At 39.8% G+C, this 72089-nt stretch overlaps 2 protein-coding genes across 4 annotated transcripts; one reads left to right on the top strand and one right to left on the bottom strand.

The window, feature by feature from the left end:
- Positions 1–16104: 16104 nt before the first annotated feature.
- On the top strand, positions 16105–56954 carry casq1b (calsequestrin 1b). Of its 2 annotated transcripts, XM_037532631.1 has the most exons (12): positions 16105–16471; positions 47962–48055; positions 49118–49218; positions 49941–50052; positions 50164–50237; positions 50991–51121; positions 52501–52546; positions 52670–52724; positions 52846–52946; positions 54115–54189; positions 55304–55703; positions 55741–56954. In XM_037532631.1, exons 1-12 carry the CDS (start codon positions 16235–16237, stop codon positions 55803–55805), a joined length of 1491 nt encoding a protein of 496 aa, XP_037388528.1. In that variant the 5' UTR covers positions 16105–16234; the 3' UTR covers positions 55806–56954. The 2 variants fall into 2 exon arrangements, with proteins under 2 accessions (XP_037388528.1, XP_017578461.2); XM_017722972.2 differs by having other exon boundaries at positions 55304–56954.
- A 2242-nt stretch (positions 56955–59196) lies between these two features.
- Positions 59197–67302, bottom strand: wu:fd46g04 (endonuclease domain-containing 1 protein). 2 transcript variants are annotated; one of them, XM_017722964.2, is made up of 3 exons: positions 67065–67302; positions 60865–61112; positions 59197–60042 (listed from the first exon to the last, which is right to left on the bottom strand). In XM_017722964.2, the coding sequence occupies exons 1-3, from the start codon at positions 67096–67098 to the stop codon at positions 59536–59538; spliced, it is 789 nt and encodes a 262-aa protein (XP_017578453.1). In that variant the 5' UTR covers positions 67099–67302; the 3' UTR covers positions 59197–59535. The 2 variants fall into 2 exon arrangements, with proteins under 2 accessions (XP_017578453.1, XP_037388661.1); XM_037532764.1 differs by lacking the exon at positions 67065–67302 and having other exon boundaries at positions 60865–61195.
- Positions 67303–72089: the final 4787 nt, after the last annotated feature.

Below are 72089 nucleotides of genomic sequence, written 5' to 3'. Positions count from 1 at the left end.
TTCACACAGGTTTCCACTTACCCCAGACGTACATCATCAGCCATTTATCATCCATAAAATTCAACCCCCCTCTTTGTTTCTACAGCCATTATCCATCTTATCAGCTCTAATGACCATATAGGAGCACTTTGTAGTTCTACAATTACAGACTGTTGTCCATCTGTTTCTCTGCATACTTTGTTACCCTGTTCTTCAGTGGTCAGGACCCCCACATGGACAGGACCACCAGAGACCAGGCATTATTTTGGTGGTGGATCATTCTCAGCATTGCAGTGACACTGACATTGTGGTGGAGTGTGTGTTGTGCTGGTATGAATGGATCAGACACAACAGTGCTGCTGGACATTCTTAACACCTCAGTGTCACTACTGGACTGAGAACTAAAAATATCCAGCCAACATATCCAAAATATCCGAGTCCTGTGGGCAGCGTCCTCTGACCACTGATGAGGGACTAGAGGATGACCAACACAAACTGTGCTGTAGCAGATGAGCTATCGTCTCTGACTTTACATCTACAAGGTTGACTGACAAGGTAGGAGTGTCTAGTAGAATGAACAGTGAGTGGACACAGTGTTTAGAAACTCCAGCAGCACTGCTGTGTCCATTCCACTCACACCAGCAGTTACACACAAGCGTAAGTTCAAAATCCACAATGCCAAGTGTCACTAGACTCTGGAGCAGTGGAAATGTGTTCTGTGGAACGATGAATCACATTTCCCTATCTGGCAGCCTGATGGACAAGTCTGGGTTTGGTGAATGCCAGGAAAACATTACCTGCCTGACCACATTAGGCCAACTGTAAAGTTTGGTGGAGGTGGGATGATGCTATGGGGTTGTTTTTGAGGGGTTGGTGACACTTCAGCAGATCAAGACATTTTGTACAATTGTATGCTTCCAACTTTGAGGGAACAGTTTGGGGAAGGCCCTGACTGTGTGTATGTGTAAAGTCAAACAAAGGTTACATTTTTTCTTTGAGGGTGAAAGCATAAGCAACTTAATATTATTGTGAAATGAAGGACAATTGCAATCCTCTGAAATATCTGCAGTCATCTCAAATAATTGGGACTGGGTGATTATGTAACAACAGCAACAGGCCTTGCCTGCATGACATGCATGCACACGAAGGGAGTTGGATTCTGTGGGAAGTCAGAATTCAGCACAATATCTACTATCTGAGACAGCTGCCTGCTGCATTCAGCCACACAATGAGATTTTAGACTTAGATTCAGATGTTCATCGTAAAAATACCAGTGTATCCAATAATAAAGGATGCCTCATGCTTCTTTAACGCAACAGAAAGCTCAGAATCTACACATGGAAGTGTTTTACTGTGGTCAACATGGACATAAACACACTGGCAGCAGATTTGAATGAGCTGAGGTTGATGTATCACTGGCGAGATGCTTGGTTTGATAGGGTTAAAGTCTCAGCATTATATGCTTAATTGCAAGCTGTTGGCAGACGGTGGTGACAGGGAGGAGGGTGTTTCTGTATGCTGCCCAGAAAGGTACCAACAGGCTGGAGAATAAACAAATAAACAGCAGTGTTAAAGAAAAAAAAACACAGTGAGGGAGAAAAAATGAACTCAACTCAGGTTTTAAACATAGGTTTTGTATGTGGAAGGGCTTAGACCCACCCATTTCTCATAAATGTATATCTGGATCTGTTTCTTGTTTGTGTACATCAATTAATTTTGAATGCATTCGTTCCTGGGGTGAGGAAAGAAAGGAAATGCAAGGAAAATGTTTTAGGCCACCAACCTGGATGAGAGATTTCTGGCCTAAGCGAAAATCAGAGTGTAATTCAGTGCTGTAAGAAGAGAAACATGACAAGAAGGAAAGGTTATTTAGTCTTTCTTCAAGGACCAGAGGATAGATATGGGTCTAAAAACTAGCCATACCTTAACGTATCTCTTCAGAATACTTTGATATACTGTCTAGCCTTTAAATCTAGGTTTGTATAAAAGCCTAGAGTCAATACCCCACCAATCAATCATCATGCACCACTAAACCCATTAGTTTTTTACAGTGCTGGCTCTATGTTTGGCCCTAAGCAGGATTCCTTGGGGGGCCCCACTTCTTGATGTACTGTAAAACTATTTGCTAACAAATAACACATAATAAGACTTTGTCAAGATTTCTAAATTATTTAGGTTTATTACCGACTATTGGTGTATTGTGGCAAATTAGTGCTGATAATCAAATGCTTGCTTGTGGTTCGAATAAGTTAAAGTTTAAAATACAGATGACTTTGTTGGCATTCTTGATTACTATGAAGTACATTCTATGGACAAAAGTATTGCGACAACCTACACGTTACTCCTCCAGGTGCTTTTATGACAGTAATATGGACTTGGTTCCTCCTTTGCAGCTGTAACAGCTGCCACCTTTGTAGGAAACTTTCTACAAGATTTTGGATTGTCTGTGGAAATTTTTGCCCATTTATCGAGAAGAGCATTTGTGAGGTCAGAAACCAATGTTTCCAAAACTGTTCCCACAAAGTTGGAAGCATATACACTATACTGCCAAATGTATTCACTCACCTGCTGAAATCATTGAATTCAGGTGTTCCAATCACTTCCATGGCCACAGGTGTATAAAACAAAGCAGTCTAGGCCTGCAGACTGCTTCTACAAACATTAGTAAAAGAACTGGTGGTTCTCAGGAGCTCAGTGAATCCCAGTGTGGTACCACGATAGGATGCCCTCTGTGCAACAAGTCCAGTCGTGAAATTTCCTCACTACTAAATATTCCACAATCAACTGTCAGTGGTATTATAACAAGGTGGAAGCGTCAGCAACTCAATCACGAAGGGGTAGGCCATGTAAAATGACTGAATGGTGTCAGCAGATGCTGATGCGCATAGTGCGCAGAGGTTGCCAACTTTCTGCAGACCTCCAAACTTCATGTTGCCTTCAGATGATCTCAAGAACAGCATAGAGAACTTCATGGAGTGAGTTTCCATGGCTGAGCAGTTGGATCCGAGCCTTACAACACCAAGTGTAACACAAAGCTTTGAATGTAGCAGTGTAAAGCACTGCAACTGGACTCTAGAGCAGTGGAGATGTGCTCTCTAGAGTGACGAATCTTGCTTCTCCGTCTGGCAATCCGATGGACGAGTCTTGGTTTGGCGGTTGCCAGGAGAACGGTACTTGTCTGACTGTATTGTGCCAAGTGTAAAGTTTGGTGGAGGGGGGATTATGGCGTGTACTTGTTTTTCAGGAGTTGGGTTCGGCCCCTTAGTTCCAGTGAAAGGAACTCTTAATGCTTCAGCACCAAGAGATTTTGACAATTTCATACTTTGTGGGAACAGTTTGGGGACGGCCCCTCCTGTTCCAACATGGCTGCGCACCAGTGCACAAAGCAAGGTCCATAAAGACATGGATGAATGAGTTTGGTGTGGAAGAACTTGACTGGCCTGCACAGAGTACTGACCTCAACCCGATAGAACACCTTTGAGATGAGTTAGAGTGTGACGGTCAGACAGATTGGCAGACGCTCGCAGATAAAGTGCGGTGACTTTAATGATCCACTCAGTCCAAAGGGAAAAACACAACTCACAGTATAATATCCAGTCCAGTAATCGATAACAAGAAACCATCCGAAACAGGGCAACAGTATCCAAGGGGCAAAAACACAAATCATACACGGGAAAATACGTCCAAGGTTCAATACACAAAATATACAGAATAGAAGAATCAGAGAACGCTCAGTGATTGTCTAAACAATACTTCGCGAAGTTTTCAACCTGAATCCCTGCTTAAATATTAGCTGGGGATGAGCATCAGGTGAAGAGTTCAATAATCCGGTGACTGAGAGCGCTGATAGGTGCATGGGGAAACCACGTGACCGGTCTGAGAATCTTGGGGTTTGGAGTTTTCAAAGGCTGAGTCCCCTATCACGTGATCGATCACATGGTCTCCCCTAGCACTCTGGGAGATGAAGTCCCGCTCCTTCGCAGAATGCATAACATAGAGCGGAGACTGTGAGCCAAGCCTTCTGGTTCAACATCACTGTCTCACTTCACAAACGCGTTTCTGGAAGAATGGTCAAAAATTCCCATAAACACACTCCTAAATCTTGTGGAAAGCCTTCCCAGAAGAGTTGAAGACGCATATAGCTGGTGGCTCAATATCATATTAAATCCTATGGCTTGGGATGTCACTTAAGTTTTTATGTGTGTGAAGGCAGACAAGCAAATACTTGGCAATATAGTGTAATTGTCCAAAATGGTCTGCTGAAGCATTACGATTTCCCTTTCCTGGAACTAAGGTGTCTATGCCAACCTCTGAAAAAGAACCCCATATCATTATCCCTCATTCACCAAACCCAGACTTGTCCATCAGACGGCCAGATAAAGAAGCATGAATACAGCACAGAATATATTTCCACTGCTCCAGAGTCCAGTGGCGACATGCTTTACACCCCTTCATCCGACACTTGGCATTGCATATTGTGATCTTAGGCTTGTGTGTAGCTAATTTGCATTAATGAAAACCCATGCCATGGAGCTCTTCACGAGCAGTACTTTTGCTGATGTTGCTTCCAGAAGCAATTTGGAACTTTTTGGTGAGTGGATACAGAGGATAGGCACTGTGCGCTTCAGCACTTGGCGGCTCCACTCTGTGAGTTTGCGTGGTCTACTGCTTTGTGGCTGAGCTATTTTTGTTCATAGATACCTCCATTTCACAATAAAAGCACTTACAGTTGTCAGGGGCAGGTCTAGCAGGACAGACATTACACAAACTGACTCGTGGCAGAGGTAGCATTCTATGACAGTGCCATGTTTAAAATCACTGAGCTCATCACTACGACCCTCTACTGCCAGTGTTTGTCTATGGAGACAACACATGGCTATGTGTTTTATTTTATCCTCCTGTTAGCAAGAGGTGTGGCTGAGACACCTGAACTACTTTTTTCCCCATATAAGCCAGCTAACTTTAAGCTTTAATACTTTTTCCATTTTACTTCTTCCTACTTTGACGACTCCTTATGTTTCACATGATTGGCTGTTCATCATGAATGTCATGCTTTCATGTGCATACACACAAGTATAAATCATGGCCTGAGTAAATCAAAGAAAGCTGTTAACCTCTGTTAAATGTACTAACTGTATCTGTGTTTGTTAGGTTTTGTAAAGCTGAAAGTCAGTCTAAGTTGACTCTGCTTCATTAGACAGACCCCAAAACAGCACAGATGACATAATAGTACAGTAATAATCCAGAAGCCACTTGCTGGCTGTGAGGCTTATGTTAGCTGCTTATGTTACTTATTAGGTAGTGCTGGCACTGCTTTTTGGACATATTTCTTTAGCAGCAGGTGTCAAAAACAAAGCGAAACTAAACTTCATGTGCCCTGCTTCTGCTTGCTAGGTGCCCAATATTATAAGCTACATCACTAATATAGGAAGTTTTACATGCAAAGAGAGGAGTAAGCCAGGCTGTAGCAGCTCAGCTGAGCCACAGGAGGTAGAAGTAATGGTGACAGTGGAGTCAGGCAGCCAAATAAGCTCATCTCATCCATGACAGTGTATGTAGGCTAACATATCTATCTTTACCATCCCTAGGACTATTATGATTATTACAGAATCACTAAATCACATGTTTTTTACATTCACAATATTTTGAGATGATCACAATTATTTAGAACTACAATAATTTTCCAGTCAGTAGATTAATAAAGGAACAAAATATGAATGGGATGTGTTGCGTTGAGGCAAATAAATAAATAAATAAAAAAATGTAAATAAATGAAAGTAGAAAATGCATTTATTGAGACATCATAAAGTTTATGGAAAAAAACATGATAATTTCTGATTTGGTGACCTAACATATTAAGAGGAAAATGATGAGTAATGTTGGTATATCTGTTAGTATTGTAGCTAATTCTAATGATTCCAACACATGTATTCTTGCAGAATGTTATGTTAATTACTTATATTTTCACCCTTGTGTAGCTTTGCTTGACTGTACACAGGATCCTGTAGACATTAGTGTGAGTATCTGGTAATGTATTATTTCTACAACCTCATTTCCAAAAAAGTTTTGGTCTTTGCAATCTCTACCATCTACTTGTGGCAAGCACTGCCGCTTTTCCTCTATCTCTAGCAGGAACAAATACCTAAAAAGAGCTTGCCATTCTGGAGACAAACCACGCACCACCCGGCTCAATTCCAATTGGCAATCATCACATAGCTTCACTCCTAATTTGCCTAAAATTACATCTTGCCCAACTTTGTTGCATCGCTGACTCTTGCTACTTCACATCACCAACATTAGCGCTGCCTCCTGAGTCTGGAAATCGCCAGCTCCCACTGAATATGAATGACCTGTGGTTGATTTGTAGCATTGCTTTGTTGCCAGTGTGAAGGCAACACAATCGTCTGTTCACCACTGGTATATTGTGTGCAGCAAATCAAGCCTGCATAGCTAACACATAAAAAGTTCTGAAAGAAGCAGGTTTGGTTGGTACCTCTCTTAGCAGCATGCTGAAAGCACCCTGTTCCCTGTCTGGTTCTGGCACCACCATCTGCCAACAGCTTGTCTGGGGCCCAAGCAACAAGCACTCTGTATGTCTCTTAGAGCCCATTTGGCTCCCATACGGGCGGTGGGCGAACGTGTGTATGTGTCTCCGCAACGATCCCGCTGAGCGACGGGAGTGTGAGTGAGGATGAACGCCAGACACCGTGAGACATTTCAGACACCAACAAGGCCCAGCGTGCCCTGCTGCTCTTTGCACGCGGTCAAATGCCCCCTGCAGCGTGACTCCGGCCACCAGAGCACCAGACTGTGAGTTGCGTAGCTACTTTGATGCCGAACAGAAGTGAAATGCTTTTGTTTTTTTTGTTTTTTTTTTGTTTTTTTTCCCCCTGGACCATCTGTTAGTGGCAGAAAGCTAAAGTAGAGCTTCGAGAGACTCTGCTTGAGAAGAAGTAAATACATGTGAAAGCAACTTTGGCAGGCTAACTGAGTGGGCGCATTTATCCTTATCGCTTAGTAATTGAGTGGAAATTCTCGGCCTGATGTATTGGAAGGTGTGGTGAGGATGACTGATAGTAATCTAAGTATTAAAGAGAAGAACTCTCCTTGTATGATGAGCTCTCGGGCCTTCTGCTGTTGATCATGATGATGGAAGAAATGGAACATAAGGGCAACAGCATGAGGAAGAGATTCAAAACAACCCTGCGTTATGCAGTTATACACTCAACTCCATAACTACTGGCAAAAAAATGGTAAAAAGCCTAATGCACTGAAAATAAGAGAGAAATAACAATGACCACTGAGTAGGTAGACTTAATTTAATTAAATAACAATAATAATATAAACACGTATCCCAGTTACTGCCACCTCTCCATTTAGTACTTTGGTACTTCGTTGTTCCTTTGCCCAGTAATGGGCTTCCAAAGATTTGGGAATACGGAGACTGCCCCTCAAAACAGTACCTCCAGAGCTCTTTTCAGCTGGGTTTAGTCAGGGAACTGGGATGGCCATATCAAAAGTTCGATTTTGTTACTATTGAACCATTATCCTGCTGGAGGTTTACGTTTTTGGCAGGGACAGATTGATTTTCATCTAAAATGTTCTTGTACTTCATTAAGTCCATGATGCCATCTCTTCAAACAAGGTTTCCAGGGTCTCTTTTGGAAAACTAACCCTAAAGATCACAGATCCTCCACCACACTTGGCAGTAGCCACATTTACATGCAGCCTGATAATCTGTTAATAAATCGGATAATAGCTAATAGCACAATCAGAAGAGAATGCTCTCATTGAGGCCATTCAGAATACAATTTCTATCCGATTGAATGAGGTGGGCAATCCAGTAAATAATCTGTTACATAGAAGAATAATAACCATGTAAACACCTGTACCTGATTACATTCCGAACTGCAGGTTCCCAGGTTAACTACAACTCTAGTTGTTTTAACTTCCCTTAACTGTAGTTTTGAGCAATGTCAGATATGTAGCTATTTTTCTATAGCCATTGCTTGATTTAAAACATTGAAGTCAACACTTTTGTCTCATTTCATTTGTGTTTTCTTTAATCTAATTTGGCCCTTTGTGTCATTTTCAAATATTAAAAGTTGTAAAATTATGATTATGTAGTACTTCATGGTTTTAGCTTGATGGTTCAGCTTTAGCATTAGAGCTATAAAACAATTCGCTTTTTGAGCTCACTGGTTTCCCTTTTTTCAATAATCAAATGATTAGTTTAGTGTTCATTTTCTCATCTCACTGTAGAGCTAATTCATATTTAGATTTTTCTGTCTTTCTGCCTTGAAAACCAAACATGCCACTTTGACCCCTTTCAGCCAATAATTATTGGTGGCCCAAAATCTTGGTGCATTTCCATAATAGGGAGTCTGCAGCGGGGAACCACTACAGCCACCCAGGCCTAAAGATTTCTGGGAAATTAAAAAATAGTTTAGTGGTTTAACTTTTCTATCCTTAATTCCATGCACCAATCAAGCATAACCCATAAACATAAAATAGGCCTATGGCATCCTTTGTGTCATAACTATAAACTCTAGTCTGTCATCTCTGTTGGCAATAGCCTCAGACATGCTGCAAGGTCAGAGTGCGTGAACAGCTGGGATACTGCAGAGGGTCAGGGTGTGTTTTGCTGAAGCTTGCATTATCCTGAAAAAATATGCAGTGTGAAGCTTCTGCCTACTCCCAGGTGCAGAGTTAGCCTCACCACCACAGCCAAGGGTTTAGGCTTTACTCCAACCTCCTGACACCAATACCAACAGGATTATTCGTGTACAATTCACAGAATGTTCTGTAGGGAAACAAAAACACAAACCAACTAAACGAGTCGGCCTCTCGGGATGTTTATATTGAGCTTGTCCTCCTCTGGTAGCCCAGAGTCTTATCATCAATCAACAGTGTTTTAAACAGCCTATAACCTATTAGTTGTATCTAATATTGCATTTTGGGTGTTTGTTGGGGTTTGTTGACTCTGAGCCTACATTGCCGATATTAGCAGTTATCACCTACTGATTAAGGCTACTATAACTAGGCTATAACTTAAGGCTATAGTTGTCAAGACTAGCAAGTATGTTAGTTGAAGACTTAAGGAAGTGGCAGGTTTCTTAATATCTGATATTGCCAGGGCTCACCAACGGGCCCAAAGTTTTATTATATACTTCTATAACCTAAGAATGGCTCAGCCAGTTTGTACTGACGTCCCCGTAGTTACTGTATAATAAGCCTTATTATTTTATAAGGTTGGGATTTTAAACTTGTAAACAATGTTAACATTTTGCAATATACCAGTCTTTCCCAGCCCATACTGTCTATTTCAGTCTATAAGCAGCTAAACTTGGTCACCTTTACAATAATGCTAAGTTCTGCTATATAATCCCCCTATAGGATTACTTCTATGTTAGTTCTAGGACAATGCTGGCTAATGTGCTTCATTCAAGATTAAGCACAGATATTTGAAACATAGATGTTTGAAAAGACATCCAATACTTTGTATCTGAAGTTTTCAACAGACAGTAAAATGTTTCAAACCTGTATGCTGCAGTTTTACATTGACTCTTTTGGTAAAGGACCCTGGCATAGAGCTTGCCCTTACTGTTTTCTAGTTAACGACTACTAAAATCTGGTGAGACTGATGTATCTAGCACTTTGTGATAGGTTGTTTCTTCTGTCAAGTCCTAATTACGTTGGTAATTATGTTGGTGCCTTCAGTCCATCTAACCAATGGTCATGTAAAATTTAATTATATCTGCTTACTGTACATAAAACCACACAGAGATTATAAGGAAATTCAGAGAAACAATAAAATACAAGGAAAATGTGGCATATGGCCCCTTCAAGTTTTGGGTTCCATGATTTGGATTTATCTCAAATATTAACTGCCTATTTCTCAATTGAAAAGCAATGTTGTAGTTGTTGGCCAGTACATGTCACAGGTGGATGTTTATGTGTCTAAAGAGTCCCAGGAGCTCAAAAACATTGTCATGGTTGTGTTTACTGATTTGATTAATAAGGTCTTTAGAAAGTGTGAATGCAGTCTCTCTCTCTCTCTCTCTCTCTCTCTCTCTCTCTCTCAGTTGGTATTATAGTGTGAGATCTTGTTAGCGCCTGCAGTCAGAGGTGTCACATTTTCACCATGTTGCTCTGGTGGAGTTGGCTTGAGTCCTGAATACATAATCCAGAGCTCACGAGGTATATTCACCTTGAAGTGATTCGCAGTACCGCATAAACAGAAGATAAGACTACATGGAATTGGAAAAAGTGCTGGGCACAAGAAAACACACACCCACATGCTCACCCACTCACACACTCACATACAGTCTAAACCTGGTGAAAAAACGAGAAATGTAAAATCACAGCAAGGAAAAGGCCTCAACGTGAGAGGTGCAGTAGAAAGGGTGGGCTGTTTCTGACTCTACCATGTGATGGAGCTGACTTTTTATGTACGTCAGTGGAACCAGACTTTTTTCCAAGTCATTTTTGGACATTTAGACAATTTCGGTCCATTCATCATGAAATTTACACACAATGTAAATGGCAACAGGTATTTTGTCAAAAACTGAAAAAATGACAAAAATGGAGATACAAGGTTTTGTTCTGGTAACATATATATACACACACACACACACACACACAATGGGTGTGTCCCAAAACCTAGTGAGCTCTCTAAGTAGCCACTGTCTGCATAGGCAGCTGTCTAAGTAGGCAGCGTCCCAACCGTCATCTAACCTTATGAGACACTCTAGTCAGGCAGCTATGATGTCACCGCTTGTTCCCTCCCATTGCACAAGACCGGCGTTACTTACCTCAACCATGACCATCACATTTAGCCAACATGGGTCCTGCTCTGGCGGTTCATATAGTGATTATATGGTGATTTAATTGCTCTGAATGAAACAGCAACATAGACAACAGTTGTGTTCAAATGTAAACTTTCCTCCAAGCACTCTGAGGGAGGAAAAATTAACAGTAAACCCTTTCTCCACATCATACAAGGTTCATTCATCTCTTAAATCTCCTAGCTGCCAGTTTGAGAAAATGATTTTTAAAAACATATGGTTTGGTTTTAATAAGCCATACACATTAATACATACAACAAATTAAAATCTACACAAACAGCGCACAACTGCAGATAACTTGCATTAACCAAACAGAACAATGATATACACAAATGCACAATTTAAGAAATAAATATAGAGTCATTCACTAGCAATAAAACTATACAGCTATATATACACAACAATACAGTAATTATTTATATAATTCATTTACAATGGAATTCCATAAATATTCATATACATACACATGGACAGCCACGTCTTTAAGTCCACCTCTTTGTATCTTCAATCTTTGTCCATTTTATCAGCTCCACTGACCATATAGTTTCACCCTGTAGTTCTACAGTTACAGACTGCAGTCCTCTTTCTCTGCATACTGTGTCACCCCATTCTTCAATGGAGAGGACTCCCACAGTACCCCCACAGAGCAGGTGACATTTGGGGATGATCCTTGGTGACGCTTGTCAGTCCCACTCATGGATGGTGTCGTGCCACCTTTTCCTGTAGCCCCAATTCCAAAGGATAGTCCTATTAACAAGCAAACAAAATCTAACTGGGGAGGGCTTTCCTTTTTTTTAGAGGACAGGTAAAGAGATTAAAATATCCAACATTATTCAACTAAAATTGGAACCAGATTAGGAAAGTGCTCAACCACACAAGCAAATTGCTTCTACTTACTGTAAGTTATGATTCGCGGTTATATTTTGCCCTATAACTGAGCGTGCATGACTAACTCACTGGTGTCGAGCCATAACTGCAGAGAGTGGATGCAGGTTTTCATGATTAATCGTTTTCCTGATTTAGAGGAATCAGGGGAGCTCCTGCGGGTTTCCAATGAAACCAGCCTTTGTGCATAAGATTTGACAACCCCTGATCTAACTGGTGAACCAACACCCCTAACTTTCTTACTTCCCAGCTGCCAAAGCAGAGCTTTTCTCCCTGATACGCAGCTTCTGTCTCTATACGCTGATTTGCTCCCTGAAAAGGGGGAACAACTCGTGTACGTGAACGTGGAGAACTCAATAGCAACTTACAGAAAAGCCCCATTTAACCCAAATTATTCTGCCAAATCACTCAAGACACGAACAAATGGATCAACGATTAGATCGCGCTGCCTTGTCATCAGTTAACGTTTGACAAAACCTGTCACTAGTTAAGCTACTTGGTCATTAGCCAGCAAGTTTGTAAGCTAACGCTAACTGGCTATTCAAAACGAGCCTAAAGCTTCTAAATCCGCTAGCATGCATGCTAATGGACTGGTGTTTCAAACACTGTAAAATAGTTATTGATGGACCTAAATCACAAAACTATAGACTATTTGTGCAATTTTTAACTATAAAACAGATAAAATACCACAGAAAATCTGAATAACTTAGCTTTACATTTGATGAAGACTTCGCTGCTTGGTAAAACGCTTTTGCCCGTCATCTGCAAACAAAAGTTGCGCCGCGCTGCATTGCAGGATCGCCTCAGCGACTGAGGAAGCACCCAGTGCTCTCGATAGTCAGTCAAAGTGAGATACTTTAGACAGCATATTTCAGATATCTAAGAACTGAGACAGCCTTCTTGCCTGGAGCACGCATGTTGTGAAGTAAAATGCTTGTCTATGTGGAGAGCTCACTAGGTTTTGAGACACAGCTTATATTTGCAAAAGTATTTGTTCATCTGCCTTCACATGCATATGAATTTTAGTGACATACCATTCTTAATCCATAAAGTTTAATATGATGTTGGCCCACCTTTTGCAGCTATAATAGTGAAGACTTTCCATAAGGTTTAGGATTGTGTTTATGGGAATCTTTGACCATTCTTCTAGAAGCGTTGGACGAGAAGGCCTGATGTTGGACGAGAAGGCCTGACCCAATTCATCCCAAAGGTGTTTTATTGGGTTGAGGTCAGGACTCTGTGCAGGCCAGTCAAGTTCTTCCACACCAAACTCACTAATCCATGTCTTTATGGACCTTGATTTGTACACTGGTGCGCAGTCATGCAGGAAGGGGCCGTCCCCGAACTGTTATCGTGAAGTTGGGAGCATGAAATTTTCAAAATCTCTTGGTGCTGAAGCATTAAGAGTTCCTTTCACTGGAACTAAGGGGCCAAGCCCAACTCCTGAAAAACAAGTGCAAGCCATAATCCCCCCTCCACCAAACTTTACACTTGGCACAATGCAGGCAGACAAGTACTGTTCTCATGGCAACTGCCAAACCCAGAGTCATCCATTGGATTGCCAGACGAAGAAGCATGATTCGTCACTCCAGAGAAGACGTCTACACTGCTCTAGAGTCCAGTGGCAGCGCTTTACACCACTGCATTCAACGCTTTGCATTGCACTTGATGATGTAAGGCTTGGATGCAGCTGCTCAGCTGTGGAAACCCATTCCATGAAGCCCTCTACACTGTTCTTGAGCTGATCTGAAGGCCACATGAAGTTTGGACGTCTGTAGCGATTGACTCTGCAGAAAGTTGGCGACCTCTGCGCATTATGCGCCTCAGCATCCACTGACCCCGCTCTGTCATTTTACGTGGCTGAGTTGCTGTCATTCCCAATTGCTTCCACTTTGTTATAATACCACTGACAGTTGACTGTGGAATATGTAGTAGTGAGGAAATTTCACGACTGGACTTGTTGCACAAGTGGTGTCCTATCATGGCACCATGCTGGAAATCACTGAGCTCCTTAGAGCGACCCATTCTTTCACTAATGTTTGTACAAGCAGTCTGCATGCTTAGGTGCTGGGTTGTATACACCTATGGCCAAGGAAGTGATTGGAACACCTGAATTCAATGATTTGGATCAGTGAGTGAATACTTTGGAAATATATATATATATATATATATATATATATATATATATATATATATATATAAATGTGTGTGTGTGTGTGTGTGTGTGTGTGTGCGTGTTTAAATGCATATGTACACACATATTTATTTAAAAAGCAGTCCTTATAACACTCCAAAAATATGCAAATATATGAAATTATATATGCCTTATAAACATCTGAGAAGCCACTGAATGTTATTGAAACAACACAATTGACTCATATACATATGTATGTATGTGTATATATATATATATATATATATATATATATATATATATATATATATATATATATATATATATATGACCATGTGTGCATGTAATTCATTTCATAGTTATCTACATGATTCATTAATTCAATACTATATTAACATCATTTAATATAAATGCTTTATCAAAAATGTGTTGTAATTCTAAGTGTTAAATACCACTGGACTTCGGCAACAGGCTTTAGCAAAGCATGATTATCCACAATGCTCCTGGCTGTGGACCCTGCCTGTGAAGGTGGCCTTCCCCTGCCCGACCTCTCCAAATGCCATGCTCTGTTTGAGTCAACACATAGAATAAAGGAGCAGAGATCAGGTGTCAATCTTTATTAATAACTCCAGTCTCCAGTTTCACTCTGTAAAATAATATTTCACAGTGCCTCGTCTCTGTGTCCCACTCTCTTCTGCTGCGCCTTTATAGGTAAAAATAAAAGCATATTTTATGAGTTGGTCCTCTCTCTCTCTCTCTCTCTCTCTCTCTCTCTCTCTCTCTCTCTCTCTCTCTCTCTCTCTGTCTCTCTCTCTCCGTACATGTGAAAGTTCATGTGTCTATCAGCTGCTCTTTCTCTTTCTGAAGGAAGAGATAAAGGTCATTCATTGCTAGTAGCAAAAGCACAGTTTGAAGCTGTGTACATTCCCACTGGTGGCAAAACCATGTATTTACAAATCATAGGTCAAATAAAGATCCACATAATGATGACCTGCATTGGTGATCCAGCCACTGGACTGTATGGTTCAACTTTTTTCTTATTCACAGCTTTCACACAATCAACGTACATTAATAACGGATTCTTTGGTGCTATGCCATGGAAAAAATTGTTGACAATTCCCTAAAGAACCAGTCAGTAGAACATTGCTTAAAGGAGCCCTCTGACCAAAATGACGGTCACGAGAATCAGCAGGAAGGCGGGTCCTGAACTCTGAGCATGGACAAAGCCCGGCGAGGATGGGTGCATGTGATGATCACATCTTGACATGTTTACATGTGTCCTACAGTGGACTAATGTTGTCCTGTTGTCCTGTTTAAATACTACAGAATCCACCTTCTGATGATGCATCTTGAATCTACAGCTACTTTGGGGTGGGCTGAGCTGCAGAGAGAAGCCAGATAGCTAACATTACTGATAGAAAACCAGGTATAAAATCATCATTCCAATTGATGCGATACATACAGAAAAGACTTGTCAGATGAGGGTGACAACAGGAAAAAGGTTGCAAGGCTGTCTAGATACCTTACCTCAGTTCAGCTAGCAGTTACAATTGGTGGGCACCACAGGGATTCTGAATGGTTGTATAATGCATGCTAGTATTGTAGTGAAAGAACATTGGTGAACATACTGGGATACTGCATAACAACACAAATAACATCTAGTTTTAGGCCAAGATGCCCCCTTTTTCGTAACCTACACATAAAGGTTTTCCTTGAACTCTCTACTTAAACCAAGAATCATTTAGGAAGCTTTATTTTTAAGAGTCTGTGCATCACATTTCTTGACACTTGGCCTGTGCCACAGGGACCAGAGCCAAATGTGACACTTCACTGTAGCACAACCAGAGTAAGCAACAGAGACCCAGCCTGCTTTGCTTTCACTGTCTAGCTGAGCTTTTATTTTTAGTGAGGGTCAAAGCCCTCTTCAGAACTTAATATGGCAATGGAATCTCATCACCTCCCTCTCTAGCCCAACCGCATCTCTGTCTCTCAGGCATGGTATCTGTGTCCCTCTTACTACCCCTTCACTGCTTCCAACAGGTGCTCTCAGAATTGGCCCCACCCTCGTTGACCTAGTCTGCCTCTCTTCCCGACTAGCCCTGCAATCATTGGTCAGTGTCACCCCTACTTTTTTTACCGCTTCCTCATTGTTTATGCAACTCCAACAGTTTTGCTTCATGGGGTACCCGCCCCTGCAACTCACTTGCTAGGGTTCATGTGCATGCATGTGTTTAAAAGGAGGTGTGAACTGTCGGTCCTGCTCTTTTCTGGGTGGCGGGCACACGGACTGGACCTTGTTCCTAACTGTTTATGTAACCTGCCGTTAGGAACAAAGTAAAAAGGAAACAAAAACAAAGAGGGAGTTTTGTATTTTAACAGTTGGGGAAACATGAAGTGGGGCTGGGGGCTTGCAGCGATTCTTCTCACCTTTGGAATTCTGTCCTGGGGGGAAAGGGGCTTGGAGATCCCTGAGTATGATGGCAAGGACCGCGTCCACATACTGACCAACAAAAACTACAGGACTGTGATGAAAAAGTATGACGTCATGGTGATCTACTACCACAAGGCCATTGGGCAGAACCGCATGGCCAAGAAGCAGTTTGAAGTGGAAGAGCTTGCTTTGGAGGTGTGTCATTGGCTTCACCCGACCTGGTACAATAGTTTGATGCAAGGAATGGGGCATAAAGCTTTAAGAGGAAGAAAATGCAGGAGTAATGGTAAATTGGTTTGACTAGAATGGCCCTTAAAAGGCCACTAGGTGTCATATATCAAGAAAGAGCTGATTGAGATTTGCGGTTGATGGTGCTGTCTTGGATTCTGCCCATGACCAATGTGGTGGAGTAGAGAAACCTCAGATGGTCCATGCCATGCATTCACAAGGATGAAATAAGACCTAGTATGTTTCTTGAGAAGTTTGTCTGAGGCTTGCCAGGCAAAATGCCAGTTGAGTCAAGGGTTACTGATGATGAGGCATTAAGTTGGAAGAATAACCTTGAATTCTTGGTCTGATTCTTCAGTGGCTGAATGAACTTTGTGGACTAATGTGTTCACTTGTGTCATAAACCGCTAAGGTTTATATTTAAGGTTTATATTAAGGCTTCAGCAGGCCTTGTCCTTGAAAAGACTGTGGAAAAGCAGGCACTTAGCAGGATATTCCTTTGCTGTTTAACCCTTAGAAGGTACGGTTATTGTCTGCGATAACAAAAATATGGTATAATTTGATTTGAATACTTCCTACTCAGCTCATTGAAACAATTCATTGAATTTTTGTAATTGCTTGCCATACAGGTTCATAATATAAATTAAATATAACATGTAATTACCTATGTAATGTGAATTGCATAGGAAAATGGCAGTAATAAGCTCTAAGTTCTTGTGTTCTGAGCACTTGGTGTAATCCAGCTCACATTGTATAGGTCCACAGAGAACCTATAGGTGAAAGACAGGTTAAGCCTATGTGTGCATTGCCTGTTGATGTTTCCAAGCTGATGTCCACAGCAGAAGTGTCCTCTTACAGAGTCAGCCAGCCATTATAAGTCACCTCAGCAAATAGCCCTGGACAGCTGTATGCTAACAGAGACAGTACTCTGGGGAGCGGTAGACTAGCAAGAGTTGTAGCTCACCTCTTTCTCATCTCCTTCCCAAAAATTGGCTGGGGTAGATGTTATAAATCACCACTGTTTTGTTTTTTTATAACTTATCTATTTGATTCACTTCCATTCTGCGATCTGAGTTCATAGTGATGTTCTGTTGCTAAGAGCACTCCTGCACTCTTTAAACCGATGGCCTCAAGGAAGCTGGCAAACTGACTACTGATTTTAAAGAGCCTAGGACGACCCTTGAAAAAGCTTAATAGCCTTGAGCTGTGCCAAACACAATTTAAGTGCTATTGCATTTTGGATGGAGGATTAATTCTATTTCCAGAGTTGAGATTCTATTATATATGCATCACATGGCGAAAAGCATTGCATCCACATGTGCTCATTCCAAAACCATGGGCGTTAATATAGTTCCCCTGCTCTAACCCCTCTCTCTTCTAGGAAGGCTTTCAAATAGATTTTGTAGCATGGCTATGGGGATTAGCTTCCATTCAGCCACAAGAGCATTAGTGAGATCAGCACTGATGTTGGTTGATAAGGCTTGGCTTATAACCTTCCAATTCATTCCAAATGTCTTTGGGGAGGACTGATGTCAGGCCTCTGTGCAGGCCAATCTAGTCATCCCCCTTTTTATCCACACATGAGCATTGATATTCTGCATCAGGAAAGGACCTTTCCCAAACTGTTAACACAATAACAATGCCTATAAAATCACACTGTATTCTGTTCCATTAAGATTTCCCTTCATTTGAAGTAAAAAAATAATAATCTCAGTCCATCATTCCTCCTCAACCAAACTTCAGATGGCACTATGCATTCAGGCAGGTAGCTTTCTGCCGGGAACCACCAAACCCAGATTCATCTCTACAGAAAACGTGTTCCTACTGCTCCAGAGTCCAATGGCAGTCTGCTTTAAACCACTCAAGGCAATGCTTTGCCATTGCATGTGGTGATCCTAGGCTTGTGTGGCTGGCCAGCTATGGAATGTATAATGTGAATCAATAATGTAAATCAATAATGTGACATGTTTAAAGACAGAGCTGCAATGTTAGGACTAAAATGATTAGCTTTTGTTGGTTTATGTTGCATTTTGAATAATCAAAAGGCCATTGCAAAGGCCAATATTCCAAAAACAACACTGCATACCGCTGCTGTCATAAGCTTTATCAAAACCTTGTAACGATTTTCAGTTTTTGGCATATTTTGAAAATGCCTGTTGCCCTTTATATTGTGTGCAAATTTCACAATGAATGGACCAAAAGAAACAAGCCAAAATGATTAGGAAAAAATTCACATATTTTCCTTCTCCTGTAAAGTTGTCTTTTTGGAGATATGAGGTTTTGTTCCAACAACAGCGATATATTACAATAGATTTTCCCTATGTTTTGTGTACAATTTTGACATTTCAGTTTATTTCTGACCTGGTTAAACCTATTTAGGGCAAACTCACTCATTGTAGCGGAAAGATCTTTGCAATATGGTAGAGTAAAAGTTGCTATGGGCACTCGCCAATACCTGCAATAATCCCCACAGCAAAACTTTCAGAAACTGGGCCTAGATTAGGAACAGATGACAGCTAGCGTAACTGAATCTAATAATCTGAGTTCTGACACTGTGCTGGAACAAGAACATATCTGTTACAGCTCTGGCAGGACTGGAATTTGTGAATGTAGAGCATCTGAGTTATCCACGAGTCTATATTTGTGCGGCAGTTTTGCATGTCCGTCATTTACTTGCCTTGTTTTTGGCCTAAATTACAAAGCTATTTATTATAGATGCTTATGAGAGCACATAAAAAAGAGTTATGCTACTGAAGCAATGGTTGTAAGACTAGAACATTGAAAATATGCTGGCAGCAGTTCCATACAGGACTGAAACTGAATGGCTAAGCAACCTCAGCAACGACTGTACATCATTCAGATGCATCTAAAAGTGTAGCAAATCTCTCAAATATTCTGTCCTCACAACTAATTTCAATCATTCTGCCTAAAGTCAAAGGCATGTCCTTAGTACAGGGTGAAATGGTGATACCTGCTGACTCCCTCAACTTAGCCATCACTACATGCATGCTATGCAGAGTCGCTAATGTTAGCAAAACTGGGCCAAAGTTAAAGACCTTCTTCACCTCCAAAGATGGACCATGTTTGATTAAATAGTAAATCTGAAAAAGAAATTTTCTTTAGGGTCAATTTTGCTTTACAATGACCTGCATGTATCTCTTCACCATGAATATGTAAGAATTTTACGTGATGGGGCTTTGAGGCCCTGTTCAGAGTCCAAATCTGGATTGTATCCACATTGATTTGTGATAGTCTAGACAGCAAAAAAACCACATGCAAATCAGACCCCAAACTCATTTGGAGGTGGTCTGAAACGTGATTCCAGTCAGATTTTTATAAATGTGTCATTTGCTTCACTTGTAACACAACAAATGACAACAGTGTCAAATCCAGAGTGACCAAAATGCTGGGATTTGAGAAGGTTTGGAGGATAAGATGATGCATCTCCATCTCTCCTGCATCCATGTTTGAAATCCTTGTCACCATCATAGCTATGTATTTAATGATGCATATATTGTTACCATAGCAACCCGTGTAGATAGGCTGGTGATGTCTGGACACACAAATCCAATCCAATCACCTGCAAATAAAAGTGTGGACAGTCATCACAGATCTGATTTGAGAAACAAATTCAACTTGCCTGCAGTCTGAACACAGCCATGATGGCGTTAAATGCTTTGGATGTCTGGTTCCTATCATCACCACTATGAACAATTCTCGCAGAAGTTTCTCTAGAACAGAGTAGTATTAAACCACTCTGAATGACCATTTACTTTATTTATTTACTTCACTCATCTTGACGAGAGATCACAGACCGGGGTCGGCAACAAGCGATTCTTTTACTGTCCTGTTTTGCCGCTAGCTTGCCTAGCTAGTAGCTAACGAAAAGGCAAAGAGAAACATTTAAGACGAACATAATTTGGAGACTAATGGACTTATTTGCATTTATAATCACCCCAACTGGTTTCCTGCTACGTTTAATTTAGAATGAGAAACTGTCAAACACTAAAAAGTCGTGAAATTGAAGTCAGCGTCACGTTCACCAGCTTCTTGTTTATGTTGCACCTTAAATAGTGCAGCAATTCACTACATTCTGGTGCCTGAGGCACCATTTAATGTGGAACAGGAAAATCTGAACAAGAAGCTGGTGAATGAGGAGCGACTTCAGCCTCGTAAAAAATCTAAGGGTGAGAGACAATTTACAAGAAACTATTCTACTTTTGAGGAAAGGTTTCCTGCCAGAGATGTGAGAAAGTTTAAAGCAGAGCAAAGTAATCCTATATTAGCCTATATTTTATCCTATACTAGAACATTCGCACACACGGAGACATATATACAGCCAAGATGGTAAAATGGGCATAAAATGTGGCTCTCAGAGTGGTTTGATTTTTGTTGAAAGGATAAAATGGCTCTTCTCAACATCTACATTGTCAACCCCTGCCATAGACTAAACTACGACCATGACTAGAATACTGGCATCTGTTCCTTCATCACATCACCTCAGCAACAAAAGCCTCAATTAACAACTGAAAGCGCCTGAAACTTTTTATCAGTCTAGTAGTGTAGAAAATCTCCACCATTTAGCCTTGATAATAACAATGTGCATTCAAGCTCTCGCTGCCCTTTCCACTCAGCTGATGTAAAAAACCTGAACCTTGGCTATTGTTTCGTCCCTGTCAGGAGATAAAACTACAGCCCAAAGGAACAGAGCTGCATTTGGATACCAACCTCCACATTCCCTGCCTCTCAAAGCCTGTTTTACAGCGAAGCTGAGACTTTTCATTGTCTAAGAGTTCCTCATCAGAGTGTCTGAAAGTGCCATAGAGCAAATCCCTTAAGCTATCGCACTCCTGTCATGGTAACCATAACATCATTATAAAGCCGTGCAGAAGCTCTTGTGCTAATGTTCTCTCTCTGCGAGGCAGCAGCATTAGCATTGCCGTTTCTGGCAGTCTCTTATTAGCTGGCATGACACAGCAGAACAGATACACAGCAGTGAAAAACCACAGAAAGCTGATTACCAAATCTGAAAGGGTTGAAATGAATGCAGTCTGAATCACTCTGGGTCTTTGAGAGCTGATCTCTGAAGGACACAGATTCTGTGGTGTAAAAGTTTGTTTTCTTTCTCCCTGCTCTGGAAGTCAGATAAGAAGGACAGATGCATTTGATCACAAAAGAAGCAGTGGGATTTTTTCGAAAGAGTTAAAGAGAATCTCCTTTCCACAGATTGTGTATACAGCATTGAAAATCTCAGAATGCTTGGCCTTCGGTTGGAAGCTCCCAGCAACTGCGCCACAGTTCTGGCATACAAGACCCTCTGCATTCACAGATGGCATTGCAATCAAAGCCCGTATGGATGGTTAGGTGGCTGGTAAACATGTGGTTTAGGCCAGGTCAGTTTACGTCTTTCCTCTGAGGTCCAATTATAATGTTTGTGTGGGTGGATGTACCAAAAATGGCCATAATTCAGTTTTACATGACCATTTTCAAACCTCTCTTCATCTTGTAGAATTAAACAGTCTGTTTTGTCTTTAAGACTGATGTATGTAAGTGACCTCCGTTCAGACTAGCAATGGAGAGCTGGCCCAATCATATGAAGCAAATAACCAGTTATTGGATTATTGATGATATGCAAGCTTAAAATCGTCAACAGCCGTTGTTATACATTATACAGTCTTATGAGGCCTAATATGATCTTGCGAGAATACACACTTGTTAAACGTTTGGTGCAGGATTCCACCACTGACTGGGGTACGTCCCTTCTAAAATCCACCCCCAAATACCTCTACCCCAGTGGTCACCATCCCTGGTTCTGGAAATCTACCTTCCTGCATGGTGTAGTCCTGTAAGCATGCAAAACATGCCATCTGAATATGATTGGTGCAAATTTTAGATATATCAATGTTGATCTTTAACTTATTACCTTCAAATATTCTGTACAAATTCTATACAGTCGCTCATTAACATTCTACTTATTTTCACTTAGAAAATCAACAAAACTTTTTTTGGTTTTGTAACCAGGGCACCCAAACTTTTGCATAAAAATGTGTACAACAAGCATTTCGCTGCTGTCGGAAGAAAACCTTGTATCTCCATTTTTGTCATTTTTCAGTTTTTAACAGAATTTGAAAAGGTATGTTGCCTTTTACATTGTGTGTGCACAATAAGAAACAGCCCAAAATGACTTGGACAAAGTCTGGTTCCATTTACTTACATTAAAACTAAAGTAGGTTTTTCCCTTCTCCTGTAAAGTTATCTTTTCGGGAGATACGAGGTTTTCTTCCAACAACAGCGATATCCAATCTATTAAGACATTTTTAGTGGAATTTCAATGGAGATGAGTGATGTCTGATCATAAAGAGTAACTTTTCAAACATTAGAACTACTTCAGACTAATTGCCAACCCCTTAAATGGCCAGAGCCCAACGTTTTATTACACACTACTATAACCTAAGAACTCCAGTTTGCATTGAAATCCCTGTAGTTACTGAATAAAATACCCAGATATGTAATAAGCCTGAGATTTTAAGGGGCTGATTGAAAAGCAAAGATTTGCTCACTAACAGAAATTACTGTAGGGGGGAAAAGGTAAAAGCTTGTTACTGAGCTCCCAGAACACTCTGTTAAACAAATGCTCTTTCACCTAGAATTATGTGGAAAAGCTTTTCATTGCATTTGCCATTCACTGCAAAGCTGTTTAAAAGCACAAGGGACAGTTCACTACCTCATTTGCAAATGTTTTAGCATTTTATAGTAATTTGCCATTCAGAGTTCCCATTTGGAAATTTTGATGCGGGTCAGCGTGTCCTGGAATGATTTGGTTTGGCGGACAAATGGATAAAGTGCCGATCGTATGTTGCTTGCTGTGCAAAAACATGACATGACATGTCAGGCTCAAAGCATTAACCATGACATATTCTCAGACAGCCTAAAATGCTAATCTTTTCCTGCAATGCAACTCAGCAAACCAGCTCCCCAACAGCATGACGGGGAAATGAGACCATTTGTTAGACCAAATATCTGTTTTATCACAATGGATAGTGAACAAATGTCTACTAACCATCAGATGAACAGGACTTGCCACTTGTAAATGATAAAGTGTATGTAAACTAGCTTAGCTAGTATTTGTACAACAGCTAACAAGCTGATGCACCCTAGCTAAAGCTAAAGCCTGGCTCAGCTGTTGACTGCATTTACACACCACGTTACCCACCCTTTTTCCAGTGGCTAAGCATAGCTATAAGAGCTCAACCTAAATTCAGGCCATAAATGTCAAAATTCTGCCAAAACTTGAGGTAAACAACCCTCCTCTACGATAATGCTAACTGCTGTTAGCATCCCTATGGAATTCTAGTAATTTGTTAGCGCTAAGCTAATAGCGATTTGCATGAATATTTATTTGGCAGTTCTAAATTAAGCATTTGAAGCTTAAAAAAGACATGATTACATGTTTTACTTCAATCTTGTGACAAACATATTAGCACATATTTAACCATGTAGCAGATTCCCAGGGGCTCTTTCAGTAGAGAGCTCTGACTTAGAGCTGCCACCACTGTTTTCCAGTTCTAACAAGCTACTGATGAGGCTACTGCTCGCATTCACAGTCAGTGACGTTTCTAGAAGGTCTAGACTGACGCTTTTCTTACAAAATGGTCAGAAATCAAACTGCCACATTTTAAACTATGCTGGCTTATCTAAGGCCTTCTCTTCAGCACTTTGAGCCCTGAACAATAGGAGAACTACCTTGACACTACAGAGAAAACCAGCCCCTGACTGGAAAGTTTTCCACATGATGGTTCAAGAATTTGACCCTTTTGCTTCCATCCAGTTTATTCTATAGGATTAAAATTAACTAAAAATTACAGTCATGCATACAGTCAAGCCATTAGGCCTCCTCTGAACTTGACGACACGCAGCTCTTCTGAACAAGGTCCACTGTGTCCAGTGAGATTTTTATTGGTTGGCCTTGAAATTGGGCTACAGTGGCTAATACCTGCTAATGGAAACCCCAATTTCTTTCTAAAATTATTTGGTGAAAAGGAATAAAGTTTGTGAAATGAGTGATTTAAATGTAGCAAAGTCATGCACTAAACAGTAACGCATGGGAGAGACTGAAAGCCATATTTATTTTTGCTTACTGTACTGTGCTCTTCCCAGCCTTGCATTAAATCTGTCAGATGCAAGTGGAGCACCTACTTGGCCAGAGGCAGGCCGTGTGTGCGGTGCTATGTGGCAGGTGATTATCCATGACACTCAGCTTGGGTTGCACAGTATAATGTCAGTAGTGTGCTTGGCTGGAGGGCGGTATACAGCTTATGGCTTATGCTTTCAGATAAGCACAATGCATCCTATTGGCAATATATCCCACTTGCTCTGGCTTCTGAAGTGATTTAGGTAGACCAAATGCAAATAGAAGGAACATGAACCTTTTGTTAAGTAGATATTTGTCTTGTGGGGACATTTATTGTGTTAAATTGGCTGAATTGATGTATTCTGTATAGGTATGTATTGGAAAATACATAAACTTATCTAATGAATTGTCAGTTCTCAGCATTAACATCTCAGTTACCATAAAAGGATTCATAGCCATTCAGAAGGTATCAAGATACCTCCTGTGTCTCTCAGCTTGTATCATTCCTCAGGAAGATGGGTTCTTGATGATACTAAATAATTTAGAAGGAATGTAATGTGCAATTATGGAACTTCCCTGAGTTATAGATCAAACAGATGTATAATAGATAGAGAAGAACGCCAGGGCAATTTAATACATTAGCACATTAAACTTAATGACCCTGCTGATGTCATCTAGTGAAAGAGCTTCAGAGACTGTCCTGCAAGAGTTATTTGAGGATTTTGATGGCTGAGGTTGTGCATGTGATGCTAGAATGTTTTTTTCTTTCTGGATGTTTTAGTATGTTATACAGGCAGAAAAAGTATAACCCCATTTCCAGAAAATTTGGGCAAAATGTAAATAAAAACAAAATGCAACTCAGTTAAACTCTATATTTAATTGAAAACAGGACAAAGACAACAAATCAAAAGTTGAAAGTGAGAAATGTTATTGTTTTTTGAAAAACATTTGCTTATTTTGAATTTGATTTGCACGGTGGTGTGGTGGGTAGTGCTGTCGCCTCACAGCAAGGAGGGCCTGGGTTCGATTCCCCGACCGGGTGACCGGGGTCCTCTCTGTGTGGAGTTTGCATGTTCTCCCCGTGTCTGCGTGGGTTTCCTCCGGGTTCTCCGGTTTCCTCCCACAGTCCAAAGACATGCAGTCAGGCTAATTGGACATGCTAAATTACCCCTAGGTGTGAATGTGTGAGTGGCTGTCTGTGTCTGTCTGTCTGCTCTGTGACGGACTGGCGACCTGTCCAGGGTGTATCCTGCCTTCCGCCCGAAGACTGCTGGGATAGGCTCCAGCACCCCCCCGCGACCCTGACGGAGAACGGATTAGAAAATGGATGGATGAATTTGATTTGAGCAACACGTTCCAAACAAGTTGAGATGGGGGAAACAAGAAATCTCTGTATATAAGAGACGAGGCCAAAAAGTAGTATTTGCTAGCTGTGATCTTTGGGCCCAGGAACACTTATGAAAACCGCTGCATTAAACAGTTCATTGCTGCATCCACAAATGATAATTAAAACTCTTAAATGCAAAGTGCCTTCATGACATCAAACATCATAACTATTAATGGTACTGGTAACATGATACTGTTACATTATTCTATATTCAAAATCTGTCACAACAACTCATCACAGAACATGATCTGCCATGCAGGGCAGATTTTGTGATTGTGGGGCTCTAGACAAGAGACAGGAAGGGCGCCCCCTGGATGCATGTTTTTAAATGAATTAAACTTAATTTTAAACTCTGTCTACATAAATATGTCTTGTCAAGTAAATCTACTCAAAATATCTCATAGACCTCATTTTAAGATTTTTGTAAGAATATTTTAATGTTATTTTACTTTTTTCTAGACATTTTTACTTAAGTACATCATGATATTGACAGACAATTTTGCTAGTTTAAAAAGAATGTGCAAGCAAAATTATCTGCCAAAGTAGAGACATAATTTGAATGGGAGTACCATAGAAGCAATAGTGAGTTGAGAGATTACTTTTTACAGGAATATTAAGTAACAATCAAGTTTTGAAAGATGTGATTGGTAACGTAGTGTTTGTGAGTAATTACTCTAACATTGGAGACATCTATACTCCGTTACAACTGAAAAATACTAGGTTAGCTTTCGGAGTGAAGCCACAAACTTTTCACTTGATAACTCGATTAGATTCGCCCTCTTAACACCAAGAAGTTGTTTCTCTCCATAATGGTTGCTTAATTGACTTGTTCATACCAGTCTGTCTTCATGCAGTCATGTTGTCAGGTCATAATAGTCCATTATAACCATGACCAGGGAGTGAGGCTGCACTGAAATAATCACTATGAATGTAACTATTTAAAATATACATACAGCAGCATTCGTAAATCACATAATTTAAGAAGGAGGCAGAAATTCAATGGTGAAAATTGTATCTGGTAATTTACTTGAAAATTTCTCTGGCTACCAAAATTGTCCATCTGTGGTGATGAATGGGCCACTTTCCCATAATTCCACAGTGCTGCCTGTGGAGAAAGGATGGCCTGGGCTGCTGTACATGTCAGCAAATTTCAGGAGCTGCCAAAATACCTCTGCCTGCCAGAATAGCTCCCGCTGGCTATGGCCTGGTGGCTGCCTGTGCTAATTTTATCTTCCATCACCACCTCTCCCATGCCGCTGACATTCAACCGCTGCGTCCCCTCTGCTGCAGCTAACTAAGTCTTCGGCAAAGTCCAGCTCTGTCTGTCTCTCTCTCTCTCTCTCTCTCTCTCTCTCTCTCTCTCTCTCTCTCTCTCTCTCTCTCTCTCTCTCTCTCTCTCTCTCTCTCTCTCTCTCTCTGGCCCTCTAGTATACCCTCTTTCTTGGATTTCTTGTTCTTTTGCAAGTCAGGCACCTGCCCCATGGTGTGGCCTGGTCTGCCCCCTGCTGGGGCTCAGCTTAAAGAAGCACTCTGATTGTGTGATCTGATGGCTTCTTATGAGAAAATAAAGACTGGATTTTTTTTTATCAGTCTGATATGAACTGTATACATATGGGCAGAGCTAACGATTTTAGTGCACTGGGCAAAGACAAGAACTTCATTCTTTTGTTTCACAACAGTAACTTACTTTAGTCTGTGCTCAGGGCTGGACCAGATTAGTAGAACCACAGATCCTCCTGAGGGCCAGTCCATCCCTGCCTATGGTTCTCAGGATGATCCAGTGTATTTTAACTGCTCCTAGGAGACTTCCTTTTCATCATTTTTATCAGTTTATTTATTTTTCAATTGTGATACAAGTAGATGTTGGGTGCATTGACACTAATAAATGATAAATACCACTAAGCAGTGGTAAACCATGACTATTAGCTAGGCCCCAATGGGATTTAGAGAGTGTTAGCATTAAGCTAATGCTGATAAACATTTGTTTACATGGACATTGGAATTTTATAAACATTGAAATAAATTTTACCTTGTTTTACCAGATTTGAATCCTATAGTAAAGAGTCCTGGCCTGACCAATGAGAGAGATAACTTGGCTGTATCTATCTAAAGAAAAAAAAATCTGATTGGACAGTTTTCAATTCGGCATTAAACACTTTTGTTTCCAACCAAAGCTTAATATGGACATGCCTTGTTTACATTTTACCATGAATATCACCAGGTCCTTTGAGTTATAAGGTCATTAAGTAACCAAAACAAACAGCGAATTAGCATACATATGTTACAGTGATGCCACTAAGTTACGTGAAATTAAGGGTAATGGCATAACTGTATATCCCTCGCGATCCAGAAGAAGAAGCGGCTTAGAAGATGTGTATGTGCGGCATAACTATACACTACATGAGTGCTATTACACAACACCAGATATTAAATGTGTAGAGCTGTCTGGTTTGTATAGGGTATTGGGGTACCAGTCTTATGATGTCAGTTCAATACGTTAGCTTACACAGGGTTTCATAAGCAAGACTTCTGCCTTCTTTCTACCTACTTTGACAGGAAGGGGCCGTTTAACTGGCGAGCAAAATCAGGGCTACACAAAAAACAAAGGCAGGAGGTTATCTCACTTGAAAGCTGCTAAATGTTTTTAGCATAAAATATTTATGTAGCAAATTTCCTACTTGACCTCATATTCCTCAAATCCCTCATAATTAAGCCATATTATGCATGTTGTACAAAAAACACTGGCTTTGGAACTTTTTTTTCTTTTAAAAAAATTACATTCATTTTTCCTATAGACAAAAGTTCCACCAATTTTACTGACCGATATCTGTGTGATTAAATGGTTGATGTATAAATGAAGTAGAGTTGCTTGATCTGAAATGATTCTTTGTAGAGAACCGGATTTTTTTTACAGTGGTGGTGATAGGAACCAGAGGTTATGACACCTCCAACACAAATATAGTCACTTTATTTGCTCTCCAAAACCACCAGTAGCAAATCTTCAAAGAATACACTTAGGGTTTTGCGTTATACTATATATCCAATTATATTATTGCAGAAATACATTTTAGGCCAAACCATAAAACCATAAAACATCTTTCTGTTGCTGCTGTCAGAACAAAACCATGGATCTCCATTTTTTTGAGTTTTTGACATAAATTTAAAGTGTCTGTTAATCTTTTATATTGTGTGTAAATTTAACGATTAATGGACCAACAGAAAATACCTAAAAGGACTTGTAAAACTGTCTGGTTCCATTGACTTACATTGAGTATAAAGGGTGTTTATTCCTGTAGGAAGTTATCATTTTAGAGATATGAGGTTTTGTCCCATATCTATCTATCTATCTATCTATCTATCTATCTATCTATCTATCTATCTATCTATCTATATATATATATATATATATATATATAAACAAACACTAGTAGCCTGAACTCAGTAGCCTGAACTGTTTTTATAAAGATGGTATGGTTTACATGGTATGTAAAGATATGGTTTATTACTCTAAGCAAAAATAAGAACTTATGACAGAATATGACATCTGACATGTTGACAGTGGCATGTATGTATGTATGTATGTATATCATTTTATATATATATATATGACAGTTTCATTCCTTTGACTAGCATACAGCAATAGAGGTCCGCTTGCATAACCGAAAAACTAAGCATGTAACAGCATTTTATTAGCCAAACGATCTTCACATCCTCGCTTTCTGAAGTTAAACAAAAAGGTGTGTGTGTGTGTATGTGTGGTGTGTGTGTGTGCATTTGTGTGATGATTATTATGTAATCAAGGCCATCCGTCTGTCTATAATGCAAGCAGACTTGGCTGCACTGCTCTGTGAGGTGAGCACAACATGATGTGATGGAATGCGATATTCACCTAAGCCTCTATATAGTCGCTGAGCGAGAGCGAAACACTGAGGTGGACTCTCAGAGGTGCATGTATTTGCGTGTGATGATTAATACATGCTCTGCTCCCAGCGTAATGGAGGGCTGTATTAATATCTCTTATTCATGTCTGAAAATGTCATGGACCTGGAGAGGAGCAAAGTGCCATCTGAAATATTTAGGGGAGCCCCTTGGGTCACTACCTCACCTGCTGAACTCTTACAAAACACAGGATATATTTAAAACACAGGGACAGTGACAACACTTTCTGGCACTGTTTTACCAAAATCAAAGAGTGGTTATGCACAATAAACAGAATGTTAATTATACAACCGCCATTCCAAAAAAAATGGGACAGTACATGAAATGCTAACAGAAAGCAGCAAATAGTAAACTGTGTTCCTAATCTATTCAATTGAAAACAGTACAAAAACATGTTTTACATTATGAACATTTATTCTAAACATAGTGCCTGCAACACATTACAGAACCAACAGGAGGATGTTTACCACTGTGTTACATTACCTTTCCTTTTAACAAAGCTAAGTAATTGTTTGAGGACTGAAGACACTAACTGAACCAATTTTGAAAGCTGAATTTTCTGTCATTCTTCTGTTTCTGTTATACAAGAAGCTGTGAAACTGTACAGGCCTTCAGTGTTGCTTCAGTACCATGACAGACCAGTTCAACTTTACACTGGTAACAATCTAGATCACTTTCTTCTTTGGCCTGGAAAACATTACCATTATTTCCATAAACAATCTGAAATGTTGTCTCGTCAGACCACAACATACTTTGCCACTGTACATCAGGCCATTTCAGTTGAGCTCAAACCCAGAGAAATTGGCAGTGTTTCTGGACACTGTTGACATATTACTGCATAGTACATTAACCTGCATTTGTAGATGCAGTGATTAACAGTGTTTATTGACAACAGTTTATGGTGATCCATCATAGAAACTGTTTTCAATGCAGTGCTGTCTGAGTGGTTGAAGGTCACTGGCATTCAGTTTCAGTGGTTTTCGGCCTTTTCTTTTATTCACAGAGATTTCTCTGGATTCCCTCAATTATTTCATGGTATTATGCACTGTGAATACCTAAAATACCTAAAAATACAGAAAAACCTAAAATCTTTGCAATCCCTCACAGAGGAATGTTATTTTTAAACTGTCGTAATCTTTGCTAATGCTTCTTTGGCAGTGTATCCTCGGCCATAAAGGACACGTTGTAGGCATCAATTTTATATATGTGCATATATTTATAAAAACCTTATAAAACCTTAAATATCTTGTTTTTGTACTTGTTTGGTTTAAATACAGGTCAAAATAGAATTATAAAAACACTGCTTTCTGTTTTTATTTGCATCTGACCAACTGTCCCATTGAACTGAATGAAAAGAATTTGATATAGTATATAAACCAGTGGTGAACTGTAACTGTTAGAGGTAGGGTCATAAATTAAAATACGTATACATATTTATATATACCTCCACAATCATTTTGCTAGCACCCCTATAGGATTCTAATAATATATAATGCTAAGCTAACGGCAGTTCACATGAACATTTTTGGCCTTTCTAGATTAAAGGAATCGTTTATAATACAAAAAAATGTATTCACCCCATTTTCCGCTTGTTCGACTTGAAGTCATTCAGCCAAGATATGTTTTAAGCCTAAATTTTGCCACAAACAGTAGAACTCAGTAGTCACCCAAATAGCCTAAACTGTTTTTGTAAAAATATACATAGTTTAAAGCACATTGTGAATGACTGGAAGCAAAAATAACACATCATGACAGCATATGACATCTGACATGTTGGCATTGGCAGGGTTAGCATATTACCAAGGTTCAAGTAAAGGGAATAGCAGAAAATGGTTGAACAAAAAGGTATTACAACTGGTTTTGGTGCATGAAAGTACGTAGATTTTATAACTGAACCTTAAGGAAAAAAGAAGAACGTAGAATGCAGAGCCTTTGAGTAACATATCAGATAATTTATACCAAGATTGGACTAAACTAAAGCTCAGTCTGACAGCTATAAGACATAGCTCGCTTGGGTTTGTGCTACATTTTTGCCATTGTTTTGAAATAACTCGGCCATTTATTAATCTAAAAGATGCTTCTCGTTCCAAAGATGCTTGACTCCCACACTGGCTCTCATTCAGCCAGCATTTAATTGGTCTCAGCTGTGGAGAGAGCGCAGGCCTTGATCACTGTGTGGCTCTACATGGACATTACGTCACACAGGCACCTGAGCCCGGCACTCGAATGTAGTGTGCATGACCGTGCGATGCATCGCTAATAATGTCCACATCCTGTTTTTCATTGCAGTTTTTTTCACTTCAAAACAGACTTTTATAGTAATTGAGACACATTTTCTAGCATAGAAGAGAGAACACTTTAACAAACTCAAACTGAATTTAGAGAGGCTTGTGTAAGACAGTGGATGTGGTAGGTCAGGCAAATCTAAGCAGATGTAAATGCTAATGCTGTCGAATTTTAGAATTTTTATATGTCACACAAATACACTATGACCAAAAGTTTGTGGACACCCCTCCTAATGATTGAGTTCAGATGTTTCAGCCACACTCATTGATAACAGATGTGTAAATTCAAGCACATAACCATGCATTCTCTATAGACAAGCAGTGACAGTACTAAAGAGCTCTGTGACTTTAAACGTGGCACTGTGGGGACTGCACGCCTGTGAAAGGACACCAGAGTACCCGGACGAAGCCTATGCAGACACTCCAAACTGAAAGGTCCCTGGTTGCCTGGCCGGGGAATCGAACCCAGACTCTTCTTGCTGTGACATGTGTATAACAAACATTATAGATGAAAAATGAAAAACATGGCAAAAAAATGAGCAGAGATCAGACCTATTTAGCAGTGTGGTTTGTGCACTGTGTGTAGAAGCTCACATGTCTACAATATGGATTTGGTTGTGGTCTTCAAAAGTGAACATGTCCATAGTAAACATTTTCTGAGACAAAGATTATGTGGACCGTTTTAATGGCAGCTACATGTACTATATCATCACATCATTTATTGTCATCTGGATGTGTGAAGTTAGGGTTAGGGACTGCTGTCCCACAAATCCAAGCTGACAGTATGTGTGACAGTATGTGTGCATGATCTACACTGTAAAACTGAATGCAGAGATGGGAACCTTAAAGTCATATCTTCACTTGTCATTTGTACACATGCAACATGTTTACTGCCATGCTTATTAGGGGTCCAAGCACCAAAGGGTTTTGTGATTAGACTCCTAATTTTTGGTTTTATTTTTCCAAATCTATCACCCTTTTGGTTCTTTCAACAATAAAACAGTAAGATGTAAGTCCTCTTTTTTTTTGGAATGAATGCGGCGACTCAAGAAGATGGAGCAGACAGCTGAAGCAAATGACTTTTTAAAGTATGTTTATCTGTGCTTAGTGTAGTCAAACTGAAACTAGAGAAACTTGAACTTGATTTTACTGCATCTGTGTACCAGTCAGCTTGATCGTTCATCTTTCATGGTTTTGGCCTGTTGTGTTGTTCCCATAGAGTGACTCATGCATTTCTAGGCAGTACCTAAATCTTTCATGGCTACCCAGTACAGTGTTATGTAATCCTGTTTGTGTACAGCTTGCGGTGTCTACTGCACAGTGTGTTACTTATTTATAGCTGATACGAATGGGGAAACTCTATAGTCCTATAACTACTAAAATATGGTGGGACAGTAGGACCTACAACTGTTATGATGTTGACATCTGAATCTTTCTACCAAATCGGTTCAGAGTTAGAGTTCAAACTCTTATGAGATTTTTACTGACTTTGATTTTAGTATAAAATCAATGTGTTTTCAATGACCCTATACTTAAGTTTTTTTTATGAAAATAAATTATTTGATATTCCATTTTGTCACTACCAAAACAATCATTAGACTAAATTAAAATGTTCCAGTAGTGACCATTTCGGTAGTGACAATTGTAGCTAATTTTGAACAGAACTCAAAAACACTAGCCAGTACATGTCTAGCAAACACAGCTTTGAACAGTTTACACACATAAAATCCAAATCAAATTTTTTCTTTAAAACAAAGACATTTGCTTAGTTGCAGAACGTTTCTGACCCTGGGACATATTTACAATGGCATCTAACTGCTCACTATGGGAGTATGAGGGACGGCGATGCAGCCTCATTTCCTGCTTTAAAAAACAGAGGCATGGCTGAAATAAAGCTCCGCCCACAGCCTGACCATGTTTCGGTAGTAATATGAAATCATGTGATAGTATTTTTCTTTACTTGAAAATTCTTATTTTCTTAACTTTTTCAAGTATTCTTCTTAATTAAGCGAAATCTTTCAACTTTATTTTAAAAGAGATGTAAAAGATTTTTTTAAAAGAACACTGAATAAATACACAAAAACTCAGTTTTTTAAAGTGTTTATAGTTCTATCTTACTATCTCTATTAATGCATTGGGTTTAAACCGCTCATAACAAAATTTTTGGAAATATCTAAAGTCTGTTTTTTATTTTATGTAGTTTTATTATTTAAAGTAATTCAGTGAAAGGTCCATAGAGAAAAAAAGTCAAGCAATAAAGTTTTATACTTTGGTCACCCCTCTAAATTATGTGCTGCACATGACTGCATATAAAAGGGCATACAGTCACCTTATTCTTGACCTTTACTCAAGAATAATTCCAATTTTGAATTCACACAATTTTCCCCTTGTCTTAAATGTAGTTGATCAGCCAAGGCGTCTTTGGTGTTTGAAGTTTGAATGTTTAGTTTTGCACTGGAGTCTAATGTAGCCAAGCAATGGCCAAATAACCAATTAACACTGCATGCACAAATCATCACTCAATTGCATGGAACTCCATAAAATTATTGGGTCATCTAATATAGGTTTGCTAATATAATAACCAACCTTGTGTGACTTACTGGTTTTACATTATATAAGTATCCAGACTTTTTTCTAATCAGTGAATTCTGCTGGTTTTAGGTGCTCGTTGCTGACACAGGGGGTCAATTGTGGACCTTATATGACCCTTGTATGATCTACATCGAAGAGCACTGTCTGTTGAATAGGACACTGCACATGAGCCTAAGGCCACTAGGCCCAATGCCAAGTGTAAGCTAGAGGGGTATAAAGCCCCCAAGTATTGGGTTGAAAAGCAGGTTAACTGCATCCACTGGAGTGATGGAACTCCATCCAGTATCTTTGGATGGAGTTCCTGGATGAGCTGGTGAATGTAATACTCATTGCATTTGCATTTTCTAGTGTAAGGTCTTCCCAGAGGAGTAGTAGCTGTTACTGCTGCAAAGGGGTCCCTGTAAAAGCCCATGATTTTGGATTATCTTGGAAAATATTGGCCGAGTAGGAATCTACTAACCTTCAGACATAAAACATATTTTTGTCCGTGATTTTTTGCAAAACAATGCTTTTAAGAGTAGATGATGTGTCAACTTCCAAGACACATTGTGGCTTTGAGTGGCACCTTTGAACACAGAGTTCATAGAACCCAACATCTAGCCTTCTAATCAGTGTCTAACTGCAGTGACACTAAATGAATTGCATGTCCTGTTCGAGGCCAGGCCACCCTTAATATGCGTCATCCACGGTGACCATCTGAATGAGTTAGCACACAGCTTGATGCTATTAGCAGGGCTTTTCCACTCCCCCGGTCTCTCCTGCCATCTCTAACGCCCCACACAGTGTGAAGCCAGCAGCAGGGGACTTGACCGTGTCACACTTCCATGATCATCTACACGGCTGCCATTCTCACGGCTCATTCAGTCCAGCTCTCATTCAGACTTAGTGCAAGAAGACATTACAGCCACTTATAGTGTAGATTTCAGACCACTTTACATTCCTTGTTAAAGGAAAGTGCATGTAAAGATACTTTATTTTACTTTAATTCTATCAGCTCCACTCCACCATATAGGAGCACTGTGTAGATCTACAGTTACAAACTGCAGTCCATCTGTTTCTCTGTATATTCTGTTACCCTGTTCTTTGTTGGTCAGGACCTCCACAGAGCAGGTATTATTTGGTGGTGGATCATTCTCAGCATTCCAGTAACACTGACGTGGTGGTGTGTTAGTGTGTGTTGTGCTGGTATGAGTGGATCAGACACAGCAGTGCTGCTGGAGTTTCTATTAGACACTCCTACCTTGTCGGTCCACCTTGATGTAAAGTCAGAGACGATAGCTCATCTGCTGCTGCACAGTTTGTGTTGGTCATCCTCTAATACTTCATCAGTGGTCACAAGATGTGGTTGGCTGGATATTTTTTGATGGTGGACTATTCTCAGTACAGCAGTGACACTGAGGTGTTTAAAAACTCCAGCAGCACTGTGTCTGATCCATTCATACCAGCACAACACACAGTAACACACCACCACCACATCAGTGTTTATGCTGAGAATGATCTACCACCCAAATAATACCTGCTCTGTGGTGGTCCTGTGGGGGTCCTGACCACTGAAGAACAGGGTAAGAGAGTATGCAGAGAAACAGATGAACTACAGTGTGTAACTGTAGAACTACAAGTTGGTCAGTGCAGCTGATAAAATAGACAATTGTTGTAAAAACAAGGACAGGAACTTGAAGTGGCTGGTCTGAGGACAATTATTGAATATTGTACAAATGTTATTGAAATGCACAACCTATCAAAAAACAGGTTCCTCATGGGTTCTTTGCAGTTCACAAAACAGCTCTTTTAAACGTGCCATTCTTCTGTTATAGTTACCCACAAAACACCATACATCATTTAGCTTTCACGCTGATCCCTTTTTGCTGAGAACTCCCATAATGCCAAAGCACAGTTTGCAGCCTTAATAGTGTTGATGTTGCTGCTGTTCATTTCTAAATGTAATACATAAAGCTCATTGTGTTTCAGCTCATGGCCAGATGTAAAAGTGAGCTGATTGGGCAGCACAGAATGCGTCAGTCCTGTGAGACTGAGTCATATTTCCCAGTTGGAAGAAAATTGAGTTTGGAAGAAGTTTTATCAAACCATAATTAACTCATTAGCTTATTTCCTCTCCCCACTTTCCTGGAAAAGCTCGGTTATTTGCAGGATACATCAAACGGCCATCTTCACAACTCACAGCAGGAGTGGAGCTTTCATATTCGTGTAATATCGAAAAACAGCAAAACAAATGCTCCTGTTCCAGCAAGGGGTCAAACATAAAGCTGTAATGCTGAAGTATTGCATGGTCAGGCAGGTTATTCCTTTGCTAAGAAAGAGGCTGATTAAAGTTTTACATTGTGTAATGCTCTGTTGCTTCAGTTCTGCTTGCTGAAGTCGTTGAAACAAAGCCAGAGAACGGCCCCCTATCGTGGAGAAATTCGGATATAAAACAGTTTGATGTGGTTTTAAGACTACATTATACTATACTAAACAGTCCCCAGGCCATGGAGTCTGTATATGCAAATGAAGCTGTGAATCAGCCTGTTTTGAATTCATTGATTTTGTGATGAAATATGAAATGAATTCATTTCCATAGATCCAGCTATTCAGCCTACAGCAGTTTAGCCCCATCTCTGAGCCCCAAATTCCTTGGAAATAAAAGCTTGCCATAGCAATATATAATTCCAGCAGGTTGCTGTTCAAAGAATTTAATGTTAAACTTAAATTTTTGTAAAAAAGTTAAAGATGCTCAAATATTAAAAGTTGAATTTGAAAAATTACAAGTAAATATTTTATACACATTTTTGTAAGTATGAACATTTTGTGATGAACTTGAGCGAGAAGCAGCTTAGAAAATGTGTGTGTGTGTGTGTGTGAGATGAACTTTCAAAGCATCTTCATCAGGCTATTCACTGTTATTTGCCAGCACTTGTAGTTCTGTTTCTGAGAATTTTGGTATTCTTTGTTGTTTTAGCTTCTTTTATCAAGTCAGTTTTGGCAGACAACCCTTGGTGTAGGTCTTTAATATGTTTGACCTTATTTACATGTTGATTTTGATTTGCTGTTGCCTAGAATGCAGGTCAAAATACCGCAATTCAATTTTTTAAAATAAAGAATGAAAATTTCTAATTTCTTTACTAGTAAATATTATTTTACCAGTCCGTCAGCTGCTGCACCTCCTCTCTGTATGCTGACTCGATTATAAAGGATTAATTATAAGGTGTAAATTTCACTCCCAAAATCAGGAAACACAGGATAAGAAGCCAAAACACCATCGTGAGTTTGATCAATCTGGCCCATAGTGTTTGATAGCATCAGTTAATACCTGCAACAACTGAAGTGGTCAGTCGAGAATTCTTGATTAAGATTAATGAACACTTGCAGCACTGAAAAAGACATAATTAAGGCAGTCTATTCCTTGCAAAGACATTGTTATCGACAAGGTAACTGTTAAATCATTCGCAGTGGTATAGCACAGTGGAATGTTTTGAAGGTGCTGTCTCTTATAATTAGCGCTGTAATGACTCAGAGCAGTTAGATGTCAAAGCATTCAACAACTTTGACTTCATCTGACAATCTTGTTTTTAAATAGCAGTTTTAAAGGTAGATTGAAAATGTAACTCTACAGATCTGACATGTTTGATATGTGGCTTAAATGTGCCAATGGACTGCATGTGTCAGTTTCTTTGACGCCTGTCAGTTTTGAAAGTACAACAGGATTAAATAAGAAACGTGGTGCATTTCTGAACTTTGACAATTGAAGTGGAAAATATACCTATAAAAATAGCACCAGGGTGGAATGTGTGGTAGAGTGCTTTCGGCTAAGCCAGTCACCTTTACTGTACACTGGATGGCTTTTGTGTACTGGTTAAGCTAATCAGTATTAGTTCATTGTTGTATGTAGATCTTACCTTGGATACTCTTTAAGGGGGCACGCCATTATGATCAGATTATTGAGTGTAAACTCACTCATTGTCGCTATTGAATTGAATAGAATAGCGAGATCTGTCCTGTCTCTGCTTTGGTGGAAAATACGAGCATTGGTCTGCATTTAAATGGAAATGAGTATTGTGGTAGAACCCCTCCTGAACTTTGGAGATGGCCTCATTGGTTGTAGTCATTGTTGTATGCAGGCCTTGCGCAAAGGTCCAGCTTGCTTCATCTCTTTATGTCTTTGAGGAGCACATGTCAATGATTGGCCTGTGTAATATCATATTTCGAGAGAGGAATGGTCAAGAAATATTGCTAGAACAACAAGAGTGACACTAACATGATCAAGTGGGGTCCTCCGAGTCCGTTAGAGAAGAAGTAGAAAGCCAAAGCTCAGGTGATGCCAGAGGCTCGATGAGTCATTCATGGCACTGGATGGGGAGGGTTGGGCTGGGGTGGTGGTGGGGTTCTGGCTCCAGCTTTGAGTACAGGTGAAGGAGATGTGAGAGCTTGTGGAAGCCAAATGTCTGGAATTGAAAGGGAAAAAACATATGTTGTGTAATGGTGGAGAAAGTATGAATCATATGTCTACAGCAGCCAGCATTAAACCTTGGGATGCCAAGGAGAAAGTGAAGAACGGGCTCCTACATGAACAAATACTAAGCATCCCCCTTAGGCTTGGTACATATGAGACCCCCACTCATGCAATTGTCAGCATCGCAGCACATATGATAGCACATATGCTAACAAAGTACTGTGCAAAAGTCAGAGACCACCACTGAATTTATTTATCTCCAGCAAAAGCAGCCTTTAATATTCATTTTTAGGAGATGTAGTGTTTATTTGAGGCCTCTGACCTCTTATAGGCCCTTTTATAGCTGCACTTCACCTTCTTATGGTTCACCAATCCAATCCACCCTGCAGCAGAACACAGACAGGAAACCATGACGTCAAATACAATGGTTTGCATGTGTGTATGTGTGAGTTTAGGCTTTTGAACAAATTAATTGCAGAACACCAACTCTGACCGATGCCAAGTGAAATGTAATTAAGGCAATCTGACAAAGCCCTTGTTTTATTAAAGTTGGCTTAAACGTAAGGCACTGGCAACACAGAGGGGAAAACAACTGAAAAAGAACATACTCATGCCAACTTCAAACTATTCAGAGCTGAAGCTGGCTGACCTTTCTGACATTGTCAAACATTTAATATTTGCTCTGTATTGCAGACTTTCTAGCTAGGAAAGCATGTTTTTTCCTTCTATACACCCATTCAGTGGGACTTCTGAGGTCACATCCATTCAAAATGCTGTTCAATTTTGCACCCCAACCAGTTTTCTTTATTTGTATCCTTCTGTTTTTTTGGTGGGAAGATCAGAGAAGGGTCATCAGTGATTCAGCCCCATTCATTTAACTGAAAGCTAAGCAGCTTTCATTTCCTTCTCGGCTGCTACCTCTGAAGCGTGGGACCGATTGTCTGGGGGGCTTTGAACAATGAGTGACAGAAAATGTACCACCATTATTAAATTTTTAGACAGATGAATGACGTATACCTAGCGCCTAAAACAGACGGACTCTGTTTTTCTCCCTCTCTCTCTTGCTGAATGCATGCTGTCGGCTGTTGCTCATGTCTGAGTCATGTCATCTGCTATCTTTCTCATCTAACCAACCGAACCAAACTTCACACTAACAACCTGCTGTCTTCTGATAACTGATCAAACCAAAACTTCATCTGAACTGCTTGTTGGCTTTTCATAACCATGTCCAACTTCAGCCTGGCACCAGAGAGTTGGGAATACAATTCAATAGGGAATACAATACTGGCAGAGCATTTAAAGGGACACTCTGGCCAGTCTAGGCATTCTGATGACATTTCTTGAGGGTGGGAGGAATTTTTGAGAAGCTACAGTTGCAGCAGAAGGATAGATAGCTAGATAGCTAATGTTACTGTTAAGAAACACATTCCAAACTGCCTGCGCCCAAAGAAATCCACCGTGAAGCAGATGTAGTTTTTCAAAAGTTCCTCCCACCTTCTAGATATGTCACCAGGAGGTGGTTTTCCTGGTCTGATTGGAGTATCCCTTTAATTTACACTGCCAGTCAAACGTTTGGGGACACCCAAAGTGTTGTATAATTGAAACGTTTCTTTGTTGATTTGTCATTTTATTTAGATGTTGCCGTTTTTCTGAAAGAACAACCAACACTAGTCCTACCTCGGGAATGATTACATGCACCATATTTTAACAGTAGTCATCATAAATAATAAAACTGCTCATGTGTTTTAACCACATTTGGCCCAGAAAGATTTCAATATGGGCATTGGAAATAGTTTGGGAATGAAAACTGTGAAACCATTCAGAGTAAGAAAAAAAATATCTCCTGAGACATCAGTTCGTCTACTAATGTAGACACTTTGTTGAATATGGCAAAATATACCCCAATTCACTCTAAACCTTGTAGAAATCCTAGATATGTCACAGAGTGAATACAAGCAGTAGCTTAACCAGGTGCCTATCAGTAGTTGGAAATGGAAAACAATGGCAGCTCCTGTGTCAAAGCCTTTTACTGAAAGAATCACTGCAAAACTGCAAAATACAAGGTAGAATGTATGCTAATATGTCTGTTAAAAGGTTGAAGTAAACCTATGGAATAGTTAATTTAAAACAGAGAGAAAGTACTACTACATACAATACTATATGCTAACATACTATTAGAAATCCCATAGAGATGCTAGAAAGTTTTGACATCCATGACTTGAACTGAAGGCCTAGTGAAAATCATTTTAAACGTTATTCTGAACATTACAAAAGAAGCCAAGGCATCACCAAAGTTTTCACAGGCAATGTATGAATAAGAACCTGATGTGGTCAGTTGAAGATCTGTTACATTGGTGCTGACAGTTTAACGTCATGACCATGCTGAGATATTAGTTTAGACGAACAGTCTGCTATTACTGCACTTACCTGATGCACTGTAATCCAAATTAGGTTTTAAAACAATTTAAGCCCATCATGTTCAGTTGAGCGCTAAACTGGATTATGACATCAAATAAGCATGTGTTCAAAAGCACTTACCAAAATATTCACTAGGTTTTAACAGAAATGAGGACTTGCGACACATGAAATTGCAGCCTGAGAAAAAAACCCAAACATAAACTGATCAAATTTGGACGCCAGTGCGGTAATAAAACACTTCCAACCTTATAAGCCAGTCAGTTTTGCTACAGCCATGCAGTCAGCCCTGCTGAAAAACCCATAAAACCAAACCCAACAGAAACCAAGTGTTTCTTTTGCTTCTTGGTGTTTTTTTAATGGGTTGATATCACAAAGTAAGGGATGCTAATCATTTAACAGGTGAAGAATGGTTGATTCTAAATGCATTTAATGGCTTCCTAATGAGATCTAAAGGTGTGCAACAGGAAACTAGTGGTCTGTATTGGAAAACATGAAGCCAATTCCCATTAGAAAGGCCTCTAATAGTGCTTTTAAGCAGGGATATCTGCCATGATGTTCTCCTGTAGACTGTAGCATCGTCCAATTCAGTATGGCATCAAATAACAGGCCTTTCATTATATAAAACCTTCAGTCTGACAGCTAGCACAAAGCATTAAACATGTTAAAGTGGCAAAACTACTTAAAAAGGTTGGCTAATATGTAGTTTGCATAGTGAGTATGCTAGTTAGCACTAGCACATGAAGCTAATTGAGCTAAAGTTATCAGTTCATCTAGCTAAAGTTGTAATAGGTTACAGATCACATTCCCTTAAAACAGGCATGTCAAACTCAGAAGCTTTCAGGCCAAGCTGCTGTGGAGATTAACGTTTACCCTAATCTACTGCTCTGAATTTAGTTAATAAAGGCCTTGCTAATTAGCTGAATCAGGAGTGTTTAATGAGGCAGTGTGCTGGAGTCTGCAGTGTTTTGGCCCACAAGGACTGGAGCTGACAGATGCGCCTTAAAAATTAGCTATAAAACTAGCTAGCATACCTTTGAACACTGCATTTATTATATGTAGCGCTACAGATTGAAGGGTTGTCTATGATGAAAGGCTCATTGAAGCAGACAAGTTTTTAGCAGGGTTTACTTTGACATGGAGCTGTTAACCAGAGGAAAATTCTAAATACCACAGACTTGAACTTGCACGCCAGATACTTAAGACTTGACTCGAACTCGCACCCCAGAGACCGCGACTTCACATGAAGCGACTTGTCAACGCTGTGCAGTCAAACTTTCCCCAGTTTGAGCTCAAATAGGGGAACAAAATACTGTGATGTGCATAAAAAGTGTCTGAAAACATAGATCTTAGTGTTCTTACTGCTTTTCCCATAACATTCATGGGATAGAGAGTTTATCTAAGCAGGAAATATGGGATAAACGTGTATTCCTCTGAGCATGCAGACTCTGGGCAAGGGATCTGCCCAGCCCATCTGACTGGATGTGTCAAAAAGATCAACTGGCTGCTTTCATTTACTGCCAGGAAACAGCTGAGAATGTTTCACAGTCATAAACTGAATCTGTGTTGTTTTCAATTTTGCACATATATTCAATAAATGGAAGCATTTTAGAAATTAAATCTCACAGTTTGCTGCTACTACTTGGTGCAAATCCTGCACACACCTTCTGGAATTGGTTCCAGCTGCACTGCACCATGCTTTGGAAAAGAAATTGTATTGGGAATGTAATGTTTCTTACTGTGCATCTGTTCACGTAAGACACTGGCGTTACGTCTGCAATTAAAATGTATGCCAAAGCTGTTAAAAAGGACTTCTAGTGTGGTTTGATGTGAAATAGTGTAGAGTGGAGGTCCTGGAGATCTACCACCCTGGAGAATTCAGTTTCAAGACTTCTGACTCTAATACTCAGATGCCCCTGAAGGCCTTTATTACCTGAATAAGGCTTGTTAGATTAAGGTTGCAGCAAACCTGCAGGATCTCTGCAGAAGAAAGGCTATTAAAACTTAGGATTTAAAACAATGGTTTTGCTTTTTTGTAAAGGGATTTGGCTTAATGGTTTCAGCAGGGTTGGTAGAGTTTCAGGACCAGGGTTGGGCACCCCTGATGTGGTGAAACTTACTGATTCTAATTTCTTTAGAATGGTGGTAATAGGAACCAGGGATTTTGATATCTACAACCCAAAACACCCATTTATTTGTTATGGAATGACATCAAGAAATATTTGAAAAGTTTGACCAGCATGCAGTTTGGTTAGCATGTATGCTAGCTAGCATAATTTCAGATTTCATAATTTATTCCTTTCAGACTGAACAAACCTTCAGCTGGATTAGCTCTAATACTACAAACTGCAGACTAACCAACACAAACCAAAAACAACCTGCCAAACCAAGACCTCACAAAAAGCAGCTACAAACACCGCTATGTATATATAAGGGAGCTAATTGGTCCAGAGATCAGCTGCAGGTGTGTTAATAAATGGGCGGAGCTGGAGCTGCGAAAGAAAACAAACAAAAGCTCAGGGCCTTGCCACATGAACTACCTTGCAGGCCTCAGAAGGGGCGGGGGGTGCTTATGACAATTCTCAGGACTCCACTTGGATTTGTATGAAGCATCTTGTACTTTCTTGGATTAAAACACAGAGTTGCAATTTCTATACACACATTTTTTTTGGCAAAGTTCATTATTTCCACAAAAATAATTGAATAAATACCTGTGCTATATTAAATTATTTAAAAATATACATTTTATTCCTCCAAAGTCTAAAAATGTCTGGTGGTGCGCCCGTCCATATAGGTTGGTTAAGTAAACTAACAAATAGGGGAAATTAATTATATAAAATCCTAAATAAAACAGTTTGGCATGATTTTATGCTTGAAAACTTTAAAAGACAAACCACATTGCAAAATATAGGCACTTCAAAAGTGCTTAGCTTGCTGAAAAACTTCTGTCCACAAGTTCTTACTTTCTTCACCTGTCAGGCGGCATTACCAAGGAATTACCAAGGAACATGGAATTGTATCATGAAGAAGACTCCCATTGACTTTCATGGTTTGATGCCATCAGTTGCCCTTTCACAAATTCTGACCTAGTTTTGGCCTAGGGGTCAAGTGACTGCTTTAAATGGCTGAACATTTATATCAGGCCCTGAAATATACATATCAGTTGACCCCTCAAAATTAGCATGATATTTTAGTCATTTGAAACTGTTTCTTTAAATAACTCTCAGTAATGTAGCTTTTAGAGTTATTGAATATTTCAGATGTCTGGTTCCGATCACCACCACTGTGAACATTTCTCTAGTTTCTCTAGAACAGAACATTTCGTGTAAAACTACTCTGAAGGACTTTGTTTATATGTGAACTGATTAATAATGCAGAAGTTGAAAGAAGTCAGGGGTAAATTGGACATGAGGTACAAATACCTGCATAGCCTGGAACAGCACCTGTGAATCTGTCGTCTTGTGAGTGGCAGTGTCCCAGTCTCGTTTAAGTGGTTCTGCTTGTCCTTTGCTGCATTGTGGTGCGTTTGACAGCGGTTTGACTGTCGACGTCTCAGTTCAGTACTCTACTCTGAGCCATGTTCTCCTGGTGATTCTGCGTGCTGTTGGTTGCTCTTGTGAATTCTTTGGAGTTGCATGATTCTGTGATCTGTCGGATGTCCAACTCTAAAGAGTCACCTGACTTCTCTCTGCAGTTGCTAACAAGTCCCGCCGCCCTGACCTACCAGGTATGTTCAGGCCCGCAATCTGTTCCCTCTTCCCCTCTCCTTCCTTTTCACTTTCATTTTTTTTTTACCCCAGTCTTTGTTGGCCTATCACTAAAGCCTGATCAAAAAAATCTGAATGGCATCCTTCCTTTCTCTCTGTCCAGGATTGATTTGTCTGGACTACTTTCACCTGTTGAGGTATTTTCTAACACATTACGTAGTTGCAGATGAGGAAGGAAACAGAGAGCGATGCTATTGTAGATTTTTTGAATGTGGCTTGTTTACCTCTAAAGCAATGCATTCTGTGAAGGACAGTGCTTAGCTGTGGGAGAGTGAGAGGCCGAACCTCTGCTGCCTTCTTTGTATGTTCCTGTACTGCAACTACAGCTACTAACCCTTCCATGCATCCATCTAACCTCTGTCTATTAGTCTGTGCATCCATCCATCCAACTGCGGACATTTTCAAGCGTTACGTTTTAGTTTGCGATGGACAAATTGGTAGCAATCAAGCACTAGAAAATACAAGAAAAAAGAATATAAATCTACTGTACCTTCAAAAAAACCCAACATGGTCCTTATGGTCCAATTTCTTAAAGCAGTGGTGCACAATTTTGCATTTATCCCAAACGTAGTCAATCAACCAAGATGTATTTGCTGCCCAAATTTTGCTTTGTTGGTTTAGCTTAGGAGCTAACGTTGCTAACAAACACTAGAAGTCAATAGTCACCTAAATAATTTCCAGAAATACATCCCCAGACCTTTTCCCAACCAACTCAAACCATGTCCAGGTCTTCTTTAAAGTTGGTTTACAACACAGTATGACTGTAAATAAAAAACATGATCAAAACATGATCTATGCACCTCAGCACCCCAACTAAATGTGGAGGGAGCAATGTATGGTAGATCTGTTCAAAGGAGCCAGTTTATCTTCCCACCACATGCACTGCACCCCTGTAATGCAGCCAATACAGTGATGCATGCAAACCTTCCTATGTTAATAATTGTAGCTTTTTATGCACAGCAAACAGCAAAAACTTTTCTTTTTATTCCATTTTTTTTGCTGCCTGATGCTACAGAAGCATATCGCTGTTGTCAGCACAAAACATCTTATCTTTAACTTTATCTTTACAGGAGAAGGAAAAAACCTACTTTACTTTTAATGTAATAATAATTCTTTCCAAGTCATTTTGGGCCATTTCTTCTGGTCCATTCTTCACAAATTGTAAAAAACAACAGGTATTATTGTCAAAAACCAAAAACAAAATGGACAAAAAATGGAGATATGAGGTTTTCTTCTGACAGCAGCGATATACAAAAAGTTGTTGTTGTTGTAGTAGTAGTAGTTTATTAGGTCATGTTGACTATCGGTTGGTGGGGCATCGCCCCATTAAATGACCACTGGGCTTGTTACGTGACTTTAATGCATGTGGTTTGAGCTGGTTGAGTGAAGTTTTAAGGTTATACTTATATACGGTTTCTGTAACCATTGACTTCTAGTGTTTGTTAGCAACAAAGCCTCCAGCAGTGAACTAAAAATGTATAAAATGAATGTATAAAATTAATTTGGTACAATTATGTTTAAAAAGTAAAGGTATTAATCGTGTGCCATTGAGGGTACCAGCTCAGTGACAGCATTTGGTATAGATATATATATTAACTAGCAATATTGGGACCAGATCTGGTTCAGTTTCAAGTGATTTTAAGCACATTTAACACATTAAAACTGCAAGTGTTCATGATGCTGCTTCTCTGGCTGTAATGAATGGAGAGCTTGGCTGGTTTTGAATGATCTTAATGTGTAGCAGCTGCAATAAACATTGTGATTACTCATCAGCAGGGGTGAAGGAAAGGAATATCTAATGATGGAAACAAGCAGGGCACTGCCAGTTTATGCAATAAGAGAAAAAAAGATTTGAGAATATCTACTAGCAACTCTTGTCCTCTGCAAAATGGAAGGTCTATTGTCTAATTCTGGCAGACATAAGAAGAGGGTCTCGCAGTGAGCGTCCAGTTTGGTGGATGTTTGCGTGTCCATGTATGTGTGTAGGCTTGCATATATGCACAATTCTCCTCCCTTTTAGCCTTTTAGAAATGTACTTCTACCTCTTCTGTCTTTGGTTGGGACAGCTGTCCATCAACAGCTCTAACTTCGCAGGATTAGTGTAAACAGCTTGTTTTGTTTTTTGCTTTGATGGCTGCAAATATGCAAAGAAGTGGTCCGGCAGGGCTGTGCACATGTTTAGCATGTGAGAAATGCTCCAAAGATCCCACCTGGTGGTGCACAGTGCTCAATGGGCCGTTCTTCGGTGAAGGTCCTCAGTTTTAGCGGCTGTACAATCCTAAGCTTTCCCAGCGAGACGCTTTGGACCCAGCTGTTACGAACACTCACACATGCGCACGCACGTACTTAAGGAGCTGGGAAGCTATAAGAAGCTCTTGCTTGATCTTGCAGCTTGAGGCCTCGGTTGCACATTGATATACATCAGAGTGTTTGGCTCTCTGCCTGTCTGCACATGTGTGATTGCTGCAGTGATTCTTCCTCTCTTCTCACGCAGCTTGCTGCCCAGGTGCTCGATGATCTCGACGACGAGGATATCGGATTCGGTCTGGTGGATGAGAAGAAAGATGCTGCTGTTGCCAAGAAACTGGGTAATGGCCTCGTACTGCAATCTCTGAACCCCAACACAATAATCGCATGCTCTGTTCTGCCGCTCAGCCACCATCACTCTAGCCTCTCAGGGTAGTTGTAAAACACACAAGGACAAGATTAAAAGAATCACTCTTCCTCCTTTGACCATATGCCAGATTCAAAGGCCTGGTTTACAGCTACCCCACAGTGCTGTAACATCTGTAGGAAGCACTGGAACTAGAATTCAACCAAAAGCAGTTCTACATCGAACCATCTGTAGCACCAAAAGAAGGGTTCTTCTATTACTACCCTTTTAACAATAATAACAATAGAAGAACCCTTTTTGGTGCTATATAAAATCCATTTCAAAAAGGATCTATTTAGAATGATATAACACATCAAACTGAAAACCCTTTCATGATGCAAAGAGCCTGAGTGTTAATGGTTTCTTATGGAACCTTTTTCCTTACTAAGGAAGCCTTGAAGAACTTTTAAGTGTGTATATTTAGACAAATCACTATCAGCTGTGGAATTATTCAATCCAAATTTTTTATCCAAGTTCAGTTATGAAGAACCACATCTCAGTTTGCATTGTCCCTGATGGTCATGTAATGATCATATTAATACACATTGGGCTAATATTTCGTCTGAGCTCTGAATTGCATACATTTGCTTGGTGGTAAACAAAAACTTGCTTCCTTTCTTCTGGACTGCCTTTTCAACCAAGTCTCCCAGGTGGCTGTTAGGAATCTCATTTTCTCTATAGGCTTTAATAACTTTTCAAAAAAACTAGGTTTGGAAACTTCTGTTTTTCTTTACCCCAGCGACCCTAAGGGAGAAAAATGCATCTCATGAACAAATGAAAATGAATTGAGTTGCCTTAATGGCTGCTTTGACTGGAAATGAAATGAATGAATGGTGGACTCTGTACTGTAGTTAGTAATGTTGTGTTTTTATTGCCTAAAATTAAGGGCAGTCTATTCTACTGTGTACAACTAACTCTAGATTACAATGACTTCATCATATTAGCACTTACAGGATTGACGGTAGTTGTTTGACCCAGGATACTCTGTTTTGGGCAGGTTTGGAGGAGGTGGACAGCATCTACATCTTCGCTGATGATGAGATCATCGAGTACGATGGCCAGATGGCTGCAGAGACGCTGGTGGAATTCCTCTATGACGTGAGTCACACTGATCTGGCTCTCTGAGCTTGGCTTGGAAACCTGCCTACGAGAGTTCCAGTTGTTATACGTAACTCACTACTTACATCTGTCTCCATCTCAGAATCACAGAGTGAGTTTCTAATGGCCTGTTACGATGGTTCTTATTCACTCAAACTGACTACTAACTCAGTGCTAGTGACCAGCTGTTTGCGTTCAGGTGGTCATAAGCAACTGATAAATTTATCAAGTGAGCTAAATATGGACCTACTGGCATGGACCAGAGCCAGCTGTGCTCACCAAGTGTCAGAGATTGGTGATATTAACTTTTAATTAAAGTCATGTGCCAGAGGTTTGGTGCATGCAGATGGTTTTCGAGACTTTTCAAGGTTATCATGACGAAGTTGCACTGAATTGGCTAAAAATGTGTAAATGTGCAAAGTTAGTATTCAATATATAGATGATGCCGAAAGCAACAACCAATAGCAGCATTTTTGCTGTTTTTTTGTGGTGAATGATGTCATTGGTCCATCCCATCAGATGTACATATTGTTTACTTGACCAATGACCACATAACTGGTACAACTGGTTACATTCATGGCTTTGTCAGCTATGAGTGGAAGGTATGTGGATAAACTCAGGCATTTATATCTTTAGGACTGGTACATTGACTGTGGTCAAGCATTGAAGCTGTATTGAAGTGAAATAAATTATTAATGACCCATTGACCTCATTCTCCTCAGGTCATTGAGGATCCAGTGGAGATCATTGACAATGAAAGGGAGCTAAAGGGCTTCTATAACCTTGATGAGGACATCAAGTTGGTGGGATATTTTAAAAGCGAGAATTCTCGCCGTAAGTATAGATCCGAGACTGTATATGCTGTCCAGTATGATCACCCAGAAGCCTGTTTTGCCCAGTCTGTATTTTATACTAATCTATATGTTGATCTTCTCTATGTTTCAGACTTTATTGAGTATGATGACGCCGCTGAAGAGTTCCATCCCTTCGTCAAATTCTTTGCCACCTTCGATCCCAAAGTAGGAAAAGCCCATTATAGATATTTTGAACTACATAGCATTTTAGATAAATAGTACATTAAATGACATTAGACAGACATTAGCTGGTCCTCTGAAAATGACATACTGAAAACAATTTTTAATAATATAATGGAAATAAGAGTTACTGCTGCTTTTAATATGGTGCAAAAATATAACAGCATAGTTTTAAACAAATACGTCAGTGTATTCAAATATGTGTCATATTTATTGTCACATGACATGTATCAATTACAGTGGCCCCAAAATATTTTTGGACGTTTGTGCCAAACATAGAAATGTATTATATTCAATGTGTAAGGAAACAAAGTGTCAAAGCAAGTGGCGTTTCCATTAAACAGAACAGATTTTTGCAAGTTTGCATCCAAATGTACACTTAAGAGTTCATGATAAGCCTTATTATATAATAATCCTGGAATTTGAAGGGATCGAAGTCTCCAGGTAATTTTGGAGTCACTGTATGTAGGACAAAAAATGATTTGTTTTTTTACAGAACTAATACAGAACTAACAAAACTGTATTTATATATTTAAATTTTTCATCTGATATATTTTGTTATAATGTTAGGTGTATTTTTATGGGAGCCACATCAGTGCCATGCTGTAACCGCTTAAATGTTCAGTATATTTAGTTGTAAACATAAATCTTGTAGTAATCGTGTTATTATGCACTTACTGCTGCTGTTGCTTTTGGCTATCAGCTTTCCTCACTCTCCAAACTGCTGCGTCTGCACAGATTGCCAAGAAACTGAAGATGGACCTGAATGAGGTGGACTTCTATGAGCCTTTCATGGAGGAACCCGTCACCATCCCGGGAAAACCATACACTGAGGCCGAGCTGGTCGACTACATCGAGGAGCATGAGAGGTGTGTTCAGACTGTACTTTGCAGATACCCTGGTTTCTTTAGAAAGTTGAAGAAATCAAGGGTGTTTTAGTGTTTTCTCTGCTCAAATAAGCATCATTCATTTAAGGAATGGATTGTAAATTAAAGACAGGGGAAATATTGATTTTGATTTATGGATAAATTGTGTAACGTCTTAAACTATAATCATAAATGTCAAAGCTCAACAGAAATAAATTGTGTTCAGCACGTTTCCCCTTGTGTCTAAACTGCACTCCGAAAGTTAACTTTAATGAAGGCTTAGCTCCACCCACACTCAACACATCATGTCATCTTTGGAAAGCTTGTTTCCTGTAACTAATGTGTCCAAATATGACTAGTTAATTTGTACTAAAGCATTCAAATGTTTATTTTTTTGGTCGGGGGTGGGGGAATGGTGGATTTGGGGGTGGGCGGGGTTGTTGTTTCCACTGAATAATGCAATTCTGAATTCTGTGGCCCTTTTTAAAACCATTTTTTCTCAAAATCCAAATTTTTCTCAAATAAAATCTCATCTTCTAGATAACCTGCATTCATGAAACTTGGTGGGATCATTGCTAAGTGTATTCAGAATTTTTTTTACTGAGGGAAACCCTAAGATAGTGCCCATGGCTGGAATGATGTACCACCGGAAAAATGTACCACTAAATAAGAGTGCTTTTATAAAAAAAATCATTGTTTAAAATTTGTTTATTAATGATAATTAATGAGGTCATAAAGACCTTAAAATCACTAATAAGCATTTACAACCCATAAATAAAAAGGCCAACATTGGCCTGTTTGCCTAATAGTGAACACTCACTCATTTATACTGTTAAACCTCAGATTTTGATCTTTACTGATCTTACATTGTCTTTTTAGCAGTCAGCATTAAATCTGTCATCTTAATCAAATATTCATATCCATCAGATATAACAGTTCACTTTTTTATCAATGTTATAACTGTTTATTAATGACTTTTATTGTGTTTATGACCTAACTATTAATAATGAACAAACTAATGTTAAACCATTCATAAACCCTTTATAGGGGTAGTCTTATTTCAAAGTGGTAATCTATGATTAAACAATAAAACAATGAGATTGCAACAATCTGTTCTGTATATTCCTTTATCTGAAATGCACTTTTGCAGTTGTACCACAATTTTAATTCTAAAGATAACCAAAAATGTAAAGATGTTTAAGATTTTCAGTACTCAACTGGCAAAGATTACTGTGACATCTACTGCCCTATTCACAGGTAGTGACCATTAGAGAGAGCCAATAGCTTAAAAATGCCTAATTTTGTTCCAAGTTCACAACATAGATGAATCTGTTAAGCTCACAGTGTTGTTGAGGGACTGAATCTGTTTCTTCTCTTTTCAGACCAACTCTGAGAAAGTTGGAACCCCATAGCATGTATGAAACCTGGGTAGGTTTGATAGCATCAATGCTACATACATTGTTAAGATATCCCCAAATTTTTAGCTTTACTAATAGAGACACATCATTTATTATGACGAAAATTATTAATATTGGGTTTTTTCTGGTTAAGGAGGACGACATCAATGGGCAGCACATTGTAGCCTTTGCAGAGGAAACTGACCCTGGTACACTGAACATCTCAACCCCATTAATAGTTCATAACAGTGAATGATAACAACCATGTGGACTTTATTTCACTCTATTCTTTCAACATTCTGCTATTGTGTCTTTATTGACACTGGATAGATGGTTTCGAGTTCCTGGAGATTTTGAAGGAGGTGGCCCGCGAGAACACCGAAAACCCTGACCTAAGCATCATCTGGATTGACCCAGATGATTTCCCTCTGGTGAGAGCCTCCACACACCTCACCCTAAACCAGATCCTACTCTTATGATCGTCTAAAGTTCACAATTTGTGTGATGCTTTTGGCTAACAAAGTATCAGAGAAACAGATGGACTACAGTCTGTAATTGTAGAACTACAAAGTGCACCTATAGAGTAAGTGGAGCTGATAAAAAGGACAATGAGCGTAGAAACAAGGAGGTGGTCATAATGTTATGCCTGATCGGTGTGTGTAGGTGACTTAGTGTGTCAACCATGGTGAAGAGTATTCTGCTGCTGTTAACTTTTTGTTGATAATGCTAGAGAAAAGGGATTGTCTAGCCCTGCAAAATCAACAAAACAGGTCACTTGACCAGGGACGGTCAAACGTTTGCATATGACTGTAAATGATGTATGGAATGCTGGCTCTTTTTCTATCTCCATTTTTTGACGTTTTTTAGTTTTTGACGTAATATGAAAAAGTCTGTTACCCTTTACATTGTGTGTAAGTTTAATGAAGAATGGACCAAAGGAAATGGCCCAAAATGACTTGGAAAAAATTCTGGTTCCACTGACCTACATTAAAAGTAAAGTAGCTGTTTTTCCTTCTCCTGTAAAGTTACCATTTGAGATGGTTTTCTTCTGACAACAGCAAAATACGACATTATCAAATGTAAAACGCAAATTCTTCTACTGTCAACTTAATACCGGAAGCTCAATTAACTGAGACATTTAACCAAGCTACTTCCTGTTCTAATTGTAAAGATGCACAATTTTTTACACTGTAAACAAATTAAACGTCATGCCAGCTTGAAACTAACAGTTGCCTCAAATTAGTTTAGTTAAACAATTTTCTTAAAAAATAAATAAATAAATAAAAACTTTTTGTGCTGCTTTGTAGGTTTTTCCATAAAACGCTAAGTTAAACTTATTTAAAAGAAAAAAGGGTGAAGGCTTCCTCCTCTCAGACTTCTGGAGAGTTGAATAGTTAAATTGGTGGGCAATTTCAGCTTATAAGGAGGCAGCCACTTTCACTGTATTTCGAAGCTCAACTTAAACTGTATTTTGTAAACCAAACTTCAAAGCCATGCTAAAAAAGTAAGTTAAGTGAGTGTTTCGGTAAAATAAGGTTAGAATAGTGAATTAAAGAATGTCTATAAATCATGAATGACCTCTGTGTGTTTGTCGTCCAGCTGGTGCCCTACTGGGAGAAGACCTTCGGCATTGACCTCTCCTCTCCTCAGATCGGCGTGGTGGATGTGACGGATGTAAGGCCACTGCCTGAAGAGCTGTGTTAAAAGCCTGTTCACTGCCTGAGGGGCTGTGATACGATGCCTGTCCGTTGCGTGAAATAGTCGGCTGTGGTCTGTAAGAGAGGGTTGTGTGTTCTAGTCCTGTTTGCTGCCTTGCAAACTCCTTATTTTCAGACTGTCTCTCACAGGCTGTGTGTATCTTGCCCGGTACTGCTGTCCTGGCCTGCCTGTCTGTATTCAATGCTCCTGTCTCTCCTAGACTCTATGTTAGCCTATACTTCTCTTCTAGCCTGCCACTGCTGGTCTGTCTCTATGTTTAAATCACATTGAAATTTCTGAAGTATTTATGAGGCTCCGGTTTTGCCATTATAATCATGTACACTGCACAATCAGAAGTACTAATTAGGGCCCAAACTGAAGGGTCAGCCCTAATAGTGACAGTACACCAGTGGTAAATGGTGACAATGATGACTAGACATTTTACCTGACGATGACAAGAGGAAAAACCTGTGATTATGACTTTGTCACAATATCCATTGTTGGTGCCATCATGTTTTGAACATGCAATAAAAAAGAGGTGCCCAACTCCAGTCCAGGAGGGCCCGTGCCCAGCACAGTTTGATAGTTAAACCAATTTAAACACAACCATTAAACCTAGCAGTTAACAGATGAGTGTAATCAGGTGTGTTTGAGTTGGTAAATCACCAAACTGTGCTGGACACCAGCCCTCCAGGACCGGAGTCAAACCATCAGAAAAGAGAACAATAAAAGGCTGATATTCCCTTCAGGTTACTTGACAGAGAGGTCAGTGTGGACTGGAAGGACAGTTGCTTGTACTTCGTTTATGCTGCACTTGCGTAGCACATCTGATGTGTATTCTGTGCTGGACTGTCTCTGGGCTGTCTGACTGATTTAATCTTAAGCTTTTTAATAAGAATGTAAGAATGGTTCTGTCTTTTACTTCCATTTCTAACTTATTTTCCCTTTTACTGCATCATTCAGACGGATTTTATCTTTATTCTTATTGTTTATTCAGTTTTTCTACCTGTATATGCTTCAGTTTGTTTCTCACATGGTTTCTCTTTGTCTCCTTTTATTTCTCTCTCTCTCTCATATCTCTGTTCAACAGGCTGACAGTGTTTGGATGGAGATGGACGATGAGGAGGACATGCCCACTGCCTATGAGCTGGACAAATGGATCGAGGATGTTCTGGCAGGCAAGGTTGACCCTGATGAAGATGATGACATTGACGAAGATGATGATGATGAAGCCAATGATGACGAAGATGATGACAACGATGATGATGAAGAAGACGATGACAACGAAGACGCTGATGACGATGACAATGGCGATGATGACGACGACAACAATGATGACGATGATGACGACGATGACGGCGATGATGACGATGAAGATGATGACGATGATGACGATGATGACGAAGATGACGAAGACGATGATGACGATGATGATGACGATGATGACGATGATGACGATGACGATGAAGAAGACGACGATGATGGCGATGAGTGAACTCTTGCTGTCAACTACGGTCAACAATGATTACAACGACAATGTTGAAGACAGTGATGACAATGACAACGATGATGAGGATAATGATGATGACTAAACAACTCTTTCCATCATCTCAGAGATCACTTGTTGGCCAGCACTGGCCAAAAGATGTCAAAAATCATCAACATCAAGTCAAGTTCAAAGTTCATCTTCAGATCTCGTGTCCAAACTTATCACGGTCATCACTACTTGTTATCAGAATCTTCTTGCCTTTCTGTGGACAGCATCAATCAGTGTGAACCCCTCCCACCACTGAAGATTGAGGAGTATTACCTGATTGATCTGTTGACAGCGTCAATGTGTCTACAATGACTGAAGTCAGAGATGGGGACTCGTGACTTGACTTGTGCTCACCTTAACTCACCCTTGACTTGGACTCTAGACTGAAGACTGAAATTTCAGCCAGACAACAAAAGGGACAAAATTGACTAAATTAGGATCACCAACCTCAATGTGGCAACCATTAGTTTACAACATAACAATGCTGTCAGTTTCACAGTGTACTTGTTCAGCCATTACTACACTGCCAGCTCGCAGTGGCATCAGGTTCAATATGTCTTTGAGTAACAAGCCTTTCATTATTGAAATCCTTTTAGTCTGATGGACAGACTGAAGCACAACATGCACAAAAATTTGGTTTTCAAAAGAAAACAGGCAAAACAACTTGAAATGGTTGGCTAGCATGGTTGGATAGCACGTATGCTAGCTAGTGCAATAGCTAATTTCACAGACATTGTCAGCTAATCTGTTTTAAGATTTAGTAAGTTACAGATTAAGATATACCAAAGTTTGAGCTGGATTAGCTATCACACTAGCTAGTTATTCAGCTAGTGTATAACTAGCTAGTTAGCATACGTGCTAGCACTTACAATTAATCATCTTTTCAGATTGTTTTGCCTCTTTCCATTAAATATAGCTGCATAGCACTTAAAGCATCATCAGACTGAAGGTATTTCTATAATGAAAGTTTGCTCTTTGACATTATGTGGAACCTTATATTTTTTTGCGGGGGTTCCCTTCTCTACAATGCAATGCCTGCAGCTAATGACGTGACTAAACTGGAAATTCTCTGCTAAAGACTGAAGACTAAAATATGGTCCAAGCTCATACTCTCAAACTGTTACCTGCTGTTGGCTCAATATACACAGCGTTCTGAGAAATAAAGAGGGAGGCAAACCTTTGGGGCAGCTTTATTTAGCTGTAAGGGCTGTGTCTTGTTGATTTACTGTGTATGTGGGTGTATGTGTGTTTGTGTACCCTTAGGAGAAAAGCAGATTTATATATATATATATTTTTTTTTCGTATCATGCTCCTTCTTGTACCAAAACCATATTTTGTTACTTTCTAGGAAAGGAGCTCGTCTTGTGGAGCCAGACGTGATCTAATGACACTGACCCGCTCCCAAATGCCTCTAGTATATGCTGCTCTTCTTTGGAGAAAATGGATAGCGCAAGCAAAATAAGCTAGCTACTGAAATGCTACTGTTGGCTAATGGCACTGTTCACTTGCAAGAGGGCTATTTTTACTGCATGTCCACACATGGGACACATCTGGATCTAGACGTCTACGCTCCCACTGACACTTAACCCAAAATTTGTCATGGTCGTTTCCATACGGGAACATCTGGCCCCACAAGACTCAGAAAGGAGAAGCCTATGCTAACTAGAATGTCTTAATGCAGCACTGTTTGGGGAAAAAAGGAATGTCCAACATCAATTGACTGTTTTTGTTCAGAAAAAGCAAGAAGAGAACATGAAGAAAACTGACAAAAATACAGATCCATGGTCTTCATTTCAGTCTGTGTGAGTGTGTGAGTGCTGAGTAACACTTTAAACGGGCATTCCAGCCCCAAATTTGTGCTTAATATGTTATTTTTTAGTGTCCTTTAGCATAATGTACTTCAATTTGATCTCATTTTCATGCACTTGTTCATCACTGTTCTTCCACCACAGTACCCAGCATGCATATACATCATCCAACCATTGGGGATCCCTGTGGTGTCAACCAATCCTTACTGCTAGCCTAGCTGCTGATCTAGAGGCCAATCAGTACAAACTAGATTTTAGTGCAATTCTTTCTTTCTTTAGACATCTAAAAAAATCATCAAGAAAACAGTAATTCTAGTTTTATTCAGCATAAAATGAAAACCGGAGACCGGTTTTACCTTCGCAGGTGGGGCCTGAGGGTGGCTGTGTCTTCCTACTTGAACAATGTGATGTTTTTAATATTCAAAAAATGTTTCTAGCTTTAATAAAGTGTGCTAACAGGTGGTTGTCATCTTTACTATACCAGTCTCTTGGGGTCTTTGGGCCTTAATACTTAATACTAACTGACCCTGCCAACCTGTAAGCAGGCCCACATTTAAAATGAAATTCTGGCTATTCCACTGGCGTGTCCTCATATTTTTTGTCACACTCTCAGTGATTTTGTTCTGCAACAGGTCGTTTTGGAGAACTCAAAACCTCACTGAGTTTTTCTCTATTTCTTGCACATAAAGATAATAATCAGTCATTAAATTGGGACTTAAGAGGCCAAAGAGCTCTACTTCTTTTATGGGTACCAAAAGTGAAAGAACATTATTTAATTTACATCTTATATGAAGTTCTCAGGATTGATATCAAGGAAATGTAATAAAAGCTAGTTTTCAAAACACTCACATTAAATAAGCCTACAGTTTCTAAATTTACAGTTTCTGTAAATGTATGATGCTGGGAGATGAAAATGGGAAGGGGCATGAGTGCAAGTACCATTAGCATTAGCTGTCTAACAAACTCTTTGTAGAGTGATAGCTAGGAGATCTTTAGGGATGAAGCAAGAGTCCAAGCAGGTGTGCAAAGCTTTGGCACATCAGAATCTGCTCAGAAAGGACAGACCAGGGCACAATTCCAGCAGCTCCATGTGCTTTGAATAGAACAAGGCTGCTATTGTAGTCTCTTTCCACTAGTGGGCAGTAGAATAGAGTATCATAAATTTTACAGACTTGCCAGCCTGAGCTTGCTATGTGGAAGTGCATTACCATGGTACTATTTTTACATTTAATTCCTTGGCAGATTTACAGTGTTTCCCAAAAGTATTAACACATATGGCATACTTAAAACATAAGTTCATGGTGTTAGGAAACAAAATGTAAAATGAAGTGACATTGCTTTAAAACAGACCATTCCGAGACTCTTCTTGGAAAAGGGGGGTGATCAATATCATCTGAATATGTTGTCAATAAACTTATCACTGAAATCACTGAACAGACAGAGTGTCCAAATACTTTTTGAGGCCACTACTAGATGAGATCATTCACATTTGCTTAATTCCTGACTACTGTCCTTTAGTTGTTTGCCCATCTTTTACTCCAACTCTCTTTTCTATGCTACGCTCGCTCCAAGTCAGTCAGCACTAAAGCTAACAGCACTAAAACATTTTAGGCTGTTCTCAATTAATCAAAGACATCATTTGAGGCTTGTAAAATGACATTTCATGTTTTATTAGAAGCTTTTGATGGACATTTGAAGACAAAGAAGGTATTGGCCAGGCTGCCAATCATAGTCACAGTCCTGGAGTGACTTGTTTATTATTATTATTTAAAAAGCAGTAATACACGTTAAGATCAATTCGCCACAGATATTACGTTAGTAAATCTCAATTAATCTCTCGTATTTCACCAAAACACTACAAAAATAAGAAAAATCTCATTTCTCTGCTCTGATTTTCCCAAAACTAGCAAGCAACAAACCATCCGTTACATATTCGTATCAATTATTATTTTAAGTACAACCCTACAGCTATTAGCATTAGCATGTGCCCTGGAAGATGCTAAACTCTGAGCCATAGTGGTCACTCAGAATGGCTTCCAGCTTCTTCACTTCGACCTTCTGCACACGGCCATTGTTGTCGGGGCCAATGTAGCCCTCTGAGCGCAGAGCGCCACTTCCTCCAGAACAGCAGAAGGCGCTCCAGTAATACTGAGCCACTCTTACGCCATCCCCAATCTGCTGATTTCCAGGGATGACGCCTGTCACGACATAAGCTCCTTCGCATTCCTGCTGCAGCAGAGTGGCCACATCTTCCTCGTAGCGTCTCCACTGTCCGCGGTTGAAGGAGGGGTCCTGTGGAGCAGCATTTGTCAGGGTGGAGGTGGCTAGCATGGTGTCCAGAGTGTGGGTGTGGTAAACGGGGAAAAGGTGGCCCTTGTCATAGCCAGAGCCTTCATAGTCTTTGTTCAGAGCCTGCCGCAGGCCTCGATTGGCTGACGGGATCTTGTTTAGGGACCCCATGCACTCCATGGTTCCCCCGTCCAGCTGTGAAAGAGAGCTGTATTATTTCAGTAAATCAGAACGAAAACACTAAAAGAGCTTGATGTACTCTAAGCTTTGAAACATATTGTTTATTCGACAGTCCATATATGGAAGCAAAGCTATTTTTGTATATTAATTGTATTTATTCAACTATACTATTGAGCCTACAGATGTTTAGCTCCACCCATTCATGTTGGAATGTTTCAGCCTGGACTGTTTTTGGATGGGGCCCAACACAGTACAATCAGAACAGAGGTTCATGTACACTCAGCTGACAATGTATTAAGTATAAGCACCTTGTGCCTATATTCATGGGCCATTTTATCAGAAACACCTACCATATAGATGCACTGTGCAGGTGTATCATTACTGACAGTAGCCCATCTGTTGCTGCTGCAAAATTTGCCCACCCTCTGCCTCATCTATCAATGCAAAATAACCACCATAGGACCACCACTGACCAGATATTATTTGGGAACGGATTATTCTCAGCCTAGGAATGATGCCAACATGGTAGCGGCATGTTAATGGGTGTTGTTTTGGTAGAAGTTTGAGGAACAGCAGCATTGGATTGATAATAGTCCTGCCATGAATACTCAGCCAGCTTTGGTCCTGTGGTCAGAAACTGCCCACCGATGAATGGGTAGAGGATAACCAACATAAATATTTTTTAAAAAGTTGGAAAAATGTTACCAAAGGTCTGTAATTGTGCACCTACAAGAATTGCCACCCAAGTAAGTGCATCTAATCAAGTAGCTGGTCAATGTAAATAAAGTTATACTGTAAATACTGAAGCCAGCTTGAGTTTTCTAGTGATACTCTTACCTGCGGCTCCACATACCAGCGATCATCCCTGTCCAAGTCAGTGCGACGGAATTCATAGGCCGAGTAGACGGGAATCTTGTTCCTGGTGTCGTACAGTGTGGCATAGAAGTATTCTGGCTTCTGGTTCTGGTCCAGAAGACACTGACAGATCTGCTCGTAGCGATTATTGTCTGTTTTGTCTTCCAGAACTGTTGGAGGAATTCCTCCGACAAAGAACTGCGGGCATCGTGTGAAGGAAGTGACTTCGGCTAAAGAGATAGCAGGAAGTAGAACGAGGAGCATGAACGAGCTGTATGGCATTGTGCCGGTTATTGTGATACAGACAGGGAAACACAGGAGTCTGCTTTGCTTCTTAAATACTCCAGATACACATGCAGGTGTGCATATGCAGTAGAACCCAAAGCTATTTTTATCCGTCATGTTATTTATTGACCACCAAGGCAATGTAGCTGCAAATTTACATGGGAAAGACACAGCTTGTTAATAGTGATATATTGAAAGTTCAGCTGAGTGCATGAGCCACAGAATACAGCGCACTTTGAGGCTTTTGGGACTGTATACTTTGCCCATTTGCAGAGACCTGTGATTTCCATTCACTAGTCAACTGATCCCTGAAAATGCCACCTTTTCATCACGGACATGAAAGCAACTGACTAAAGCTGGTCATTTGAATTGGTTATTTATTTGGCTTGCATTGTCTGCAATGTTATGGTTGTGTAGTTTGTTTGACAAAAAATGATTAACGTTGAAGGAGGAAATGTGTGCTATCTGTACTTTGTACTGTCACTTAAGTCTGTCTTTGGTCTCGACTAACACCTTAATACCTCAGTTCATGTGCAAATCATAGTAGTTACTGATTAATGACTGAATAAGAAACCTAGGGCTTGAGGGACTAAGCAAAACACCATGGTAACATGCTGCTGTGATGAACACTGATCGACCCATGGTCAGAAAAGTCATTCATTTATCTTGCAGAACACATAGCAAGACACTAGCTCACTACTACCTCACCTGCTGGGCGATGGCCAATATTACCGACACATTTACCAAACTAGCATAGATTGTGTGCGCACTGAATAGGTGTGAGCGGATCAATACTGAGGAATCGATATTTCAGATCCTGACAATTCAACAAGGAACAGAGTTGAGCACAGAACTCCGTGCCATGCAATACAATACAATAAACTACAATGCACAGTGCATTCAACAATAAAGTAAACCACAAAACACAGTGCAATACAATAAAATATGATATACAAGTGGAGCACAATATATTGCAAACAATGCTTAATTCAAAGCTAATTTAAGTGCTGTGTAAAGAGATGAGTCTTCAGTCTAAGTTTGAAGACAGCAAGAGACTCAAGAGGAGGAGTTCATTCCACCACTTGGGTGCCAGTACAGAGAACATTCTCGACGCTTGTCTTAATAATATAGATATAGTTGACAGTGCTGTTTAAAAATGTTCATTTTCAGTCAAAAAGGTCAAGTGCAATTGAATTTTTATACATATATAACAGAAAACAACAAATAAGGCTCAACAAATTAATGAAATAAAAATTTGTAAAGTAATTAGTGAGTCCACACTTAACCGTTTAACTTCACACATTCTTTCCTTTCAGTTTTTCAAAGAAATTGGTGGATATTTTTCCACAGCTCCAAAGATCAGTCTTAGAAGTTGGATGTAATTTCTGACTTACAATCCAACACATTCAGTGATGCTGGGTCTGGACTCTGGGGTGGTCAGTCCATTGTTCCCACCAGCAGATTCTGTGTTTGAAAAGTACAGCATGATCTCAGCAGTGTGCTTGGGGTCTTTATCTTGATGTGGAACAAAGATTCTTATTCATCCACCAGCGGCTTTGGGAGCAGCTTTTGTTGGGAGGACTCAGCCATAACTCATTAAGATTGCAAGAATGGAAGAAGGAAGAATTAAAGTGCCAGTATTCTCTAAGAAATAGATACAAAACGGTCACCGCGGCAGTACCCCTCGTCGCATCTCAGTACCTTTAATCAGGCATCAGGCAGGTTTGTGCCCTCACCAAGCACAACTACTTTAGAGATTATTCTACCAAAATCTAGTAAATACTGTGAGGGCAATTGCTGACCTTGACAATAATTTCGTGTCTGCACGTCTGTTGCAGAGCCAAGAGACGGCACTCTTTACACCAAAATCCAGAGTGACATTCTTAAAATCTCCTGGTGGATCATCAACCTGGCGATCTATAAACTTGTTCATTTTCAATCCAGATGTTAAGCTTTAGAAAAGTTCTAACTGTTTTTTGACAACATAATGTTGATTTTGTACTTAAAACTAGACCTTCTTTCTGAAACGGGATATTTAGCAAACACTCTTATCCAGAATCCAGAGTCTAATCATGCTACAAATGTTTGGAATCTTGCCCAAGGACTCGTGGTTGTTAGGAGTCAAACCCCAGTTTGCAGTGTGGAAGGCAGCAGTATTGCCCTCCACTCCATTCTTAATGTGAACTAACGACTCGAAGGGTATTGCTTCTACTGTCACTTCCACAGAACACCCACCACATCATCACGTATTGTTAAAGTATTAAAGAATTTAGATTCTTTATTTTAAGTTAATTACACACATCTATAACCCAGGAACAGCTCAGCCAACTTACATTAAAGTCCTTGTAGTTTTTAATAATAAGCCTTAATCTGTATCCTTATGATTTTAGGAGGTTAAATATTTGTGTCTGATAGAAATGGCAATGATAACATCACCCTTCTGTTCCTTAGATTGTCTCCTCTCCATCCATCAGTTTGGGAATTGTTTCCCCACACCAATAAATGTCCCTGAGCTAGACTCCTGATACTACATTAGCTTACCTCTGTAACATAATGAGACGGGGCCTTTTGTCTACCAACTGCTGTATATGTAAAGGATGATATAATGTTTTATTGGCAGCCTTGTGTTATCTTGATTTTGAGATCTCTAAATCTCTGTCTAAACCAAAAGAAACAGAAATGTTCTATGTAAGTCTGTTCACTCTTTACTACAGTGGCATTCGTTATCAACAAAACTGTGTTCTCTGTTTGTTGTATTGGATATTGGTGCTACAATGAACAGGAACAAAAGCCTATAACCTTTTTACACAGGCATTAAATTGGATTCGCATCAGGAAAACCTAACAACAAAGCAAGAGCTCTAGCTTGGCAGGACAGATTTACTATGCTGTTCAGTTCAAAGTAGATTTTAAATGTATGGCTACTGAAAAATCAAACGTATAAGATTTTTCCCTTAATCCAAACATAGTTCATCAGCCACAGCATGTTTAAATGTTAATTAAAAGAAAGATGTGGGTGAGACTTTCAGTACTGGTTATCTAAATTGCAGCTCCAGTGCAAAACTGAAGAACTTCAGGAGCCAAACATGTCTTGGACATACCTTTGAGAGCTATATCTCGGAGAATGAGGCCATTTGAGTAATCGCTGCGCACACAGGTGCTTTTCACCCATTTTTCCCTAGCAAACAGTGTTAAAAGTAATCAGAAATTGCTCTAATTGACATGCTGAAGGGAAAACTCCATATGCTGAACAGTTTGTAATGTTATATAATTTGTTGTCTGTGAAAAGAGTCCAAGTTAATTCTAAGTAAAATACATTTACACTGGGGAAAAGTGTAGCAGGGGTTCATAGCAAGGGTGTTCAATCTTAACCTGCAGCCCGACCGGCCCTTTGTGGCTTTCATTCCAACAAAGCAGGAGGTCGCCTGATCAGCAGTTCGAAGACTGAAACCAACTTACTATACAAGTAGAATCAGGTGAGCTTTGAGTGAAAACCTGCAGCCACATCAGCCCTTTCCAGATAAGATGGGACGCACTGGCTTTATAGTGTTCAGCATTCTGACTGAACATTGAAAACACAGTTAAATCCAATGAGTAATTAAATGGTGCAAAAACCACTGGCCTTCTTAGACCTATAACAATGTACAACATAAGTTGTACTTTCAGCATTTGAAATACTTTTCAGTCCAGGATTAGGCTTAGTCTGGGTCTGGGAAATCAGCCCTTAGTATAAATAAAATCAATCAGCACTACAGTATATCTCTGTTGTCGGAAGAAAAGCTCATATCTCCAAAATGGTAACTTTGCAGGAGAAGGAAAAAACATGCTTTACTTTTAATGCAAGTCAATGGAACCAGAATTATTTCCAAGTCATTTTGGATGCTTTCTTTTGGTCCATTCTTTATGACATTTCCACACAATGTAAAGGGTAACAGGTATGTTTAAATTATATCAAAAACTGAAAAACGTCAAAAATGTTGATATGAGGTTGAGGTTATATGGAAGATGATTCCCACATTTGAAATACATTTAACATATCCAAAGTAGTTTATGGCAGGTTCTCCTCAAGTGACCAAAGTATGCACTTCATTAAGAGAGCAGCTGTTTGTAATGCGACTTGGTATAAACCTGATAGATTCTCTGACAAAGATATAAAGCTTCGTTCTGATGGAAAAGAAGATGAAGGCTGGTAACCAGTTGACATCTGAAGAATTTAATGCTTCAGAAACCTCCATCAGAGAAAGTTGTTACATGAAATGGTTAGAAATGTGCTGTGTGATGCCTAAGACCGTAGCTTAGGGCCAAGCTTTTGAACACTCAAAAACCGACGGAGGTGGACCCCACTGGTCACTCTTTGTAGCACCAATCATGTGTAGAAAATGGCTTTTGTTTAGCAGAGGAAGCATATCATACTACATAAATGCTAAGAATATAAATCAATTATTACTCAAATTTCTAAATGTTTTTTCCATTATAACTGAGCGTGCATTAAAAAACAGCTCACTTTACTTTGAAGCACTTCATCAAAGTACCTACTTGGTTATTTGGCAAAAACACATGACTAATGATGTCCAAACCATGTTTGCCCCACAACCACATGACTGCTTTAGAAATTGATTCAGCAGAAGACGACCGATATGGGCTTCTGTGGTTTCAAGCCAAAGCCAGACACTTCAGCTATGGTCACATTACAAGCCAATTTTTTGCTCAAATCCGATCTGTGTGACAGGATGGTTCACACTCGTTTAGAAAAGTGATTTAAATCTGTCATTAATATGAACGAAATAGTGTCCTGAAACATGCACATCCTACTCAGTAACGTCACGTGAATGAATCACGTGCATCACATGTATCATCAGCAAACAAGCTAAGGACGCAGAACGAGCTTCGCTGTGAATTAACTCTGAACAGCTCTCAACTTCATTATTAGAGTGAAAAGCAGGAGAAAAAGGTGAGATGAGCTAATGAAGATGTATAACTAATAAATATTAGTTATACATCTTGAGCCTCTCAAAGCGATATCACTTTAATCACACCAAAACACATCATGTTTGTTACTTAACAAACACATCATGTTTGTTTGTTTTTTTTAATCACTAGAAGGTAAAAATTTGGACTTTTGGACAGAGGTGTTGTTCCTGCTTTTAGCCACCAGGTGTCATTAATGAGCACTGTTTTTAAAAGCCTAAAATGAAGAACCCTTCATTTTGCCATTACTAGGTTTCTGTGAGGCTGTGAGATGGCCCCCAGCCACCAACTAAAACTAAATAACCCAGACTTCAGTGTTGCGCCCTTGGTGAAGGCCATCACTTTTGCTAAATTTCTGCATATCTCAGTGGATGAAAGCCATTCAGAGTGGTTTCATGTGAAGTGCTTCATTCTAGAGAAACTTGGGCCCAATCCCATTTCTTCTTTTTACCCCTACCCCTTGCTTTCGAGCGTCACCCTAACCCCTTGGAATGGAGGTAGTGGTTGAAATCTTGCCCTACGAAATGGGACAAACTTCAAAAAACTTTGCTTCATTAACAGGCTACTAGCGGTGCTCTATAGGCGACCCGGCCTGACTTCAGTGATGGGACAGAAGGGAAGTTCAGCAACCTCCTGCTGGGCTTTAGTCATATTTAGGGCATCAAATGCTTTCAAAGACGAGGAATAAGACAATTATTTATTATCACTTACCTTAAATGGTGCAGCAAGTACATTCTGGCACTAGAACTGCTGAACTATTTAAGGTGGAATGGGAAAGTTAGCTAGCTAGCTAGCTACAGAGACATTAGCATGCTATTGTGATGTTTATGCTTATTACAAAGAAAATGACAATAATACATTGAAACAACAATGATAATAAACTAAAGATAATAATGATTATTGTAATTTTTTAGCAGAGGAAATACTTACATTTGTGGGTTTCTTTGGTCACTTGCGCAGCCATCTTGCCAGTTTTTCTTTTATTCTCATTTGAAAAGCCTCTGAATAACCTCCGTTTGAAGGGCCATGTAGCCCTAACACTTCACCCTACCCCTCTACCTCAACAAAAATTGTGACACCCTTACCCTGGACGTGAACACGCAAAATAGAGGGCTAAGGGCTGAGTGGTAGGGGCAAGGGGTGAAATGGGACTGGGCCTTAGGCTCTGATGTCTTCACAGTGGTGTTAATAGGAACCAGGGGTGACAATGACTACAACACAAATATAGCCATTTTTTCTGCAACATGTCTTCTATTGCACGGTTTTGCTTCACAACAACATACAAATGTCTTTCTGCTCTGATTATATCTTTTAAAATATATTTTAGGCCCAAACCTCATTTCCAACAATCATAATTCACACAATTGTTTTCTGTAAAGATGCATTCAACTCTGGTTCCCTATCATTGCCACTGTGAGCAATTCTGACTTGGGAAGCTTGTCAATCCACACCAAAAGACCCTTACTGACTTTAGCCTTAGGCAATTAAATCCGCAGAGCTTCTTAAAAATCAGAAGAATTATCCTTTAAGCTCAAAGGCCCTCTGTTACCCTCTCCAAAACCCAGCTCCATCAGTGTGGAGAGGTAGAGCACAAGAAATCATAAGAAATGAGGATCAGGTGTACCTCATTATCTGAAGTCTGCTCTTGCTCCTCTGGCTCCCCCTTGTGGCTTGTAGCTGCAACAACCACCTTGCCTGCCCCAGTTCAGTTATTTGGTAAAATATATATTTGGTAAAATAAATATATTTCATCTCAAAGTCATCATTCCTAGTACATACTCACCTGATGTGAATGAACTGGTTTTTGCTCTCGAATGGTATAATGCAGGGGTGCAGAACTCTGGGCCTAAAGGGCTATAATTGGCAGGTCTTATGGGTGTGCTTGAGTAGGGGAACCACCAAACTGTGCTGGACACTGGCCCACCAGGACTGGAGTTGTGTGCCCCGGTATAATGTGACACATGTACCAAAACAAAGGAGGTTCCTCTAAGACTGCATGGAATGATTGTTAGAAAAGTGGCACATAACAAGTATATCTTTTAAATCTAAAGATATCACATTTTTAACATAACTACGTATTTTAAGGCAAAATGGTGCTCAAAAAAATCTCAAAACACACTATTTTACCATTACATACAAAACCCAGATGACGCATGTAGGTTCACTAGTCATTTGTATAATGAAAATTCTTAACTAATTTAGTATTAATATTTGCATTGTTGACATTGTGACCTCACGTTCCAGCGCCATAATAAGTCGATCTGCTTCTCTTCAGTGCATCATTTCAGATCAAACCACTCAGAATGACCTAGTTTAGAACTTTTGAAACACATTCTAGCAGTTTTACAGTTACTCACAGTTACTCTGGCATAGAGCTGCTGCTGTTTTCCATTTTTAATATCTTAACATGACATTTCTAGAACCTCCAGAAGGACTTTTTTCTCACAAAATTGGTCCCAACCACTGGAAATCAAAACATGATTGATTTCACTGTGAGTTTAAGTTTATTGGCTAATCTGACAACATTAGGCCTTCAGTTTGGCTCCTGAAGTCCTGACCAATGAGAAAGCTCCTTTGTCTGTTTCTACCTAGATGCCACAGAAAACAAATCCTGATAATTACAGGTGTTTCTTGATATGTTTAAAAAATTACTCCAGTACCTTCGAATTTTTTAAATACTAAATCTACACCCCGTGTCTGCGTGGGTTTCCTCCCACAGTCCAAAGACATGCAGTCAGGCCAGTTGGACATGCTAAACTGCCCCTAGGTGTGAGTGAATGTGTCTGTCTGCCATGCGATGAACTGGCGATCTGTCCAGGGTGTATCCTGCCTTCCGTCTGATGACCGCTGGGATAGGCTCCAGCAACCCCCTGCGACCCTGAGGGAGAAGCGGCTTAGAAAATGTGTGTGTGTGTGTTAAATCTACAGTACGTTAGGCATGTTTTGGGGATTTGTAGACCTCTCTGTTGGAAATGTGTAATTGCATACAAGTTGTGGAAGAGCATTATGTAGCATGGGTTGTGCTTTAGAGCCCTTCCCTGGGTGGATGAATCTGATGATTATGAGTGAGAATTCTGAAAGAGAATTTAGTCAAAACTTGGTGAAGGACAAGTCTTCTGAGGGTGTGAATGAATTTTCTACTATTATCATCATATTTTCATCAGTTTAATGTTCATCCTGTGTTTAAGACACTAATAAATAAAGATGCATGACATAGTCCAAAAATCTCACATGAAATCCAATCCATATTTTAGCATGTTTTTTCTCTTGACTTGGTAATGCTACTTCATCTTAACTTTTTTTTTCTGAAATCATTGGGCCCGAAGGCCTTAAAAGCCCTGAAGGTTCCCCACGGCTAACAAACCTCCTGAGTTTGAAATACACAGCAATGTGAAGTTCTCTGCACATCAAATTGCCATTCGCATTGATGCACAAATACGAGACAATTCAACAGCCCAAATCACTGAAAGCCTTTGGCTATAGTGTGTAAAGATGCACATTTTACATAACTATCATAATTTACTGAGGTCCTGTATATTTGTCTGTATATATGTATATCCATGCTGCTCTGTGTTCTACAGAAACCACCCTGGTGTCAGAAACAGAAACAGGCTTTTAATAGAGAAATTCATTCAACAAGCGGCATCAGTTGAACGGCTTTTAATAGAGACCTTCATTCACCAAGCACCGTCAGTCAGACTGTTCTACAGCGTCTGTTGTTGTTGAACTGTGAACTGGCTGGCAAAATGTTCTAAGCAGTTTGCACTGCATTTTAAGCAGCATTCTCAGAACCCATTAGCACATTTCCTGTGGCTTTTCCCTTAGTGATAGCAGAACGGCTGAGGTGTTACAATGTTCTCAGCTGAGTTTGCTCTCAAGGCCTACATTCTTACAAAGCAGTGGACTAGCATAAAAGCTACAACTCAGACTGACCCCTGCGACAGTTAGTTAGAGCAGCACTCTCACCAAAATGAAAAATCCATTGCATACGTGCCTAATAACCTCCCACTGTGGGGCAGCAGTATACAGAATGAAATAATCTGGTTTGAACGCTTCTGATGACATATGAAGATGGGAAGAATGTTAAAAAAACAAGCACTTTGGGTTGGTCAGTTTTGGCCAGACTTTTTTTTCCTTGCTAGTTGGCCAATGCCAATGGGCTAAGACAGAAGGAAGGCATATAGCTACTGCTAGGAACTTATACTGCTGTCTTATTGCAATTGTAACTTTGCTGTCATTTAAATGATGGAATGATCATGATTGTTCAAGCTAAGATTCATCAGGGGAACAGCAAGCTGATTTTGTGTTGAATATCAAAATGTCATTTTCTTTACAGTTTGCTTAGTTCGACATCTCTGTGATTCAGTTTCCAAACTTTTATTTTTGAAATTCAATACATTTTTTAATGGAAATGATGAAAATAGCCCTCTTTTAAGTATTTAGCAGATGCTCCTATCCAAGGAAATAAGGGGTAGATCGCTTTTGAGAATCAAACCCCAGTCTATTGTGTTCGGGGTTACTGTGTTATCCACTATGCTATTCATCCAGATGTGTTTTACAGGAATTGTTTAGTTCCATTCTTCATTTGTTCCTATGATAAAGAAAAAGATTGTCTTGTTTAACTGGAAGCTTACATGAAATACAGCATTCGCACAGCATTACAGGGAGTGTTCACAGGCCTCATTAACAGTCTCTTGTAGGTGTTTTCACAAGTTCTCTACTGAAGTGCACACTGTGATCTGTTAGCCAGAACAAAGATATGGCCTAACCCCTCAACCAGTGCAGCTAAAAAGACCTTTTCAATACATGAATGGAAACAAGCAGTGATAGAATGAAATTTGTCACAAGTTTTTTTTTTTTTACTTTTTGTGACATAATCACTGGGCGGCATGGTGGCGTGGTGGGTAGCGCTGTCGCCTCACAGTGAGGAGGGCCTGGGTTCGATTCCCCAGCCGGGCGACCAGGCTCCTCTCTGTGTGGAGTTTGCATGTTCTCCCCGTGTCTGCGTGGGTTTCCTCCGGGTTCTCCGGTTTCCTCCCACAGTCCAAAGACATGCGTTCAGGCCAATTGGACATGCTAAATTGCCCCTAGGTGTGAGTGTGTGAGTGACTGTCTGTGTCTGTCTGTCTGCCCTGCGATGGACTGGCGACCTGTCCAGGGTGTATCCTGCCTTCCGCCCGAAGACTGCTGGGATAGGCTCCAGCATCCCCCCGCGACCCTGACGGAGAAGCGGCTTAGAAAATGGATGGATGGATGGATGGACATAATCACTATGCTATAAACTAATACTAGCTAACTAAGTTAAGATCAGCATTTCTCATGGCGCAACTGCTCAGATATGTCCTCATTCTTCTTAAGCAGCTTTTTTATTTCAGTACACAGTGCTAGCTTCTTAAATCCCTCTGGTTTGTCAAGATTTTTCAGATGCTTACTTTTGTGACACAGTTGCAAGTAAGACTTCCTTCTGATGACTCCTATATGCAGATCATGTTTGCACAGGTATTGCTACACAGTAGAATGATGCAGCACCACTTCTGTGTGAGCTAAACCTTACTGCAGTTCCTTTGCTGTCATTTGGGGGTTTTGCTTTGCCTTTCTGGCCAGCATACATGCAGTTCTATCTAAGAGTTTTCTTGTTCTTCCTAATTTTGCCTTGACTGCCACAGCTCCCTTACTTGCTGTTTCTTAATGATATTGGACAGTGGAAATTGCAAGTGCTTTCATATATTATTATAACATTCTCCTGCTTTGTAGGCAACAATTAGTATCATTTTCGGATACTCAGCCAGCTGCTTAGAGGAGCCCATAGTTGGATAAAGATAATTTATTATGCTCTGGAATTATCATCAGCTGACAATTCCTACTGACAACTTGTCTAATAAGTCAATTGACTAAAGTCAACTAATATTGTTTTATAGATTGGTTCCTTTTTTATACTTCACAATCAACAAAATA

This window comes from Pygocentrus nattereri, chromosome 22 (assembly GCF_015220715.1).
Source record: "Pygocentrus nattereri isolate fPygNat1 chromosome 22, fPygNat1.pri, whole genome shotgun sequence".
NCBI classification, from domain to species: domain Eukaryota; kingdom Metazoa; phylum Chordata; class Actinopteri; order Characiformes; family Serrasalmidae; genus Pygocentrus; species Pygocentrus nattereri.
Note: the sequence above shows the minus strand (reverse complement) of the source record. Positions and strands in the feature narration are given on the sequence as shown.

Bases quoted from the DNA above. Each gene is read 5' to 3' on its own strand.
- casq1b (XM_037532631.1), top strand. From the start codon at position 16,235: ATGAAGTGGGGCTGGGGGCTTGCAGCGATTCTTCTCACCTTTGGAATT. The intron at 52,725-52,845 runs GTACACTGAACA...GACACTGGATAG, and splicing joins TGCAGAGGAAACTGACCCTG to ATGGTTTCGAGTTCCTGGAG. The intron at 55,704-55,740 runs AGTGAACTCTTG...TCAACAATGATT, and splicing joins AGACGACGATGATGGCGATG to ACAACGACAATGTTGAAGAC.
- wu:fd46g04 (XM_037532764.1), bottom strand. From the start codon at position 61,164: ATGCCATACAGCTCGTTCATGCTCCTCGTTCTACTTCCTGCTATCTCT. The intron at 60,043-60,864 runs GTAAGAGTATCA...TCTCTTTCACAG, and splicing joins GCTGGTATGTGGAGCCGCAG to CTGGACGGGGGAACCATGGA.